This window comes from Salvelinus fontinalis, chromosome 29 (assembly GCF_029448725.1).
Source record: "Salvelinus fontinalis isolate EN_2023a chromosome 29, ASM2944872v1, whole genome shotgun sequence".
In the NCBI taxonomy this organism is placed as follows: Eukaryota; Metazoa; Chordata; class Actinopteri; order Salmoniformes; family Salmonidae; genus Salvelinus; species Salvelinus fontinalis.
The window spans coordinates 29,035,429-29,092,411 of record NC_074693.1 but is presented as its reverse complement, the minus strand read 5'-3'; the positions used below and the strand labels follow the sequence as shown (position 1 = coordinate 29,092,411).

The 56,983-nt window shown below is 41.3% G+C and overlaps 1 protein-coding gene across 2 annotated transcripts; it reads right to left on the bottom strand.

The window, feature by feature from the left end:
* Positions 1 to 19,292: 19,292 nt before the first annotated feature.
* On the bottom strand, positions 19,293 to 39,795 carry LOC129827796 (uncharacterized). Of its 2 annotated transcripts, XM_055888987.1 has the most exons (5): positions 39,401 to 39,794; positions 38,616 to 38,948; positions 30,826 to 30,933; positions 20,172 to 20,285; positions 19,293 to 20,076 (listed from the first exon to the last, which is right to left on the bottom strand). In XM_055888987.1, the coding sequence occupies exons 1-5, from the start codon at positions 39,447 to 39,449 to the stop codon at positions 20,063 to 20,065; spliced, it is 618 nt and encodes a 205-aa protein (XP_055744962.1). In that variant the 5' UTR covers positions 39,450 to 39,794; the 3' UTR covers positions 19,293 to 20,062. The 2 variants fall into 2 exon arrangements, with proteins under 2 accessions (XP_055744962.1, XP_055744963.1); XM_055888988.1 differs by lacking the exon at positions 30,826 to 30,933 and having other exon boundaries at positions 39,401 to 39,795.
* Between the last annotated feature and the right edge of the window lie 17,188 nt (positions 39,796 to 56,983).

The following is a 56,983-nucleotide window of genomic DNA, read 5'->3' as shown; positions in this document are numbered from 1 at the left end:
CTTGTGATAAACAACATACTGAGAGTTGTACTTGGTGATATGGTGCTGCTGGTGATAGACAACATACTGAGCGTTTAACTTGGTGATATGGTGCTGCTAGTGATAGACAACATACTGAGAGTTTTACTTGGTGATATGGTGCTGCTGGTGATAGACAACATACTCAGTTTTACTTGGTGATATGGTGCTGCTGGTAATAGACAACATACTGAGAGTTTTACTTGGTGATATGGTGCTGCTGGTGATAGACAACATAATGAGAGTTGTACTTGGTGATATGGTGCTGCTAGTGATAGACAACATACTGAGAGTTGTACTTGGTGATATGGTGCTGCTAGTGATAGACAACATACTGAGAGTTTTACTTGGTGATATGGTGCTGCTAGTGTTAGAAACCATACTGAGTGTTGTACTTGGTGATATGGTGCTGCTAGTGAAAGACAACATACTGAGAGTTGTACTTGGTGATATGGTGCTGCTAGTGATTGACAACATACTGAGAGTTTTACTTGGTGATATGGTGCTGCTAGTGAAAGACAACATACTGAGAGTTTTACTTGGTGATATGGTGCTGCTAGTGATAGACAACATACTGAGTTTTACTTGTTGATATGGTGCTGCTAGTGAAAGACAACATACTGAGAGTTTTACTTGGTGATATGGTGCTGCTGGTGATAGACAACATACTCAGTTTTACTTGGTGATATGGTGCTGCTAGTGATAGACAACATACTGAGAGTTTTACTTGGTGATATGGTGCTGCTGGTGATAGACAACATACTGAGAGTTTTACTTGGTGATATGGTGCTGCTGGTGATAGACAACATACTGAGAGTTTTACTTGGTGATATGGTGCTGCTAGTGATAGACAACATACTGAGAGTTTTACTTGGTGATATGGTGCTGCTGGTGATAGACAACATACTCAGTTTTACTTGGTGATATGGTGCTGCTGGTAATAGACAACATACTGAGAGTTTTACTTGGTGATATGGTGCTGCTGGTGATAGACAACATACTGAGAGTTTTACTTGGTGATATGGTGCTGCTGGTGATAGACAACATACTGAGAGTTGTACTTGGTGATATGGTGCTGCTAGTGATTTACAACATACTGAGAGTTGTACTTGGTGATATGGTGCTGCTAGTGAAAGACAACATACTGAGAGTTTTACTTGGTGATATGGTGCTGCTAGTGATAGACAACATACTGAGAGTTTTACTTGGTGATATGGTGCTGCTAGTGATAGACAACATACTGAGAGTTTTACTTGGTGATATGGTGCTGCTAGTGAGAGACAACATACTGAGAGTTTTACTTGGTGATATGGTGCTGCTAGTGATAGAAACCATACTGAGGGTTTTACTTGGTGATATGGTGCTGCTGGTGATAGACAACATACTGAGAGTTTTACTTGGTGATATGGTGCTGCTAGTGATAGACAACATACTGAGAGTTTTACTTGGTGATATGGTGCTGCTAGTGAGAGACAACACACTGAGAGTTTTACTTGGTGATATGGTGCTGCTAGTGACAGAAACCATACTGAGATTTGTACTTGGTGATATGGTGCTGCTGGTGATAGACAACATACTGAGAGTTTTACTTGGTGATATGGTGCTGCTAGTGATAGAAACCATACTGAGTGTTGTACTTGGTGATATGGTGCTGCTGGTGATAGACAACATACTGAGAGTTTTACTTGGTGATATGGTGCTGCTAGTGATAGACAACATACTGAGAGTTTTACTTGGTGATATGGTGCTGCTAGTGAGAGACAACATACTGAGAGTTGTACTTGGTGATATGGTGCTGCTAGTGAGAGACAACATACTGAGAGTTGTACTTGGTGATATGGTGCTGCTAGTGAGAGACAACATACTGAGAGTTTTACTTGGTGATATGGTGCTGCTAGTGATAGACAACATACTGATAGTTTTACTTGGTGATATGGTGCTGGTAGTGATAGACAACATACTGAGAGTTTTACTTGGTGATATGGTGCTGCTAGTGAGAGACAACATACTGAAAGTTTTACTTGGTAATAGGTTGCTGCTAGTGATAGAAACCATACTGAGAGTTTTACTTGGTGATATGGTGCTGCTGGTGATAGACAACATACTGAGAGTTTTACTTGGTGATATGGTGCTGCTAGTGAGAGACAACACACTGAGAGTTTTACTTGGTGATATGGTGCTACTAGTGATAGAAACCCTACTGAGATTTGTACTTGGTGATATGGTGCTGCTGGTGATAGACAACATACTGAGAGTTTTACTTGGTGATATGGTGCTGCTTGTGATAAACAACATACTGAGAGTTGTACTTGGTGATATGGTGCTGCTGGTGATAGACAACATACTGAGAGTTTTACTTGGTGATATGGTGCTGCCAGTGATAGACAACATACTGAGAGTTTTACTTGGTGATATGGTGCTGCTAGTGAGAGACAACATACTGAGAGTTGTACTTGGTGATATGGTGCTGCTAGTGAGAGACAACATACTGAGAGTTGTACTTGGTGATATGGTGCTGTTAGTGAGAGACAACATACTGAGAGTTTTACTTGGTGATATGGTGCTGCTAGTGATAGACAACATACTGAGAGTTGTACTTGGTGATATGGTGCTGCTGGTGATAGACAACATACTGAGAGTTTTACTTGGTGATATGGTGCTGCTAGTGAGAGACAACATACTGAAAGTTTTACTTGGTAATAGGTTGCTGCTAGTGATAGAAACCATACTGAGAGTTTTACTTGGTGATATGGTGCTGCTAGTGATAAACAACATACTGAGAGTTGTACTTGGTGATATGGTGCTGCTGGTGATAGACAACATACTGAGAGTTTTACTTGGTGATATGGTGCTGCTAGTGATAGACAACATACTGAGAGTTTTACTTGGTGATATGGTGCTGCTGGTGATAGATAACATACTCAGTTTTACTTGGTGATATGGTGCTGCTGGTAATAGACAACATACTGAGAGTTTTACTTGGTGATATGGTGCTGCTGGTGACAGACAACATACTGAGAGTTGTACTTGGTGATATGGTGCTGCTAGTGATTTACAACATACTGAGAGTTGTACTTGGTGATATGGTGCTGCTAGTGAAAGACAACATACTGAGAGTTTTACTTGGTGATATGGTGCTGCTAGTGATAGACAACATACTGAGAGTTTTACTTGGTAATATGGTGCTGCTAGTGATAAACAACATACTGAGAGTTGTACTTGGTGATATGGTGCTGCTAGTGATTTACAACATACTGAGAGTTGTACTTGGTGATATGGTGCTGCTAGTGAAAGACAACATACTGAGAGTTTTACTTGGTGATATGGTGCTGCTAGTGAGAGACAACATACTGAGAGTTGTACTTGGTGATATGGTGCTGCTAGTGAGAGACAACATACTGAGAGTTGTACTTGGTGATATGGTGCTGCTAGTGAGAGACAACATACTGAGAGTTTTACTTGGTGATATGGTGCTGCTAGTGATAGACAACATACTGATAGTTTTACTTGGTGATATGGTGCTGCTGGTGATAGACAACATACTGAGAGTTTTACTTGGTGATATGGTGCTGCTAGTGAGAGACAACATACTGAAAGTTTTACTTGGTAATAGGTTGCTGCTAGTGATAGAAACCATACTGAGAGTTTTACATGGTGATATGGTGCTGCTGGTGATAGAGAACATACTGAGAGTTTTACTTGGTGATATGGTGCTGCTAGTGAGAGACAACACACTGAGAGTTTTACTTGGTGATATGGTGCTACTAGTGATAGAAACCCTACTGAGATTTGTACTTGGTGATATGGTGCTGCTGGTGATAGACAACATACTAAGAGTTTTACTTGGTGATATGGTGCTGCTTGTGATAAACAACATACTGAGAGTTGTACTTGGTGATATGGTGCTGCTAGTGATAGACAACATACTGAGAGTTTTACTTGGTGATATAGTGCTGCTGGTGATAGACAACATACTGAGAGTTTTACTTGGTGATATGGTGCTGCTGGTGATAGAAAACATACTGAGAGTTTTACTTGGTGATATGGTGCTGGTAGTGATAGACAACATACTGAGAGTTTTACTTGGTGATATGGTGCTGCTAGTGATAGACAACATACTGAGTTTTGTACTTGGTGATATGGTGCTGCTAGTGATAGACAACATACTCAGTTTTACTTGGTGATATGGTGCTGGTAGTGAGAGACAACATACTCAGTTTTACTTGGTGATATGGTGCTGCTAATGATAGACAACATACTGAGAGTTTTACTTGGTGATATGGTGCTGCTAGTGATAGACAACATACTGAGAGTTTTACTTGGTGATATGGTGCTGCTAGTGATAGACAACACACTGAGAGTTTTACTTGGTGATATGGTGCTGCTAGTGAGAGACAACACACTCAGTTTTACTTGGTGATATGGTGCTGCTAGTGATAGACAACATACGGAGAGTTTTACTTGGTGATATGGTGCTGCTGGCGATAGACAACATACTGAGAGTTTTACCTGGTGATATGGTGCTGCTAGTGAGAGACAACATACTCAGTTTTACTTGGTGATATGGTGCTGCTAGTGATAGACAACATACTGAAAGTTTTACTTGGTGATATTGTGCTGCTAGTGATAGACAACATACTGAAAGTTTTACTTGGTGATATGGTGCTGCTAGTGATAGACAACATACTGAGAGTTTTACTTGGTGATATGGTGCTGCTAGTGATAGACAACATACTGAGAGTTTTATTTGGTGATATGGTGCTGCTAGTGATAGACAACATACTGATAGTTTTACTTGGTGATATGGTGCTGCTAGTGTTAGAAACCATACTGAGTGTTGTACTTGGTGATATGGTGCTGCTAGTGAAAGACAACATACTGAGAGTTGTACTTGGTGATATGGTGCTGCTAGTGATAGACAACATACTGAGAGTTTTACTTGGTGATATGGTGCTGCTAGTGAAAGACAACATACTGAGAGTTTTACTTGGTGATATGGTGCTGCTAGTGAAAGACAACATACTGAGAGTTTTACTTGGTGATATGGTGCTGCTAGTGATAGACAACATACTGAGAGTTTTACTTGGTGATATGGTGCTGCTAGTGAAAGACAACATACTGAGTGTTTTACTTGGCGATATGGTGCTGCTAGTGATAGACAACATACTGAGAGTTTTACTTGGTGATATGGTGCTGCTGGTGATAGACAACATACTCAGTTTTACTTGGTGATATGGTGCTGCTGGTAATAGACAACATACTGAGAGTTTTACTTGGTGATATGGTGCTGCTGGTGATAGACAACATACTGAGAGTTGTACTTGGTGATATGGTGCTGCTAGTGATTTACAACATACTGAGAGTTGTAGTTGGTGATATGGTGCTGCTAGTGATAGACATCATACTGAGAGGTTTACTTTGTGATATGGTGCTGCTAGTGATAGACAACATACTGAGAGTTTTACTTGGTGATATGGTGCTGCTAGTGAGAGACAACATACTGAGAGTTTTACTTGGTGATATGGTGCTGCTAGTGATAGAAACCATACTGAGGGTTTTACTTGGTGATATGGTGCTGCTGGTGATAGACAACATACTGAGAGTTTTACTTGGTGATATGGTGCTGCTAGTGATAGACAACATACTGAGAGTTTTACTTGGTGATATGGTGCTGCTGGTGAGAGACAACACACTGAGAGTTTTACTTGGTGATATGGTGCTGCTAGTGACAGAAACCATACTGAGATTTGTACTTGGATATATGGTGCTGCTGGTGATAGACAACATACTGAGAGTTTTACTTGGTGAGATGGTGCTGCAAGTGATAGAAACCATACTGAGTGTTGTACTTGGTGATATGGTGCTGCTAGTAATAGACAACATACTGAGCGTTGTACTTGGTGATATGGTGCTGCTAGTGATAGACAACATACTGAGAGTTTTACTTGGTGATATGGTGCTGCTAATGAGAGACAACATACTGAGAGTTGTACTTGGTGATATGGTGCTGCTAGTGAGAGACAACATACTGAGAGTTGTACTTGGTGATATGGTGCTGCTAGTGAGAGACAACATACTGAGAGTTTTACTTGGTGATATGGTGCTGCTAGTGATATACAACATACTGATAGTTTTACTTGGTGATATGGTGCTGCTGGTGATAGACAACATACTGAGAGTTTTACTTGGTGATATGGTGCTGCTAGTGAGAGACAACATACTGAAAGTTTTACTTGGTAATAGGTTGCTGCTAGTGATAGAAACCATACTGAGAGTTTTACTTGGTGATAAGGTGCTGCTGGTGATAGACAACATATTGAGATTTTTATTTGGTGATATGGTGCTGCTAGTGAGAGACAAAACACTGAGAGTTTTACTTGGTGATATGGTGCTACTAGTGATAGAAACCCTACTGAGATTTGTACTTGGTGATATGGTGCTGCTGGTGATAGACAACATACTGAGAGTTTTACTTGGTGATATGGTGCTGCTTGTGATAAACAACATACTGAGAGTTGTACTTGGTGATATGGTGCTGCTAGTGATAGACAACATACTGAGAGTTTTACTTGGTGATATAGTGCTGCTGGTGATAGACAACATACTGAGAGTTTTACTTGGTGATATGGTGCTGCTGGTGATAGAAAACATACTGAGAGTTTTACTTGGTGATATGGTGCTGGTAGTGATAGACAACATACTGAGAGTTTTACTTGGTGATATGGTGCTGCTAGTGATAGACAACATACTGAGTTTTGTACTTGGTGATATGGTGCTGCTAGTGATAGACAACATACTCAGTTTTACTTGGTGATATGGTGCTGGTAGTGAGAGACAACATACTCAGTTTTACTTGGTGATATGGTGCTGCTAATGATAGACACCATACTGAGAGTTTTACTTGGTGATATGGTGCTGCTAGTGATAGACAACATACTGAGAGTTTTACTTGGTGATATGGTGCTGCTAGTGATAGACAACACACTGAGAGTTTTACTTGGTGATATGGTGCTGCTAGTGAGAGACAACATACTCAGTTTTACTTGGTGATATGGTGCTGCTAGTGATAGACAACATACGGAGAGTTTTACTTGGTGATATGGTGCTGCTGGCGATAGACAACATACTGAGAGTTTTACCTGGTGATATGGTGCTGCTAGTGAGAGACAACATACTCAGTTTTACTTGGTGATATGGTGCTGCTAGTGATAGACAACATACTGAAAGTTTTACTTGGTGATATTGTGCTGCTAGTGATAGACAACATACTGAAAGTTATACTTGGTGATATGGTGCTGCTAGTGATAGACAACATACTGAGAGTTTTACTTGGTGATATGGTGCTGCTAGTGATAGACAACATACTGAGAGTTTTATTTGGTGATATGGTGCTGCTAGTGATAGACAACATACTGATAGTTTTACTTGGTGATATGGTGCTGCTGGTGATAGACAACATACTGAGAGTTTTACTTGGTGATATGGTGCTGCTAGTGATAGACAACATACTGAGAGTTTTACTTGGTGATATGGTGCTGCTGGTGATAGACAACATACTCAGTTTTACTTGGTGATATGGTGCTGCTGGTAATAGACAACATACTGAGAGTTTTACTTGGTGATATGGTGCTGCTGGTGATAGACAACATACTGAGAGTTGTACTTGGTGATATGGTGCTGCTAGTGATTTACAACATACTGAGAGTTGTACTTGGTGATATGGTGCTGCTAGTGATAGACAACATACTGAGAGTTTTACTTGGTGATATGGTGCTGCTAGTGATAGACAACATACTGAGAGTTTTACTTGGTGATATGGTGCTGCTAGTGAGAGACAACATACTGAGAGTTTTACTTGGTGATATGGTGCTGCTAGTGATAGAAACCATACTGAGGGTTTTACTTGGTGATATGGTGCTGCTGGTGATAGACAACATACTGAGAGTTTTACTTGGTGATATCGTGCTGCTAGTGACAGAAACCATACTGAGATTTGTACTTGGTGATATGGTGCTGCTGGTGATAGACAACATACTGAGAGTTTTACTTGGTGATATGGTGCTGCTAGTGATAGAAACCATACTGAGTGTTGTACTTGGTGATATGGTGCTGCTAGTAATAGACAACATACTGAGCGTTGTACTTGGTGATATGGTGCTGCTAGTGATAGACAACATACTGAGAGTTTTACTTGGTGATATGGTGCTGCTAGTGAGAGACAACATACTGAGAGTTGTACTTGGTGATATGGTGCTGCTAGTGAGAGACAACATACTGAGAGTTGTACTTGGTGATATGGTGCTGCTAGTGAGAGACAACATACTGAGAGTTTTACTTGGTGATATGGTGCTGCTGGTGATAGACAACATACTGAGAGTTTTACTTGGTGATATGGTGCTGCTAGTGAGAGACAACATACTGAAAGTTTTACTTGGTAATAGGTTGCTGCTAGTGATAGAAACCATACTGAGAGTTTTACTTGGTGATATGGTGCTGCTGGTGATAGACAACATACTGAGAGTTTTACTTGGTGATATGGTGCTGCTAGTGAGAGACAACACACTGAGAGTTTTACTTGGTGATATGGTGCTACTAGTGATAGAAACCCTACTGAGATTTGTACTTGGTGATATGGTGCTGCTGGTGATAGACAACATACTGAGAGTTTTACTTGGTGATATGGTGCTGCTTGTGATAAACAACATACTGAGAGTTGTACTTGGTGATATGGTGCTGCTAGTGATAGACAACATACTGAGAGTTTTACTTGGTGATATAGTGCTGCTGGTGATAGACAACATACTGAGAGTTTTACTTGGTGATATGGTGCTGCTGGTGATAGAAAACGTACTGAGAGTTTTACTTGGTGATATGGTGCTGGTAGTGATAGACAACATACTGAGAGTTTTACTTGGTGATATGGTGCTGCTAGTGATAGACAACATACTGAGTTTTGTACTTGGTGATATGGTGCTGCTAGTGATAGACAACATACTCAGTTTTACTTGGTGATATGGTGCTGGTAGTGAGAGACAACATACTCAGTTTTACTTGGTGATATGGTGCTGCTAATGATAGTCAACATACTGAGAGTTTTACTTGGTGATATGGTGCTGCTAGTGATAGACAACATACTGAGAGTTTTACTTGGTGATATGGTGCTGCTAGTGATAGACAACATACTGAGAGTTTTACTTGGTGATATGGTGCTGCTAGTGAAAGACAACATGCTGAGAGTTTTACTTGGCGATATGGTGCTGCTAGTGATAGACAACATACTGAGAGTTTTACTTGGTGATATGGTGCTGCTGGTGATAGACAACATACTCAGTTTTACTTGGTGATATGTTGCTGCTAGTGATAGACAACATACTGAGAGTTTTACTTGGTGATATGGTGCTGCTGGTGATAGACAACATATTGAGAGTTTTACTTGGTGATATGGTGCTGCTGGTGATAGACAACATACTGAGAGTTTTACTTGGTGATATGGTGCTGCTAGTGATAGACAACATACTGAGAGTTTTACTTGGTGATATGGTGCTGCTGGTGATAGACAACATACTCAGTTTTACTTGGTGATATGGTGCTGCTGGTGATAGACAACATACTGAGAGTTGTACTTGGTGATATGGTGCTGCTAGTGATTTACAACATACTGAGAGTTGTACTTGGTGATATGGTGCTGCTAGTGATAGACAACATACTGAGAGTTTTACTTGGTGATATGGTGCTGCTGGTGATAGACAACATACTGAGAGTTTTACTTGGTGATATGGTGCTGCTAGTGAGAGACAACATACTGAGAGTTTTACTTGGTGATATGGTGCTGCTAGTGATAGAAACCATACTGAGGGTTTTACTTGGTGATATGGTGCTGCTGGTGATAGACAACATACTGAGAGTTTTACTTGGTGATATCGTGCTGCTAGTGACAGAAACCATACTGAGATTTGTACTTGGTGATATGGTGCTGCTGGTGATAGACAACATACTGAGAGTTTTACTTGGTGATATGGTGCTGCTAGTGATAGAAACCATACTGAGTGTTGTACTTGGTGATATGGTGCTGCTAGTAATAGACAACATACTGAGCGTTGTACTTGGTGATATGGTGCTGCTAGTGATAGACAACATACTGAGAGTTTTACTTGGTGATATGGTGCTGCTAGTGAGAGACAACATACTGAGAGTTGTACTTGGTGATATGGTGCTGCTAGTGAGAGACAACATACTGAGAGTTGTACTAGGTGATATGGTGCTGCTAGTGAGAGACAACATACTGAGAGTTTTACTTGGTGATATGGTGCTGCTGGTGATAGACAACATACTGAGAGTTTTACTTGGTGATATGGTGCTGCTAGTGAGAGACAACATACTGAAAGTTTTACTTGATAATAGGTTGCTGCTAGTGATAGAAACCATACTGAGAGTTTTACTTGGTGATATGGTGCTGCTGGTGATAGACAACATACTGAGAGTTTTACTTGGTGATATGGTGCTGCTAGTGAGAGACAACACACTGAGAGTTTTACTTGGTGATATGGTGCTACTAGTGATAGAAACCCTACTGAGATTTGTACTTGGTGATATGGTGCTGCTGGTGATAGACAACATACTGAGAGTTTTACTTGGTGATATGGTGCTGCTTGTGATAAACAACATACTGAGTGTTGTACTTGGTGATATGGTGCTGCTAGTGATAGACAACATACTGAGAGTTTTACTTGGTGATATAGTGCTGCTGGTGATAGACAACATACTGAGAGTTTTACTTGGTGATATGGTGCTGCTGGTGATAGAAAACATACTGAGAGTTTTACTTGGTGATATGGTGCTGGTAGTGATAGACAACATACTGAGAGTTTTACTTGGTGATATGGTGCTGCTAGTGATAGACAACATACTGAGTTTTGTACTTGGTGATATGGTGCTGCTAGTGATAGACAACATACTCAGTTTTACTTGGTGATATGGTGCTGGTAGTGAGAGACAACATACTCAGTTTTACTTGGTGATATGGTGCTGCTAATGATAGACAACATACTGAGAGTTTTACTTGGTGATATGGTGCTGCTAGTGATAGACAACATACTGAGAGTTTTACTTGGTGATATGGTGCTGCTAGTGATAGACAACACACTGAGAGTTTTACTTGGTGATATGGTGCTGCTAGTGAGAGACAACATACTCAGTTTTACTTGGTGATATGGTGCTGCTAGTGATAGACAACATACGGAGAGTTTTACTTGGTGATATGGTGCTGCTGGCGATAGACAACATACTGAGAGTTTTACCTGGTGATATGGTGCTGCTAGTGATAGACAACATACTGAAAGTTTTACTTGGTGATATGGTGCTGCTAGTGATAGACAGCATACTGAGAGTTTTACTTGGTGATATGGTGCTGCTAGTGATAGACAACATACTGAGAGTTTTACTTGGTGATATGGTGCTGCTAGTGATAGACAACATACTGAGAGTTTTACTTGGTGATATGGTGCTGCTAGTGAGAGACAACTTACTGAGAGTTTTACTTGGTGATATGGTTCTGCTAGTGATAGACAACATACTGAGAGTTTTACTTGGTGATATGGTGCTGCTAGTGAGAGACAACATACTCAGTTTTACTTGGTGATATGGTGCTGCTAGTGATAGACAACATACTGAGAGTTTTACTTGGTGATATGGTGCTGCTAGTGATAGACAACATACTCAGTATTACTTGATGATATGGTGCTGCTAGTGATAGACAACATACTGAGAGTTTTACTTGGTGATATGGTGCTGCTAGTGAAAGACAACATACTGAGAGTTTGACTTGGTGACATGGTGCTGCTAGTGACAGACACCATTTAGAGACACAATACAGACAGAGGAGTTTACAAGAAATGTACATACATTCATATCCGTAGGGAAGTAAGGGTGCTGAGGGTGCTGCACCCCCACCCCCAAAGTACTTCCCGTGGCTATGCATACATGATATACAATTAGGTAGAGTGATATACAAATGTAGTGTGGATTATACAGTTGATATAGAGTGGATTATACAGTTGATATACAGTGGATGTACAAATGTAGTATAGTACAGTTATTTTGTGTACCATTCAGAAATGTGATATGTTGATTTCTTTGACAGCTCGGACTGAAGGAGAAAATATTTTTACCACATAAAGTTTGTGTGATCAACAATAACATTCTGTTCAAGTAGGCCAACTGACCAGTAAGATTAGCTACTAAGCAAAACCAGGCCTTTTTAACTAGTTTACACATGTTCTGTACCACCATACGCACCATGCTGTTGATAGGTTAGAGTGGCTTCACTGTTGATCTACTGGAATGACTTGAAAAGGAAGTGAGAAAGAGGTTACTTTATGGTGGCATAAAAACTTTGTTTCTCCTAACTTCTCCTAACTGAGGGCAATGTCCCTCAGTAATCACATTGATGTGTCTGGTCCACAAAGTTCAGTGTGATGAGATGAAGGCCCATTGGCCTGACCTCTTGGATCTACTGCAGAAAGGTCATTTGAGGAAGACAGTGGACGTGTGATGTTTTTCACATTCAGTCATATTTAATTTGGTCATTCTCAAGAGATTCTCCAACATTAACAACAAGCTAAGCTGTGTTTTGGTATATTTCACTTGTGATTGCATGATTATAAATATTTTTTGTACTATTTTTTTTACCTGTCTAGGACAGGGGTTCCTCTAGCGCCACTCCTCCCACATTCCACTGAAAAGGCAGAGCGCGAAATTCAAAAAGTATTTTTTTTAAATATTTATTTATATATAATATAATATCTTCCATCAGAATGTTGTACAAGGGGTCCTTTGTCGGGAACAATCGTTGTTTGGTTTTAGAATGGCCTTTTTCCCTCGCGGCCTTTTTCCCTTAGCAAGCAAAACTAGCCAAGTGCCACTAAGCTCTCCTTCGTGAACAAACGCAGTGAACGGAACACGCAAAAACTCCCTAAAAAAAATCAATAATCTGATTAAACTATATTGAAAAAACATACTTTACGATGATATTGTCACATTTATCAAATAAAATCAAAGCCGGAGATATTACACGTCTATAGGGAAAGCTTTTCAGAAGCCAAAGCTGATGTCCATCCCGCGTCATCCTGAACAGAGGAAATTTGGTGTCCTGTCATTCCAAGAGGCCTCTTTTCACCATAAAAAGAGCTAGAGACCCCATTTCACCTCTCACAGCCTATTGACATCTAGTGGAAGGCGTATGAAGTGCATGTATAGTCATAAATCACAAGCAAAATGATATGGAGGGCCTGGAACAGAGCCTCGATTTGAGATTTTTTACTTTCTGACAGGAAGTTTGCTGCAAAATGAGTTCTGTTTTACTCACAGATATAATTCAATCGGTTTTAGAAACTTGAGTGTTTTCTAGCCAATAGTAATAATAATATGCATATTGTACGAGCAAGAATAGAGTACGAGGCCGTTTAAATTGGGCACGATTTTCCCCCAAAGTGAAAATAGCGCCCTCTATCCTCTAATCTGATACGTTTGGAAATTTCCGTCTTCCTTTCAGGACCGGAATGAGGCTGAAGTTTTTTTCATCATAACGCACAACCCAAATTGCGTTTTTTTGTGATAAAAGTAATATTTATCGAACAAAAAGAAGATTTGTTGTGTAACTGGGAGTCTCGTGAGTGGAAACGTCCGAAGATTATCTAAGGTAAGCGATGAATTTGATTGTTTTTCACACTTTCGCGACTATGCAAATTTGGGGTTAGCTGATGTAGCATTGAAAGCTACACTCACAAAAGCTTGGATTTCTTTCGCTGTAAAATACATTTTCAAAATCTGACACCATAGGTGGATTAACAACAAGCTAAACTGTGTTTTGGTATATTTCACTTGTGATTGCAAGACTATAAATATTTTTAGGATATTTTTGAATTTGGCGCCCTGCAATTCAGCGGTTGTTTAGGAAAGTGAACCCGTATTCGGTATCGGTAGATCAGAGAAGGTAACAGCGCGACTTGCCAAGGCAGTATCACGCCCTGACCTTAGAGAGCCTGTTTATTTCTCCTTTTGGTTAGGTCAGGGTGTGATTTGGGTGGGCATTCTAGTTTTCTATTTCTTTGTTGGCCGGGTATGGTTCCCAATAAGAGGCAGCTGTTTATCGTTGTCTCTGATTGGGAATCATACTTAGGCAGCCTGTTTTCCACCTGAGTTTGTGGGATCTTGTTTTCTGTTTAGTTTCTTAGCCTTACAGAACTGTGCACTTTTGTTTTTTGACTTTGTTATTTTTGTTTGGTGTCATCAATAAAGTTACGATGTACGCCTACCACGCTGCGCCTTGGTCCACTCTTCATTCTACAAACGAGAGCCGTTACAGGCAGAATACTCTGATCGCAGCCCTATCCAGAAGTCTGGCAGGGGTTTCTGATTAAATTCAATTTTCAAATAACTGCTTTTTGCAATTTCAATGAGGCTCTCTTGTTCAGATATCGGTAAGCGGACTGGAGGCAGGGCATGAAAGGGATAAGAATCCAGTTGTTTGTGTCATCCATTTCGGGAAAGTACCTGCGTAATTGCGCACCCAGCTCACTCTAGGAGACAGAGTGGTATTACGGCTGTGTGGTCCCATGGTGTTTATACTTGTGTACTATTGTTTGTACAGATGAATGTGGTACCTTCAGGTGTTTGGAAATTGCTCCCAAGGATGAACCAGACTTGTGGAGGTCTATAATTTTTTTTCTGAGGTCTTGGCTGATTTCTTTTGATTTTCCCATGATGTCCAGCAAAGAGGCACTGAGTTTGAAGGTAGGTCTTGAAATACATCCACAGGTACAACTCCAATTGACTCAAATTATGTCAATTAGCCTATCAGAAGCTTCTAAAGCCATGACATCATTTTTTGGAATTTTCCAAGCTGTTTAAAGGCACAGTCAACTTGGTGTATGTAATCTTCTGACCCACTGGAATTGTGATACTGTGAATTATAAGTTAAATAATCGATCTGTAAACAATTGTTGGAAAAATTACTTGTGTCATGCACAAGTAGATGTCCTAACCGACTTACCAAAACTATAGTTTGTTAACAAGACATTTGTGGAGTTGTTGAAAAACGAGTTTTGATGACTCCAACATAAATGTATGTAAACTTCTGACTTCAACTCTAGCTATGATGTGTTCCTACACAATTTCCTGACTTGCACAGACGGACCACTTAGAAGTTAAATCATGGGAACATTTGTTATTTTACCCACTGATAGAACATAGGCGTTAACCAAATTGACAGGAGTTTCTTGCTTTTTATTTCTGGGGGTGGATTCATAAAAATAAAATAAAAATCTTCCACTTTGACATTACAGTTTTTTTTGTTTAGATCATTAACAAAAAACTACAGTAAAATCCATTTTAATCTCACTTTGTAATAAAATGTGCAGAAATCCAAGGGGGTGTAGACCTTCTCTAGGCACTAAATTAACGTGGATTTTTCAGTGTTGCCACATGTGCTGTGTCTCAACATATTGTATTCACCTATGTTCCACAAATTGTTTCAATCCGACAGTATTTCCAGACGTTTAAGGAAATGGTTACTAGGTCTAAGGAAGTAGTACGTATGATCTCTACATAATATTGATGGTTTATCTGGCAGTATCATGGCTACTTTGATCTGCTGCACCTTATTACATTTGTTTTGTATTTGATCATTTTAATAGATAGGGGAAAATAAAATATGTGTTTTATGTGTTACTTGCCTTCAATGTCCAGTTGTACTCATATGGTTCCCAAACGTAATCCACTGGAATCGTAGATCTCCGCAAGGTATTGCCCAGAATCAGTCCTTGACCTCAAGGTCCCATTGTTGATAAAGAACTTTGAACTTTTTTCACTCGTTCCCCTAAAGGTCACCTTGTTTACTTTCAGTGAGAATATCAGTGCAGGACCATCGGTGAGGTTCTTTTTAAACAACAATTCACATCCACTAGCGTTGCTCATCAGCTGGAGATTCAGAGTTCCACTCAGAACCGCAGAACACTGGGATGAGTTCTGAGTAGCATTACAGGTGGTCACCATGTCTGTGGCTGAGGAGAGAGAGCTCCATATATAGCTACATCTGATGTGCTACATTAGAAACGACAACATGATATACAGAAACTATAGGAACAAAAAACATGTCCAAAAGTATTATTAGTTATTAGGAAAAAACAATGAAGGCAATGTTGGCACCAGCCAGAAAATGTGCAAAGGGGGGAAAAGTTCATGCAAGTTCTGAAGTTCTATTCTGACTGGAGATGCACCATTGTCTGCATTCTTGATCTGGAGAAACACTGGGGAAGTGCTTAGGCTCTTATCGAAGAGAAGTTTGTCCGGCTCAGTAATGATATTTGGAATGTGAAAAGGTTAAACCTCTTAGGGATCCCTTCACCCCCATTCCCGTTCGGATCCCGTTAACGGGTTTGACTTGACAACATCCAGTGAAATTGCAGAGCGCCAAATTCAAAAACAGAAATACTCATAATAATAATGCTCAAAACATACATGTGTAAAACATGAAAATACATCTTAACTTCTTGTTAATCAAGCCACAGTCTCAGATTTCAAAAAGGCTTTACGGCGAAAGCAGACCATGCGATTATCTGAGGACAGCTCCCCGCATACATACACATGAAAATCATATTGCAACCAGGCAGGCGCGACACAAAAGTCAGAAATAACGATATAATTCATGCCTTACCTTTGAAGATCTTCTTCTGTTAGCACTCCAAAATGTCCCATAAACATCACAAATGGTCCTTTTGTTCGATAAGTTCTGTCGTTATATTCCCAAAATTTCCATTTACTTGGCGCGTTTGAGTCAGAAAAACACAGTTTCCAACTTGTTCATCATGACTACAAATTATCTAATAAGTTACCTGTAAACTTGGTCCAAACATTTCAAACAACTTTCCTTATCCAACATTAGGTATTTTAAAACGTAAATAATCTATAAAATTTAAGACGGAATATACTGTGTTCAATAGCGGATAAAATGAAAGTGGAGCGAGCTCCTGGTTGTGCGCCCCAAACATTACAGTCCACTTGGCTCGACACTCAGAAAGGAAAGGGCTACTTCTTCATTACTCAAAAGAAAAACATCAACCAATGTCTAGACTGTTGACATCTAGTGGAAGCCATAGGAACTGCAAGCATATTTCTATTAAAAAGGAATTACCATAGAAAACTAATGGAAAACAGATTGAGCTAAAAAATAAATGTCCCTGGATGGATAGTGCTCGGGGTTTCACCTGCCAAATCAGTTCTGTTACACTCACAGACATTATTCAAACAGTTTTAGAAACTTAAGAGTGTTTTCTATCCAAATATACTAATAATATGCATATCCTAGCTTCTGGGCCTGAGTAGCAGGCAGTTTACTTTTGGCACGCTTTTCATCCGGACGTGAAAATACTGCCCCCTATCCCTTAGAAGTTTAACATTCAGGGCCAGACTGAATAAAAGGATGCATACTCAGAGCATGCACTGAACAGCTCGCAAGTGTCTTCACTGACATTTTCAACCTCTCCCTGACCCAGTCTTTAATACCTACATGTTTCAATCAGACCACCATAGTCCCTGTGTCCAAGAACGCCAAGGTAACCTAAATGATTATCACCCTGTAGCACTGGTCATGGTTCACATCAACACCATCATCCCAGACACCCTGGATGCACTCCAATTCGCATACCACCACAACAGATCCACAGATGACGCAACCTCTATTGCACTCCACACTGCCCTTTCCCACCTGGACAAAAGGAACACCTACATGAGAATGTTACTCATAGACTACAGCTCAGCATTCAACACCATAGTGCCCTCCAAGCTCATCACTAAACTAAGGACCTTTGCACTGAACACCTCCCTCTCCAACTGGATCCTGGACTTCCTGACGGGCCTTCCCAGGTGGTGAGGATAGGCAACAACACATACTCCACGCTGACCCTCAACACAAGGGCCACGCGTGGGAGCCCACAACTCCAACACCATCATTAAGTTTGTGGTACGGTGGCCTGATCACCGACAACGATGAGACGACCTATAGGTAAGAGATGTGGTAGTGTGGTGCCAGTGCAACACATGGGGATGAGTGGAACATACTCCTCAGCATTAAGTGTCCTGCTTGCGTAGGCTCATTAGCTAGCTTTTGTGGTGGCACGATCGGCTAATACGCTTGAGGGAGGACAGTCAAGTGTGTTGGTGAGGAAAAGGTCCCGAGGTCGCGCCAGGTATGGATCGATTTGGGAGGAAGTGGTACTCGCTACTTTACTTTCTATTATTTATATATTTTGTTTCTCTCTGCATTGGTGGGAAGGGCCCATATGCATTTCACTGTTAGTCTACACCTGTTTTTTACGAAGCATGTGACGAATACAATTTGATTTTATTTGTGAGGGAGACCTTCATTTTAAGAAAGTGTTACAGGTTCTTGCTGTTTATTTTTCATGAGAAAAAGTATTCAAATGCAATTTGTTTCCGTATACTTTGAAAATGTATTAATGCCATTGCTAATTCATATATTTTTTTATTTTTGTAAGCCAATACCATAAATATATGTATTAGAAGTCTATTAATTAATACAATGAAAGAGCAAAGGGCTTTTTGCTTTCTTGAAAAGGTTATGTCGTGGAAATTCTTACGCAGGAGCACTCAAAGTCAATCTTAAATCATTGTCTATTGTCAGCACGCTGAAGAGGTTCCAACAAACGTAATGCACCATAGTGAATGTCTGTTAGGAGCTATGCTGGGATTGTCCCCGCAGTTGTCTTATATACGGCTATATCTCTCTAAAGTGAGACCTTGAAACTGAGATATCTTTCGTTCTCAAAACAAGGTCTGAGCATACTGCCAAATTGCAGATACTGATAAGTGAGGATTAATTCAATCAGTCGCTTCCATAAACACATAAATTGGGTTAAAGAAAAGCACAATCATAGAACATAGAAATTGGTAAATAGAAAAGCACAAGTATAGCAGGTACTTACATTTTCTCTCCATTCCAGTTTATTGTCTATAATCACTCTCTGCCAGGCACTAATCACATCAGACCACAGAACTGGTGACCTGAGATGTGATTTTATTCTGACTACAACTCAGCATTGGCTCTTAATGAAGGGAAGTGCTACAATACGTGTGATAACATTTTTCAGTGGGCCGATAGAAAAGTCAGAAAACCTTGCACATTGTCACTTAGTGTGTTGTGCTTCAAACTAAAAGTAGTAGATAATGAGAAAATGAGGTCCAGCATGTTTCAAATGTAGTAGATTTCAAATGTTTTAAAAGTTTCTTGCTCTTATTTCTATGCATTAAAATCACACCAATACATCAAACATGATGAAGTTACAATAACAATGAAAGCCTATCTTACAGTTCCCCAATTAAAAAGCCTTTCAACTCTCGAACATTTCTGTTATTGTATATCACAAGCATCAAAAAACAAAACCCTGCCATGCAATCAATACACTGTACTATACACTCCTTTGACATTTTAAATGATACTTAACACTAGAAAAGCCTAGAGGGACCCCTTCAAGCCAATGATGAGTCTTTCAGATGTCAACATTCTAACAGTCTAATAAATACATGTGATGTATGCTATTGGTAAAATAATTATCTGTTTGTGTTTATGAAGGTAAAATTAGAATGTGAAAGAAAATGTATTTTCAAAAAGAACTTTTTCATTAGTTTATGTAACAGTATGAACAAAAAAACAGCACTAAAACACTACCATTCAAGAGTTAAAATCGATTAAATGAACACCATCACATAGATCATTCACTATTCATGTTGTTAAAGGCAGGTCTGAAGGAACATAATGAAAATAAGAAAATAAATGTCAAAAGAATAGAATGGTCTTTTATTGGTTTAAATACATGACTGTGCTTTGAGTTTCAAGATTAAAAGAGTGATAAGTGGTATTATATCATCATTAGTCATTATTTCATAAGGTAATCTCAAAGCCTGGTTGATCCCCATAGCAACTCTTAGGACATCCACCGTGATCCACCTGAGAGACTTCATATTCCTCTGCTTACACACCATCATCTGGAGAGAGAGAGGGAGACTTAAGCAGAATAAAATGAGAAATGTTTAAAACAAATATAGACCTTAATTGAAAGGTACAATATATGGTTACTGACCTTGCTCTTGAGGACAGGTTTTCTTCTTGTTGAAACAGTATGATCCCAGACAGATTGCCAGCAGAATGAAGACTTCAGCAAGTTGGAAATAAACAAACATATTGAACCCAGGTCCTGTGGAAAAGAGAGACAGAATAACACATAAATTAAGAAGGCAACAGTTAACATGTCAACCCCCACGAATGATTCTGTTTTTTAGCTAATCCACACCCTGTACTCCATGTAATGCACCAAAGAAAAAACGCCACCTGCTGGAGAAGACTTTTAGGTCCAGCTATCCCTCTCGCTTCACCTCCTCCTCTCTAGGTGTGAATCACAAATTTAATTTCAATACTATAGCTCCCACCTTGGGACAATTGGTTTATACACTGCTCAAAAAAATAAAGGGAACACTAAAATAACACATCCTAGATCTGAATGAATGAAATATTCTTATTAAATACTTTTTTCTTTACATAGTTGAATGTGCTGACAACAAAATCACACAAAAATGATCAATGGAAATCAAATTTATCAACCCATGGAGGTCTGGATTTGGGGTCACACTCAAAATGAAAGTGGAAAACCACGCTACAGGCTGATCCAACTTTGATGTAATGTCCTTAAAACAAGTCAAAATGAGGCTCAGTAGTGTGTGTGGCCTCCACGTGCCTGTATGACCTCCCTACAACGCCTGGGCATGCTCCTGATGAGGTGGCGGAAGGTCTCCTGAGGGATCTCCACCCAGACCTGGACTAAAGCATCCGCCAACTCCTGGACAGTCTGTGGTGCAACGTGGCGTTGGTGGATGGAGCGAGACATGATGTCCCAGATGTGCTCAATTGGATTCAGGTCTGGGGAACGGGCGGGCCGGTCCATAGCATCAATGCCTTCCTCTTGCAGGAACTGCTGACACACTCCAGCCACATGAGGTCTAGCATTGTCTTGCATTAGGAGGAACCCAGGGCCAACCGCACCAGCATATGGTCACACAAGGGGTCTGAGGATCTCATCTCGGTACCTAATGGCAGTCAGGCTACCTCTGGCGAGCACATGGAGGGCTGTGCGGCCCCCCAAAGAAATGCCACCCCATACCATGACTGACCCACCGCCAAACCGGTCATGCTGGAGGATGTTGCAGGCAGCAGAAGGTTCTCCACGGCGTCTCAAGACTCTGTCACGTCTGTCACGTGCTCAGTGTGAACCTGCTTTCATCTGTGAAGAGCACAGGGCGCCAGTGGCGAATTTGCCAATCTTGGTGTTCTCTGGCAAATGCCAAACGTCCTGCACGGTGTTGGGCTGTAAGCATAACCCCCACCTGTGGACGTTGGGCCCTCATACCACCCTCATGGAGTCTGTTTCTGACCGTTTGAGCAGACACATGCACATTTGTGGCCTGCTGGAGGTCATTTTGCAGTGCTCTGGCAGTGCTCCTCCTTGCACAAAGGCGGAGGTAGCGGTCCTGCTGCTGGGTTGTTGCCCTCCTACGTCCTCCTCCACGTCTCCTGATGTACTGGCCTGTCTCCTGATAGCGCCTCTGTGCTCTGAACACTACGCTGACAGACACAGCAAACCTTCTTGCCACAGCTCGCATTGATGTGCCATCCTGGATGAGCTGCACTACCTGAGCCACTTGTGTGGGTTGTAGACTCCGTCTGATGCTAGACTCCGTCTGAAGCACCGCCAGCATTCAAAAGTGACCAAAACATCAGCCAGGAAGCATAGGAACTGAGAAGTGGTCTGTGGTCACCACCTGCAGAACCACTCCTTTATTGGGGGTGTCTTGCTAATTGCCTATAATTTCCACAGCATGTGAAACAGCATGTGAAATTTATTGTCAATCAGTGTTGCTTCCTAAGTGGACAGTTTGATTTCACAGAAGTGTGATTGACTTGGAGTTACATTGTGTTGTTTAAGTGTTCCCTTTATTTTTTTGAGCAGTGTATTTGTAAATGCTGGATCTCTATGGCTAGACGCACCTTTCACCCAAGTTTCGTAAAAATCAGGACAGTGCTGTCTGAGATATCGCGTGTGACCAACATGCTGATCACACCACCCGCGTGTTGAGGGCAAGAGCATTGAAAAAAAAACATACAGTACATGTTATCAAATCCTTTTATCCGCTCATGTGCGTCAATGGGCGTCTGCATAGCCAGATGTTAAAATAGAACTTGGTTCTAACCTGGTTCTATTTTAGACACTTGACACGCTGCAAGTCCCCAGTAGTGGTGCGTGGGTAAAACCACTACAGAAGCCAAGCTAGAAAAAAAGCCATATTACAACCTTTGTGTTGTGATAATTGGTGTTTGCTCTATAACCTGTTATTTCATATGCCTTGCTACCATCATCTATAAGAAGACACAGTGGCAGAATAAATTCAACAACACATTTGTTTCATCACAAAGTCCACAAAGCATACAGCATGGTCAAGCAAGCTAATGTTTCAGTTTAGCTCAATGCTGATTGGCTATTATTTGATACTTTTTTTTACTAAGGGAGGCCAAATACTCGCTGGCTTCCCTTCCATTCAATAATATAGGCGGCGACAATGTCACACTCTTTTTTACCAGACAGCATCAGATAGATGGCCGACACATACAGAGACAGAGGGGCGCTGTTACGCTTGAGTGGATGCTTACTCTGGTGAGATACTTTCAGCCTCTTGTGAATTTAAGGGAAATTATGATACACAGAGAGACAAAATAGTAATTATTTATGTTTTTTCTTGGTCATTTTTGGGGGGGAAGACTGACTCTCCTTGGCATCCTTGAATACACGCCACTACAAGTCCCACCTCTCCCATCTTCTCATTGTTTTTTACGATCATATACCCATGTGGGCGATTGAAAGATGAACAAGGTACACACTCCAGCAGGGGTTGGAAAGTAAATTATTTTCCAGTTGTTTCATTCAGAACAGTACCATTATTATTTTTAGTTCCGTTCAGCTGTTCTGACCCAAAAAATTCAGTTCTGAACCGGTTCGAACCTAAAAACAGTAACGATTTATATTGTTCCTTTCTGCTCCTTTATAAACCTCTGAAATAATATTTCTTTAACATTAAATTATTTCACCAATGGATAGAGCAGCTTGCTAACGAGCGGGCAAGCCATGTACATTCATTGGACAGACAAGTGTAGTGTAGAGTGTGAGATGCGACTAAAATTTTGTGGGTGATGAGAGCCCTGGGAATTAATAGTTGGGCATCTTGTTGTTATGACATATATTATCTGAATTAGGCCCCCAGAAGTATACCTTTGGAGGAGCGGCTTCTATGACGGAACTTTGATTGTCTTTTAACTTCAGAGTTGGCTTAACTAACGTTGGATTAAAGCTAGGCCTTGATCATAACTCTCCGTTCCATTAAAGTACACATAATGCCACCTAGAGTTTGAGATCTAGACCAGAGCTAGCTAAGTTAGCTAGCTAACAAGCTTGTGTGTGCAGGGTGGCACCAGAATTAAAATACAAATACATCTTACCTTTTTGTAGTTAATAAATCCAATATGAAACGTGATAACTATAGTATCCTTAACTAACATTGAAAAAGTTCATCAATTCTTCTCTAATTAAAATTCTCTCTCCCTAATTTCTGAACTAAGCTTGTAACATCAGTAGCAAGGGTAGACTATGCTTCGGAGGGAGGGGAGGGGAAGGTAGCCTATACACACGCACACACTGGCAAAGATTTTCAACTGGCAGGCAGGCAGACACTGGAATAAGTTTCTGAGTGGCAAAGTGAGGGTTTTCTGTGTTTTTTCTGGGACTGGAAAACAATGTTCTCATGCTTTTAAAATAACAGTTCTGTTCTGGAACATTCTAGATAACTTTCGTTCTTGGTTCTGGTTCTGTTCCTTTTAAAATATTGTTATTTTGTGGTTTTCGGTTCTGTTCCCTTATCCGTTTCCAACTACTGCACTCCAGTTCATCTGGTGGCGGTAATGCACCTTAAAGTTGGTTGCCAACCGCCATATAAAATCCGGAGAAGAAGAAGAATGAATGACGAGAGATTAATCAAAGAAAACAAACAAAAAAATAACTACTGTAGGTTTCCCCCTTTATCTGTGGATTATTTGTCAGAGTAGAGAACACACAACTTTGTGTAACTCAAAATGGGTCAACATTCTACAAAGACCCAGCTAAACATGGACCATATGCATTTCAGGTAAAATAACAACTCAATGTTCATCTGCCAATGCTTCATATTTGTTTCGACCTCTCCCCAAATTTATTTACACTGAACAAGAATATAAATGAAACAATTTCAAAGATTTTACTGAGTTACAGTTCATATGGGGAAATCAGTCAACTGAAACAAATTCATTAGGACCAAAACTATGCATTTCACATGACTGGAAATACAGATATGCATCTGTAGGGGCATGGATCAGAAAACCAGTCCGTATCGGGTGTGACCACCATTTACCTCATGCAGGGAGACACATCTCCTTCACATAGAGTTTATCAGGCTGTTGATTGTGGCCTGTGGAAGGTTGTCCCACTCCTCTTCAATGGCTGTGCTAAGTTGCTGGATATTGGCAGGAACTGGAACACGCTGTCGTACACATCAATCGAGAGCATCCCGATTGATGTGCTTAATGGGTGACATGTTTGGTAAGTATGCAGGCCATGGATGAACTGGGACATTTTAGGCTTCCAAGAATTGTGTACAGATCCTTGCAACATGGGGCCGTGCATTATCATGCTGAAACGTCAGGTGATGGCGGCGGTGACAATGGACCTCAGGATCTTGTCACAGTTTCTATATGCATTCCAATTGTCATCAATAAAATGCAATTGTGTTCGTTGTCCGTAGCTTATGCCTGCCCTTACCATAACCCCGCCGCCATCAAGGAGCACTCTGTTCACAACGTTGACATCAGCAAACTATTCGCCCATACGACGCCACACACGTGGTCTGTGGTTGTGTCGCCGGTTGGACGTACTGCCAAATTCTCTAAAATTACATTGGAGGCAGCTTATGGTAGTGAAATTAACATTAATTTCTCTGGCAACAGCTCTGGTCAGCATGCCAATTGCACACCCTCAAAACTTAGGGAATCTGTGGCATTGTATTGTGTGACAAAGCTGCACATTTTAGAGTGGCCTTTTATTGTACCCAGCACAAGGTGCACCAGTGTAATTATCATGCTGTTTAATCAGCTTCTTGATATGTCACACCTGTCACATGGATGGATAACCTTGGCAAAGGAGAAATGCTTACCAACAGGGATGTTAACAAATTTGTTCACAACATTTGAGAGAAATAAGCTTTTTGTGAGAATGGAACATTTCTAGGATATTTTATTTCAGCTCATGAAACATGGGACCAACACTTTACATGTCGCATTCATATTTTTGTTCAGTATAGTTGGTTGAGTTTACAGTTGGTTTTGGTATTTTAACATGCGTGTCTGATGAAGATAGACAAAATCAATATGGGCACCATTGGAGTCAGTGTCACGACTTCTGCCGAAGTCGTTGCCTCTCCTTGTCCGGGCGGTGTTCGGCGGTCGACTTCACCGGTCTTCTAGCCATCATCGATCCATTTTTCATTTTCCATTGGTTTTGTCTTGTCTTCCCACACACCTGTTGTCAATCCCATTCATTACCTGTTGTGTATTTAACCCTCTGTTTCCCTTCATGTGTTTGTCAGAGATTGTTCGTTGTCAAGTGTTGTGTTGATTGTGTATAGGTGTGCGATGGGTCTTCGTACCCAGATTTGTTTTATGTTTTTTTCCCGTGAGTGTTATGGAGCAGATTACTGGGACTTTAATTAAAGTACTCCATTCTACACTCTATTTGACTCTCCTGCGCCTGACTTCCACTGCCATTTATACACGCCATTGTGACAGAATCTCTGACCCTAAAATATGAAGTCAGCAGGAGAGGACACGACGCCCATGGAGGTGGAAAAGCGCGTTATAGACCAAGCGAAGGAGATTGACTGTTTGAGCGCCCTCATGGATCGCATTGTCCAGAATATGGATCGCTGGGAGAGACAGGGAGTTTCTCCAGCGCCTCCACTGCCACAACGGGGATTTACCTTTAACGCGTTTTCCCCACCTGAACCTAACAAAATCCGTTTACCGCTACCTACGGGTTACAACGGTGATACTGCAGGCTGCCAGGGTTTCCTCCTTAAACTGAACTTATATCTGGCCACGGTCTCCCCAGTACCATCCGACCGGGAGAAGAGTTCCGCCCTCGTCTCATGCCTCACCGGGAAAGCCCGGGAGTGGGCCAGCGCTGTGTATAGAGAGGAGAATGCGGTGTTGGACCATTTTGAGGAGTTCACCCTTTATTTTAGGAGAGTATTCGACCATCCTCCCGAAGGAAAAACGGCGGGTGAGCTCCTCTATCATCTGAGGCAGGAGACGAGGAGTGCCCAGGAGTTTGCTTTGGAGTTTAGGACCTTGGCTGCCGGCGCTGGATGGAGCGACAGGGCCCTGATCGACCACTACCGTTGTAGTCTACGCGAGGACGTTCGTCGGGAGCTGGCCTGTAGAGACACCACCCTCAACTTCGACCAGCTGGTGGATATGTCCATCAGGCTGGACAACATGCTGGCTACTCGGGGACGTCTAGATCGGGGTCTGGTTGTTCCATCCTCCCGCACTCTCTCTCCCGAATCTATGGAATTGGGAGGGATGGTGCGCAGGGAGACCGGAGGGGGTACCCACTCGAGCACCATCTATGATCGCAGAGATCACACTGCTGATCGGTGCCGGGTTGGTTCCTCTGGGAATAGAGAAGGCAGGCAGGGCACTCTGGCATCACCCCAGGTGAGTAGGCACCATACTCATCCAGAGCCCTCTGCTGCACTTATGTTTGTCTCTGTCACTTTTCCGGATTTTTCCTTGCATTCCCAGTATAAGGCGCTAGTAGATTCAGGCGCGGCTGGGAATTTCATTAATAAAAATTTAGCTCATAGTTTAGGGATTCCTATTGTTTCTGTGGATATGCCTTTCCCTATTCATGCCTTAGATAGTCGACCAATAGGGTCAGGGTTTATCAGGGAGGTCACCGCACCTTTGTCTATGATAACGCAGGAGGGTCACAAGGAGAAGATTAGTCTTTTCCTTATTGATTCCCCTGCGTATTCTGTGGTGCTAGGCCTACCCTGGTTAACTACTCATAACCCCACTGTTTCTTGGCCACAGAGGGCTCTCACGGGGTGGTCGCGAGAGTGCTCAGGTAGGTGTGTAGGGGTTTCCGTTGGTGCTACTACGGTGGAAAGTCCAGACCAGGTTTCCACCGTGCGCATTCCCCCAGAATATGCCGATTTGGCACTCGCCTTCTGTAAAAAGAAGGCGACTCAATTACCACCCCATCGACAGGGGGATTGTGCGATAGATCTCCTGGTAGACGCTGCATATCCCAGGAGTCATGTGTATCCTCTGTCGCAAGCGGAGACAGTGGCTATGGATAATTATATGTCTGAATCCCTGCGTCAGGGGTTCATTAAGCCATCCATTTCACCCGCCTCTTCGAGTTTCTTTTTTGTGAAGAAGAAGGATGGTGGTTTACGCCCGTGCATTGATTATCGAGACCTTAATAAAATCACGGTAAAATATAGTTACCCGCTACCCTTGATAAATACAGTAATGGAGTCAATGCGCGGGGCCCGCTTCTTCACAAAATTGGATCTCAGGAGTGCGTACAATCTGGTGCGTATTAGGAGGGGTGATGAGTGGAAGACGGCATTTAGCACCACCTCAGGTCATTATGAGTACCTGGTCATGCCATATGGGTTGATGAATGCTCCATCAGTCTTCCAATCGTTTGTAGATGAGATCTTCAGGGACCTGAACGGGCAGGGTGTAGTGGTGTATATCGATGATATTTTGATATACTCTGCTACACGCGCTGAGCATGTGTCCTTGGTGCGCAAGGTGCTTGGTCGCCTGTTGGAGCATGATTTATATGTCAAGGCTGAGAAATGCTTGTTCTTCCAACAATCCATCTCCTTCCTAGGGCATCAGATTTCCACTTCAGGAGTGGAGATGGAGAGCGACCGCATTACAGCCGTGCGTAATTGGCCGACTCCAACCACGGTAAAGGAGGTGCAGCGTTTTTTAGGGTTTGCCAATTACTACCGGAGATTTATCCTGGGTTTTGGTCAGGTTGCAGCTCCCATTACCTCACTGCTAAAGGGGGGACCGGTGCGCTTGCAGTGGTCGGCCGAGGCGAATAGGGCTTTTTGTAAACTGAAGGCTCTGTTTACCTCGGCGCCTGTGTTGGCTCATCCGGATCCCTCTTTGCCATTCATAGTAGAGGTGGACGCATCCGAAGCTGGGATAGGAGCAGTGCTCTCTCAGCGTTCGGGTGTGCCACCGAAGCTTCGCCCCTGTGCTTTCTTTTCGAAGAAGCTCAGCCCGGCGGAGCGTAACTATGATGTGGGGGACCGAGAGTTGTTAGCTGTCGTAAAAGCCTTGAAGGTGTGGAGGCATTGGCTTGAGGGGGCTAATCACCCTTTTCTCATCTGGACTGACCACCGCAATCTGGAGTACATCCGGCAGGCGAAGAGACTAAATCCTCGCCAGGCAAGGTGGGCCATGTTTTTCACTCGTTTTGTGTTTACGCTTACTTACAGACCAGGCTCCCAGAACGTCAAGGCAGACGCATTGTCTCGGCTGTATGACACAGAGGAGCGACCCATGGATCCCACTCCCATACTCCCAGAGTCGTGTTTGGTGGCGCCAGTAGTGTGGGAGCTGGACGCGGACATTGAGCGGGCGTCACGTGCAGAGCCCTCTCCTCCTGAGTGTCCAGCTGGTCGTCTGTACGTTCCGTCTGCTGTCCGCGACCGATTGATCTATTGGGCTCACACATCACCCTCCTCTGGTCATCCCGGGATAGGTCGGACGATGCGCTGTCTTGATGGGAGGTACTGGTGGCCCACTTTAGCTAAGGACGTGAGGATTTATGTTTCCTCCTGTTCGGTGTGCGCCCAGTGCAAGGCTCCTAGACACCTGCCTAGAGGTAAGCTTTTACCTTTACCCGTTCCTCAACGGCCGTGGTCGCACCTGTCAGTGGATTTTGTGACTGATCTTCCACCTTCACAGGGTTACACCACGATCCTGGTCGTTGTGGATCGGTTCTCTAAGTCCTGTCGTCTTCTCCCTTTGCCCGGTCTCCCTACGGCCTTACAAACTGCGGAGGCTCTGTTTACACATGTTTTCCGGCATTATGGGGTGCCTGAGGATATAGTGTCTGATCGGGGTCCCCAGTTCACGTCAAGGGTCTGGAAGGCGTTCATGGAACGTCTGGGGATCTCGGTTAGTCTTACCTCAGGTTTTCACCCCGAGAGTAATGGGCAGGTGGAGAGAGTTAACCAGGATGTGGGCAGGTTTCTGCGGTCCTATTGCCAGGACCAGCCAGGGGAGTGGGCGAAGTTCGTGCCCTGGGCAGAGATAGCCCAGAACTCGCTACGTCACTCCTCCACTAACCTTACCCCTTTCCAATGTGTATTAGGGTATCAGCCGGTTCTGGCTCCTTGGCATCAGAGTCAGACCGAAGCTCCTGCGGTGGACAATTGGTTTCGGCACGCTGAGGAAACTTGGGAGGCAGCCCACGTCCACCTTCAGCGTGCCATAAGGCGCCAGAAAATTGGCGCAGACCGTCGCCGCAGTGAGGCCCCGGTGTTCGTACCAGGGGGCAGGGTCTGGCTCTCGACCCGAAACCTGCCCCTCCGCCTGCTCTGCCGGAAGCTGTGTCCGCGGTTTGTGGGGCCGTTTAAAGTCCTGAGGAGAGTGAACGAGGTATGTTATAGATTACAACTGCCCACTAATTACCGTATTAACCCCTCGTTCCATGTGTCTCTCCTCAGGCCGGTGGTGGCTGGCCCGCTCCAGGAGGCTGAAGTGCGTGAAGTTCCTCCGCCTCCTCTAGACATCGAGGGGGTCCCGGCGTACGCTATTCGATCCATTTTGGATTCGAGACGTCGGGCGAGGGGCCTTCAGTACCTCGTGGACTGGGAGGGGTACGGGCCGGAGGAGAGATGCTGGGTTCCGGTGGAGGACGTTTTAGATCCTTCCATGTTAAAAGAATTCCACCGCCTCCATCCGGATCGCCCTGCACCTCGCCCTCCGGGTCGTCCCCGAGGCCGGTGTCGACGCGCTGCTGGAGCCGCGCGTCAGGGGGGGGGTAATGTCACGACTTCTGCCGAAGTCGTTGCCTCTCCTTGTCCGGGCGGTGTTCGGCGGTCGACTTCACCGGTCTTCTAGCCATCATCGATCCATTTTTCATTTTCCATTGGTTTTGTCTTGTCTTCCCACACACCTGTTTTCAATCCCATTCATTACCTGTTGTGTATTTAACCCTCTGTTTCCCTTCATGTGTTTGTCAGAGATTGTTCGTTGTCAAGTGTTGTGTTGATTGTGTATAGGTGTGCGATGGGTCTTCGTACCCAGATTTGTTTTATGTTTTTTTCCCGTGAGTGTTATGGAGCAGATTACTGGGACTTTAATTAAAGTACTCCATTCTACACTCTATTTGACTCTCCTGCGCCTGACTTCCACTGCCATTTATACACGCCATTGTGACAGTCAGTTTGGTCATCATGTAATAGACGGACTGAGACCGATCCACTGTCCCCTCCCAAATTTCATCTATGAGGGACAACTAATCAGCAAATGAATAAAATCTGTTAAAATTACTATATCAAACTTACCGGTAGCACCAGCGGTTAGTTGACAGTGGAACTGGTCATTGTCGGTGGCATTCACCCACCCTGATATCTTTGTCCCGGTGGATAAGGTACAGTTAATATATATGAGCCCTGTAGGTAGGCAAAATAAACAGTCACAAACCTGTGTTGAAAAGTGGTGAATCCCATGCTGCTTCTCCTAAAGGTCTATTGATGATAATGACAATGATGATGATGTTGATGATGATAATAATCATGTGTAATGTTTTGATAATGTATCTGCTAAACTAAACCAAACCAGAATTGGATTTTGGACCATAACTCATATTCTATCTTAATATATAAGGGAGATGGACTTGACAGGATATGGTTATGACCATGCAGTGGCAACTTTTACATTAAAATATTGGTGGGGCACACTCAATTAACAAAACTCATATGCATCGAAACCAGTACACATTGGCTACACATTGAATATACTAATAACCAAACCCAGAAATTAGTTTAGAGCCACATGCAAACGTTATAACATTTGGGTTATGATCAGTTTATGGCCACTTCCCATATCTGTAGCTCTTATTGCACGGAAGACCACGGTAGTTGAGCATACTTTTATAGAGTAAACTAGCTAGCAATCTGTCTGCAATATTGCGAAACTCCTTGCGTCTGTGTGCCTGTTAATACAAGGTCCCGGTTAACAATATGCAACTTTTTTAACTTTAACGTTATTCCCTCGCTTCATCTTTATGTATGTATATATATACAGTGGGGCAAAAAAAGTATTTAGTCAGCCACCAATTGTGCAAGTTCTCCCACTTAAAAAGATGAGAAAAATCACATTGTAGGATTTTTAATGAATTTATTTGCAAATTATGGTGGAAAATAAGTATTTGGTCACCTACAAACAAACAAGATTTCTGGCTCTCACAGACCTGTAACTTCTTCTTTAAGAGGCTCCTCTGTCCTCCACTCGTTACCTGTATTAATGGCACCTGTTTGAACTTGTTATCAGTATAAAAGACACCTGTCCACAACCTCAAACAGTCACACTCCAAACTCCACTATGGCCAAGACCAAAGAGCTGTCAAAGGACACCAGAAACAAAATTGTAGACCTGCATCAGGCTGGGAAGACTGAATCTGCAATAGGTAAGCAGCTTGGTTTGAAGAAATCAACTGTGGGAGCAATTATTAGGAAATGGAAGACATACAAGACCACTGATAATCTCCCTCAATCTGGGGCTCCACGCAAGATCTCACCCCGTGGGGTCAAAATGTTGGCAATTCGGGAAAGTCGAATTCCTGGTCGTAATGCTGGTAATGCTGGTGAGTTACCGTCACTCTGATATCCAAAAGTTTTTCCCGGCTGTATGTAATAATACGAAAAAAATTCTGGCCTAATAATGTAAGAAATAACACATAAAAAACAAAACACTGCAAAGTTGTCTCGGGGCTAATAGCACCGCTGCCCTATCTATTGGTGCCATTTTCAGTGGTGTTCAGTGTTTGACAGTGCATGTCAGAGCAAATACAAAGCAAGGAGGTCGAAGGAATTGTCCGTAGAACTCTAAGACAGGATTGTGTCGAGGCACAGATCTGAGGAAGGGTACCAAGAAATGTCTGCAGCACTGAAGGGGCCCCAAGAACACAGTGTTCTAAATCATTCTTAAATGGAAGAAGTTTGTAACCACCAAGACTCTTTCTAGAGCTGGCTGCTCGGCCAAACTGAGCAATTAGGGGAGAAGGACCTTGCTCAGGGAGTTGACCTAGTAGCTGATGGTCACTCAGACAGAGCTCCAGAGTTCATCTGTGGAGATGGGAGAATCTTCCAGAAGTACAACCTTCTCTGCAGCACTCCACCAAGCAGGCCTTTATGGAAGAGTGGCCAGATGGAGGCCACTGCTTAGTTTGCCAAAATGCCCCTAAATGACTCTCAGACCATGAGAAACAAGATTCTCTGCTGATGAAACCAAGATTGAACTCTTTGGCCTGAATGCCAAGCGTTACGTCTGGAGGAAACCTGGCACCATCCCTATGGTGAAGCATAGCGGAGGCAGCATCATGCTTTATGGGTGTTTTTCAGCAGCAGGGACTGGGAGACTCGTCAGGATCGAGGGACAAATGAACAGAGCAAAGTACAGAGAGATCCTTGATGAAAACCTGCTTCAGAGTGCTCAAGACCTCAGACTGGAGCGAAGGTTCACCTTCCAACAGGACGATGAACCTAGGCACAGAGCCAAGACAAAGAAGAGAGACTGCAGATTCTTTCAAACAACACTTTATTATAAGATTTGCAAAAATGGAGAATCAACTATCCAGTGAACAGTGCATAGTTGAAATCTAAACGAATAGTGCCGGTTCATTGCTTTTATAGAGAAAATACATACAACCCCTTTTCAGGACAAGTCTCAATGTCCTTGAGTGGCCCGGCCAGAGGCCAGACTTGAACCCGATCGAACATCTCTGGAGAGATCTGAAAATAGCTGTGCAGTGACGCTCCCCATCCTACCTGACAGAGCTTGAGAGGATCTGCAAAGAAGAATTGGAGAAACTCCCCAAATACAGGTGTGCCAAGCTTGTAGCATCATACCCACTTGAAGCTGTAATCGCTGAGAACTGAGTACTGAGTAAAGGGTCTGAACACTTATGTAAATGTGATATTTCAGTGTTTTAGTTTTAATACATTTAATTTCTTAAAACCTGTTTTTGCTTTGTCATTATGCAGTATTGTGTGTAGATTGATGAGGAAAAATAACAGTTAAATCCATTTTACAATAAGGCTGTAACATAACAAATTGTGGAAAAAGTCAAGGGGTCTGAATACTTTCCAAATGCACTGTGTGTGTGTGTGTGTGTGTGTGTGTGTGTGTGTGTGTGTGTGTGTGTGTGTGTGTGTGTGTGTGTGTGTGTGTGTGTGTGTGTGTGTGTGTGTGTGTGTGTGTGTGTGTGTGTGTGTGTGTGTGTGTGTGTGTGTGTGTGTGTGTGTGTGTGTGTGTGTGTGTGTGTGTGTGTGATGGGATGTGTAGGCATTATGGCCAGTATGTGAATAGAATATTTAGTATATCTGTAGAATACGTAAGATATAATAGTACATATACAGTAGTAGTTTAATGGATGGCTGTGTGGTCCTCCCACTACCTGGGAAACCATACAGTCTATTAGGCTACTGATTAAATAAATGATGATGAACTTCACATAGTGGGAATAGTGCACGGTGATGAGCTTGATGCTGCTTTCCAGTAAATATCGAGGGTCATACTATGGTGACATGATTATCGATGCTTAGCTGCCATTTGACAAATAAAAACATACTAGCTCTTATCCATAATAATCTCATCATGTAGACTAACTAACCTACCCGCACAGCCTACCCGCACCGTATCTGCTAGCTGTTGGCTAGAGTGCACGTGCCAAGACCAGAATAGGCACATTTGCTATTTAACACAACAGTTTTTGTGACTAAACTATTGGTGAGTTTAAAATGCAATGGAAACACGTTGAACTTTTGATTTTTATTCGGTACATGAAAACTTAAGCAAAAAGTAAATTGTGTGTGCACTACCTCATCAAGCACTGATTTTTATCCGCAACAAGTCAGTTTTGTGGAAACACCACCGGTGGGAAAATGTCACACATTTTAGAACATTCCCATGAAAATCTGTCAACACTTGGATTGAAATCTAGCTAATGACACTTGTTCAGAAAATGATTTGTTATAAAATTGGACTGTAAACAAGATTTTGTTATTATTTCAGAGGCTCAATTAAAAACAATGTCTATCAGAACACTATAAAGCAGGGGGTTGATGAAGAAAAAATACTCAGTACGTTCTCCACCAAACTCTAATAGTGTAACACCTGGAAAACAAATGTGTCAGCATTTCAGGTCCATCATTGCAGAAAGTACACTTGACATCAATGTATGTAAACCTTGACACCATTGTGTTGGAGAGGTACACATTGTGCAGAATCTTTAGGTGCACCTATTTTATCCTATAGAAATACAACACGTAAAGGGACAAAGCCAAGCCTTTCACCATTGAATGTCTGATGGTTGTTTAATTACAAAAGGATTTCCCTGTTTCCTTGTTCTTTTGCTATAAAAAGCATTATCTTATGTGTTTATTTGTACACTTGGGACTTTTGATATCAATACCATTAATAAATAGACTGGGTTCTATTCTAAGTATACCTTGAAAATGTGACTTTTCATTAGCTGGGAATATCATTAAGCACAGAAAAATATTCTTTGTGTGTAACTAGGGCAGGCTTTGACTCTGAACACTAGAACCCCATAGGCCAACGGCCACTAACGTTTGATTTTGTAATTTAAATACTCAGCCCCGCAAAAAAAGCTATAAAAAAAGCTACGCTCATTTGTCAGAATTTTTAAATCACAAACAGAAAAGTATTTAGAGTATTTTTCCCACACCTGTTCCTAACCTACAGCCAAGACAATGTGCTGTAGGACAGGCGCTAATGCGTCTCTCTCCTCACTGGATGAACGACGAGTGGGCAATAATTGTGCACCTTACTTCACAATTGTATTTAAATTAGGCCTAACTGAACGATAAGGAGGGTGAAGAGGTTGATTTAATTTCGAACAGCAATAGTGTAATGATGAGTTTGTGAGTACCTATTTATCAGTGTTGGCGATCATGTTAAAAATTTGACCGCGTACCTTTTTACTTTGTAAAAATAACCTGTTTTGGGACTGTTTTATTTACTTTAACTCTATTACTAATCAAACGTATTTTAAGGGAACCAAAAAATGCTACATGTTGCAGGAGGCCTTTAGAATAATGCTAAACATATCCTTGACTCTGTCCATCTCCCAGCCTACTGAACGATTGGCAAATGGATGGAATGGGCGATGACTGTGCAAGTTACTTCACAATCGAATTTAAATGAGGCCTAACTGAATGATGAGGGTGAAGAGGTTGATTTAATGTAGAACAACATTAGTGTAATGGTGAGTTTGTGTTAAGCCTATTTATCAGCATTGGCGCTCATGTTAATTATTTGGCCGTGTGCCTTGAAGGTTGATACTATTCTCTTTTACGTTTTACTTTAAAAAAATAAGCTGTTACATTAATGTTTTATTTACTGTAGCTCTATTACTAATCAACCGTATTTTAAGGGAACCAAAAAATGCTACATGTTGCAGGAGGCCTTTAGAATAATGCAATACATTGACTCTGTCCAAGTTGATGAGCGGGAAACAAACGATGCCTGCACAGCGGCCCATCGAAACTACACCTAAACTAATTTCACATATAATAAGAGTTAAAGATAAATTGACAATAATCTGATGAGTGGCAATATTATGCCTATCAGTTGTCAAATTGTACATTAAGAGATTGGCACATCTTGTAATTGACAGATACAGGTAAAATATTTAGATTTCTATATTGCATCTGAAAGAGCATATTGAGCAGTTTCTATGACACTAGCCAATATTTCTTTATGCAATTAATCATTGACAATTGTTTATCCACGGGTGATTTTGTTTAGGAATACAGCATATCATTTCACCAAATGATTTCACCTGTTATTATTATGATCCTCTTTTTCATTTCTTTGTCAAAATAACCTGTAACTGGACTTTATTAATTACCATAACTCTATTACTAATCAAATCTACAAATAAAGTTGGTCAAATGGACTACAATTATGTTTTTAATGTAAGGGAAACTAAAACAGGCTATAGGCCGATGTTTTTTCTAGGACTTTGTAGAATTGTACAAAACATATCCTTGACTCTGGCTAAACAAATAACTATTGTTATTTTTTTTATTGATATATTCCGATGAATGTTTATTCATGCAATTAATCCTTTACAATATATTTATCAAGCATTTATTTATCAAGCATTGTTGATATGCATCTGAAGCATCTGCTATAGTAGATTCCCCCATCGTTCTCTAGGGGGTGCTGATAGGCTGAAAGACCAGGCGGTTCCAGTGTGAATTACTTCATAACTTAATTAACATTAGGCCATGACTATCAAACATGTCACCTACAAAGATTACATTTTTCTCTGTCCAATTTTGCATAAAAATGATTTTGTTTTTAATAGTGATATTACCATTATTTCACAGAACAGCTTTAAGAGGTGAAAAGTCATGCACAAAACATCATGTCCACGCCATAAGGGCTTGCTGATAGAAAAATATATATACTGTAATTACAAGACAACAAAAATTGTAAACTAACAATTTTCTTAAAAATGTTATGAGGAATAAAAAAGTATAACGTCTCTGGAGTTATGCCTTTTTTTCAACCACTTAATCTTAGAGGTATTATTCATATCCACAAAATCTAATAACTGAAAACCTCCTTCTGCCCTAGTCACAGAGAGCACTTTCTTTTTAAGGTGGAGACGTTTGTTTTTCCATACAACATTGGGAAATGAGTTGTTCATCTCCTTACATGTGGATTCATGTACAAAAAGAAATAGAACTGGATAAACAAACCGAGATATACCCTTAGCCTTCATAAATAGAACTGGATAAACAAACCGAGATATACCCTTAGCCTTCATAAATAGAACCTTTACTAAAATGGATGTTTTGCTGGCTAGCTCTCCCAGCTGTTGCTGCAATGAAGTAGAGTCCCCATGAGTAACAGCACTGTGATCCAAACATGATCTCTGTCTGCCCCTCCACCACAGAAAGCAGAGTGAGGCTGAAACAGCTGCATTTTGGAGCTGCCTGACTCAATACAAATTTACCAAAAACAATACAATGGGAAAGCAACCACTTATGCTTTATTATATGAACACATTTTTTAAATAAAATTAAATTGTTTGCTAACAGATATGATATATTGCTGTGACATGAAATAATAGAATTGCTTGCAAATCACCTGCACTTACTGCAGCTCCACTGTGACCATGGTTATTTCAATATTGTTTGTTTAAATCGATCAAAAGTAGAGGACTTTCAGGACCATGCGTTGTCTTGTTGCACTGCAGTTAATCAGGAGATGAAGGCGTTGTCATGGTATAGCTGACCCCAATCATTTCTGATTCCTTTAGGATTTTAGACAAACATGACGAAGTTGACCAAAACTCTGGACACATATTTTTTAGGAATCACGGTTTTGAGAGAAATATTACTTTAAGTCAGAGAGCGCTATTCCAAGAAACTACATGAGCTCCTTCAGAAACTACATGAGCTCCTTCAGAAACTACATGAGCTCCTTCAGAAACTACATGAGCTCCTTCAGAAACTACATGAGCTCCTTCAGAAACTACATGAGCTCTTTCAGAAACTACATGAGCTCCTTCAGACACTACATGAGCTCCTTCAGAAACTACATGAGCTCCTTCAGAAACTACATGAGCTCTTTCAGAAACTACATGAGCTCCTTCAGAAACTACATGAGCTCTTTCAGAAACTACATGAGCTCTTTCAGAAACTACATGAGCTCCTTCAGACACTACATGAGCTCCTTCAGAAACTACATGAGCTCCTTCAGAAACTACATGAGCTCCTTCAGAAACTACATGAGCTCCTTTAATAGTTATTATACATTTTCACAAGTTTTAAGAATTTTAAACACTTTTTGGGGGAGTTTGAAATTGTGAACCTTTGCTATAGACAAGGGCATTTCCTGGCACAGAGCCCAAATGGAAATGAATAATATTGCCAATATTTTACCTTTTAAAATTCCCTAAATGTATTTTTTTGGCTCAAATAATGAGAACGAGTTAAAAAAGAAAAGTTTCCCTGACAGACAAGGATTGCCCAAACTTTCAAGTATCCCTATACAGTCATGTAGCTATATTTTTTAAAGAGGGTTAGCTATTTACCTTCAATGAACAGGTGCAGTCTTCTGGTGGCCAATGAACTTCCATTAGAATGAAATGTTTCTAAGAGGTATTCATCAGAATCCGTCTTTTCTGTGTTAGATATCCTAAATGTCCTGTTGTTCATGAAGAACTCTGATCTAGCTTTAATGGAGTCAGCGATTATCATTTTGTTTCTTCTCATTCGGAGTATCTCTGTAGTTACACCAGTGGGATCTTTTTTAAATGTGAGTTCAGATACTGTGGTATCAGTCAGCTGGAGATAGACAGTTCCTCCCAGAGCTCCATAACACTGACATCCATCCTCCCTAGCATCACAGGAGGAGGTCAACATCCCTGAGGACAAAGTTGAACATTGTGTCACAATTCTGACACAACTGGTATGAGTGGATAGAGTGAAAATATGTTACTGTCATAACTATGACTGAACTGGAGTGCTTTTTTGTAATTTAATTGTCTGATACTGAGTTGACAATAACTTCAAAGATGACTTATACAATGAGTGGGATACAGCAGAAAACAGTGTTGAACGGAACAATCAGATGGAGCAGACTCAGGTTTGCCAGGAATATGCATATCTTTTATCAACAATATATTTTCCAAACAACAATTATGCTGTTGCAATGATAAGGGCACACAGCCATCTAAAGTTATACTCAGACATGGTTGGAATGGAAAACCTCTAACTCTCTACCTCCATCCTGTCTCCATATAGCCATAGTCTTCACAGTCTGAAAATAGTAGGCTCTTGCATAATGAGCTACGACACAAATAAAGACGTAACTTACCATGAGACACGCGTGCGATCATCACCAACAATCCAAAAACAGCCTCCATGTCTCTCTCTTCACTCCCTAATTCAATTAACAGACTTCAAATGAGCCCCAAAAATAAGTTTCCTTTACTGTTGTCCTCAAGTCTGGCTATGCAAGTCAAACTGAGAAAAAGCGGCAACTGAAACCTCTTGATGTGTTGTCTTCCTCGTTCTAGAATGAACAGTTCTGATATTAGCTAGCCCCCTTTCCTCTGACAAAAGGGTGCGGAAACACAAGTGTGTAATTTAACTTCCTTACTTTGATAAAACAATGACACATTTGTCTCTTGACAAGAAGTTTTCAAATTTAGTTTTCAAATCCAGAGCAAATATTATCATATTCCAATACACAATAGGGGAGACTGGGGAACAAAGTAACACGAGGCACAAAGTAACAACACAGTAACTCAGATTAGAAATGACGTAGAAAGCTGTTACTCAATCTGTTAATGCTTGGTTAGTGTATCTACATAACTAGGACGTTTTGCTTCAATCCATAAATAGTGTTTTTTTTATTAACAATAAATATTTTTTCAGGCTGAATTCTAAATATTTTTGCCTTCTCTCTTTCTTGATTATTGACCTCAAGATCATTCCCCATGTATCTAATCATGTATCAGTTTTACAGTGGAACATTCCCCATGTATCTAATCATATATCAGTTTTACAGTGGAACATTCCCCATGTATCTAATCATATATCAGTTTTACAGTGGAACATTCCCCATGTATCTAATCTTACAGTCCCTTCGGAAAGTATTCAGACCCTGTGACACCTTTGGCCGTGATTACAACCGAGAGTCTTCTCAAGCTTGGCACACCTATATTTGGGCAGTTTCTCCCCAATCTTCGCTGCAGATCCTCCCAAACTCTGTCAGGTTGGATGGGGAGCGTTGCTGCACAGCTATATTCAGGTCTCTCCAGAGATGTTTGATCAGGTTCAAGTCTGGGCTCTAGCTGAGCCACTCAAGGACATTCAGAGACTTGACCCAAAGCCACTCCTGCTCTGTATTGGCTGTGTGCGCAGGGTTGTTGTCCTGTTGGAAGGTGAACCTTCGCCCCAATCTGATGTCCTGAGCGCTCTGGTGTAGGTTTTCATTAAGGATCTCTCTGTACTTTGCTCCGTTCATCTTTGCCTCGATCCTGACTAGTCTCTCAATCCCTGTAGCTGAAAAACATCCCCACAGCGTGATGCTGCCACCACCATGCTTCGCCATAGGAATGATGCCAGGTTCCCTCCAGACGAGAAGCTTGGCATTAAGGACAAAGATTTCAATCTTGGTTTCATCAGACCAGAGAATCTTGTTTTTCTTGGTCTGAGAGTCTTTAGGTGCCTTTCGGAAGACTCCAAGTGGGCAGTCATGTGCCTTTTACTGAGAAGTGGCTTCCGTCTGGCCACTCTACCATAAAGGCCTGATTGATGGAGTACTGCAGAGATGGTTGTCCTTCTGGAAGGTTCTCCCATCTCCACAAAGGAACTCTAGATGTCTGTCAGAGTGACCATTGGGTTATTGCCAGCAGCTTACTACCCTGCATACCACTGCTGGCTTGCTTCTGAAGCTAAGAAGCATTGGTCCTGGTCAGTCCCTGGATGGGAGACCAGATCCTGGTGGAAGTGGTGTTGGAGGGCCAGTAGGAGGCACTCTTTCCCCTGGTCTAAAAAATATCCCAAATCTCCAGGGCAATGATTGTGGACACTGCCCTGTGTTGGTTGCTGTCTTTCGGATGGGATGTTAAACGGGTGTCCTATCTCTCTGAGGTCATTAAAGATCCCATGGCACTTATTGTAAGAGTAGGGGTGTTAACCCTGGTGTCCTAACTAAATTCCCAATCTGTCCCTCAAACCATCACGGTCACCTAATAATCCCCAGTTTACGATTGACTCATTCATCCCCCTCCTCTCCCCTGTAACTATTCCCCAGGTCACTGCTGTAAATGAGAATATGTTCTCAGTCAACTTACCTGGTAAAATAATGGATAAATACATTAAAAATATATATTGGTCACCTCCCTGACCAAGGCCCTTCTCCCCCGATTGCTCAGTTTGGACAGGTGGCTAGCTCTAGGAAGAGTCTTGGTATTTCCAAACTTCTTCCATTTAAGAATGATGGAGGCCACTGTGTTCTTGGGGACCTTCAATGCTGCAGATATTTTTTGGAACCCTTCCCCAGATCTGTGCCTCAACACAATCCTGTCTCGGAGCTCTACGAACAAATCTTTTAACCTCATGGCTTGGTATTTGCTCTGACATGCACTGTCAACTTTGGGACCTTATGTAGACAGGTGTGTGCCTTTCCAAATCATGTCCAATCAATTGAACTTACCACAGGTGGACTCCAATCAAGTTGTAGAAACATCTCAAGGATGATCAATGGAAACAGGATGCACCTGAGCTCAATTTCGAGTCTCATAGCAAAGGATCTGAATACTTATGTAAATAAGTTATTTCTGTTTTTGAAAAAGCTGTTTTTGCTTTTGTCATTATGTGGTATTGTGTGTAGATTGCTGAGGAGTTTTTATTTATTTAATCGATTTTAGAATAAGGTTGTAACGTAACTAAATGTGAAAAAACTCAAGTGGTCTGAATACTTTCCGAAAGCACTGTACATCCGTTTTCTCAGTTAGAAGAAATCTTTTGATTGGTGTAGTTGATGACAATAATTATTGTTATATTTTCTTTTGGCACTTACTCAGATTAAAAAGGCTCAGATTCACGCACCAAGACTCAGATTTGTAATGGGGGTAATTTGTAAGATTTGTTGCAATTAAACCCTTACCTAAAAATCAATGGTATTTAATATGGTATTTCGACACATTCACATAATGATATAACATTTCACATTTTTACATCAAGTTTGCTAGTACAACTAAGAAAAATACCTTACTTTTGCCTAAAAGAGGAAATGAAAATATGTTTTGTCAATTTGGGGTATTTTTACCAGAATGTTAATCAACCAGCCCTCATTCATACCATTGAAGATGTAACAATTAACCCCATGAGAGACACAAGAAACAACTTCCACCACTGTCGGTTGAATTGTAAACAACTGGTCTGTCCTAGAATCGTCATTACAGTGGGTAATGGTAGATAAAATATGTATGTTGTTTGTGTAAAAATATGAATTCAACTCAAATATTATTTTCATACTAAGAAAAAGTATAAAACTGTTACTTTGTTCACCGGGCTCCCCTACAATACAAAAAGCTATCACACGTCAGTACAAATATTCTTTCACTTGTACTATAATTGAAGTGTTACAATGATAAAGAGCCTTTCCAAATCATTACATTTACATTTTAGTCATTTAGCAGAAGCAAAAAAAGAACAAAATATAAAATTAAAAAAATGTTGAACAGCATTTCATATTATACTAATCCAGAACTCTTTTCAAACATGTTTCTGAAGTGCACTGTATCTTTAAGTTTTGTGTGAGAAAGTGAATATCACACCAAATGCAGTATGGGGCAGCACACACATTTAAAGTTCAAAGCAATAATGACATAGTTGTTAGGTTGAAAAACGTCTTCATATAAAAACATATTACATTCGTATTTATTGGCAAGTTAAAATGCAGTCATTCATCTGTTGTCCTGATGAAAGGTTTTGTTCATTCTGATGCCTCAACTAGCCTACTACCTAGCTCTACCTTTTATATATTGTAAGGGTTCTGCTAGATGTATAGACTCTATGGTTGCTGCAGAGTCCATACATCTTATTGTCAGGGTTACAGGTTCAAGCACTGTGAATGATGTGATTCAAATCCTCTCTCCAGAACATAATTGCATAAGTGAGCCCACTTGCAACACTTTAGTAGAACAAACATGCAGAGTAGTTGTATAGCATTGTATCTTTGCAATAAAGGAACAAAGGAAATGTAAACAAGTTTGGGTTTCTTGAAAAAGGCATTTTGTCTCCATTGCAGTTTCTTGTCAATAACCACTCTCTGCTTGGCCTATTAATGAGTGCACAACCTCTATCTCATCTCAGTTATAAGTTACAAGTTTGATCATTCTGAAGGCTGAGGTCCATTTAGTTCTGGGTCTGAAAATATGAAATGGGTGAAATCAGTTATTTTATGACAGTCAGATCCTAGTCTCTCGAGCCAGACGGCTTACTTCTGCAATCTTTGAATCAGTTGCCTACAGGCTTACAATCAGGAACGGACTACCGCATTTTCGGCCACGGGGGAAATCAACTAACTTCCTGCATTTCAACACATGTTGCCATGGGGTCAGCGATTTTTTTTTTGCTGTTTTATAGCTCATCTCACGCTTTTGTTCACACTTTGCCATGAGGATGATAGAAAATGTTGCAGTTTTAAAGGCAATTTTTTGCAACTCTACACGTTGCTATCATATGCTATCTGGGGGTCCCTCGACCTCCAGGGGGCCCCCAAACCATGTGCCCTGCGTACACCATTCGGTAATCCAGCCCTAAATACGATGCTCCAAGGTCGGGATATCCAAGACTAGTCAGATCCTAGGTGAACACACATCTGTACTGTAGCCTCATTGATAGTAACTATGGTAACATTATGGTTGAGGTGATTGCTGTGTTCTAACCTGTAGTGCTGGACTTCTCCTTCTCCTCTGAGTACAGGAGGCTACCAGCATCACTACTATAAAAAATCTGATTTCACTGGTCCTAATTTCTCATCCTACAAGCTTGTTGCCTGTGTTAAGTAAATGATTGTAAAAAAGTGTATCTGTACAAGTCAAGGATTATTTCTCATGTAATGGTCTGGTAACGGGTTTCCAGTATGCATACAAAGAAGGGCATTCTACGAGTTTATTTATTTTATTTTTATTTCACCTTTATTTAACCAGGTAGGCAAGTTGAGAACACGTTCTCATTTACAATTGCGACCTGGCCAAGATAAAGCAAAGCAGTTCGACACATACAACAACACATAGTTACACATGGAGTAAAACAAACATACAGTCAATAATACAGTCAAAAATAAGTCTATATACAATGTGAGCAAGTGAGGTGAGATAAGGGAGGTGAAGGCAAACAAAATATATATATAAATAAATAAAAATATAAAAAAGGCCATGGTGGCGAAGTAAATACAATATAGCAAGTAAAAACACTGGAATGGTTGGTTTGCAGTGGAAGAATGTGCAAAGTAGAGATAGAAATAATGGGGTGCAAAGGAGCAAAATAAATAAATAAATACAGTAGGTAAAGAGGTAGTTGTTTGGGCTAAATTATAGATGGGCTATGTACAGGTGCAGTAATCTATGAGCTGCTCTGACAGCTGGTGCTTAAAGCTAGTGAGGGAGATAAGTATTTCCAGTTTCAGAGATTTTGTAGTTTGTTCCAGTCATTGGCAGCAGAGAACTGGAAGGAGAGGTGGCCAAAGGAAGAATTGTTTTTGGGGGTGACCAGAGAGATATACCTGCTGGAGCGCGTGCTACAGGTAGGTGCTGCTATGGTGACCAGCGAGCTGAGATAAGGGGTGACTTTACCTAGCAGGGTCTTGTAGATGACCTGGAGCCAGTGGGTTTGGCGACGAGTATGAAGCGAGGGCCAGCCAACGAGAGTGTACAGGTCGCAGTGGTGGGTAGTATATGGGGCTTTGGTGACAAAACGGATGGCACTGTGATAGACTGCATCCAATTTATTGAGTAGGGTATTGGAGGCTATTTTGTAAATGACATCACCGAAGTCGAGGATTGGTAGGATGGTCAGTTTTACAAGGGTATGTTTGGCAGCATGAGTGAAGGATGCTTTGTTGCGGAATAGGAAGCCAATTCTAGATTTAACTTTGGATTGGAGATGTTTGATGTGAGTCTGGAAGGAGAGTTTACAGTCTAACCAGACACCTAGGTATTTGTAGTTGTCCACATATTCAGAGCCGTCCAGAGTAGTGATGTTGGACAGGCGGGCAGGTGCAGGCAGCGATCGTTTGAAGAGCATGCATTTAGTTTTACTTGTATCTAAGAGCAATTGGAGGCCATGGAAGGATAGTTGTATGGCATTGAAGCTCGCCTGGAGGGTTGTTAACACAGTGTCAAAAGAAGGGCCAGAAGTATACAGAATAGTGTCATCTGCGTAGAGGTGGATCAGAGACTCAAAAGCAGCAAGAGCGACATCATTGATGTATACAGAGAAGAGAGTCGGTCCAAGAATTGAACCCTGTGGCACCGCCATAGAGACTGCCAGAGGCCCGGACAACAGACCCTCCGATTTGACACACTGAACTCGATCAGAGAAGTAGTTGGTGAACCAGGCGAGGCAATCATTAGAGAAACCAAGGCTGTCGAGTCTGCCGATGAGGATGTGGTGATTGACAGAGTCAAAAGCCTTGGCCAGGTCAATGAATACGGCTGCACAGTATTGTTTCTTATCTATGGCGGTTAAGATATCGTTTATGACCTTGAGCGCGGCTGAGGTGCACCTATGACCAGCTCTGAAACCAGATTGTATAGCGGAGAAGGTATGGTGGGATTCGAAATGGTCGGTAATCTGTTTGTTGACTTGGCTTTTGAAGACCTTAGAAAGGCAGGGTAGGATAGATATAGGTCTGTAGCTGTTTGGGTCAAGAGTGTCCCCCCCTTTGAAGAGGGGGATGACCGCAGCTGCTTTCCAATCTTTGGGAATCTCAGACGACACGAAAGAGAGGTTGAAAAGGCTAGTAATAGGGGTGGCAACAATTTCAGCAGATAGTTTTAGAAAGAAAGGGTCCAGATTATCTAGCCCGGCTGATTTGTAGGGGTCCAGATTTTGCAGCTCTTTCAGAACATCAGCTGACTGTATTTGGGAGAAAGAGAAATGGGGAAGGCTTGGGCGAGTAGCTGAGGGGAGGGCAGTGCTGTTGACCGGGGTAGGGGTAGCCAGGTGGAAAGCATGGCCGGCCGTAGAAAAATGCTTATTGAAATTCTCAATTATAGTGGGTTTGTCGGTGGTGACAGTGTTTCCTATCTTCAGTGCAGTTGGAAGCTGGGAGGAGGTGTTCTTATTCTCCATGGACTTTACAGTGTCCCAGAACTTTTTTGAGTTTGTGTTGCAGGAAGCAAATTTCTGCTTGAAAAAGCTAGCCTTGGCTTTCTAACTGCCTGTGTATATTGGTTTCTAGCTTACCTGAAAAGTTGCATATCACGGGGGCTGTTCGATGCTGATGCAGAACGCCATAGGATGTTTTTGTGTTGGTTAAGGGCAGTCAGGTCTGGAGAGAACCAAGGGCTATATCTGTTCCTGGTTCTACATTTCTTGAATGGGGCATGCTTATTTAAGATGGTGAGGAAGGCATTTAAAAAAAATAACCAGGCATCCTCTACTGACGGGATGAGATCAATATCCTTCCAGGATACCCCGGCCAGGTCGATTAGAAAGGCCTGCTCGCAGAAGTGTTTCAGGGAGCGTTTGACAGTGATGAGTGGAGGTCGTTTGACCGCTAACCCATTACGGATGCAGGCAATGAGGCAGTGATCGCTGAGATCTGGGTTGAAAACAGCAGAGGTGTATTTGGAGGGCAAGTTGGTTAGGATGATATCTATGAGGGTACTCGTGTTTACGGATTTGGGGTGGTACCTGGTAGGTTCATTGATAATTTGTGTGAGATTGAGGGCATCAAGCTTAGATTGTAGGATGGCTGGGGTGTTAAGCATGTTCCAATTTATGTTGCCTAGCAGCACGAGCTCTGAAGATAGATGGGGGGAAATCAGTTCACATATGGTGTCCAGAGCACAGCTGGGGGCAGAGGGTGGTCTATAGCAGGCGGCAACGGTGAGAGACTTGTTTTTAGAGAGGTGGATTTTTAAAAGAAGAAGTTCAAATTGTTTGTGAACAGACCTGGATAGTAAAACAGAACTCTGCAGGCAATCTTTGCAGTAGATTGCAACAGCGCCCCCTTTGGCCGTTCTATCTTGTCTGAAAATATTGTAGTTAGGGATGAAAATGTCAGAATTTTTGGTGGTCTTCCTAAGCCGGGATTCAGACACAGCTAAACCATCCGGGTTGGCAGAGTGTGCTAAAGCAGTGAACAAAACAAACTTAGGGAGGAGGCTTCTAATGCTAACATGCATGAAACCAAGGCTATTACGGTTACAGAAGTCATCAAAAGAGGGCGCCTGGGAAATAGGAGTGGAGCTAGGTACTGCAGGGCCTGGATTCACCTCTCCATCACCAGAGGAACAGAGGAGGAGTAGGATAAGGGTACGGCTAAAAGCTGTGAGAATTGGTCGTCTAGAACGTCTAGAACAGAGAGTAAAAGGAAGTTTCTGGGGGCGATAAAATAGCTTCAAGGAATAATGTACAGACAAAGGTATGGTAGGATGTGAATACAGTGGAGGTAAACCTAGGTATTGAGTGATGATGAGAGAGATATTGTCTCTAGAAACATCATTGAAACCAGGTGATGTCATCACATATGTGGGTGGTGGAACTGAAAGGTTGGATATGGTATAGTGAGCAGGGCTAGAGGCTCTACAGTGAAATAAGCCAATAAACACTAACCAGAACAGCAATGGACAAGGCATATTGACATTAAGGAGAGGCATGCTTAATCGGGTGATCATAAGGGTCCAGTGAGTAGAGGTTGGTTGGGGTCACGGCGATCCAGACAGCTGTCCGGGTAGCTGGCTATCGGTAGCAAGATAGCCTAGGATGGAGGTCTATTTTTAGTCACCTCGTGCGTTTCCGTCGGTAGATTAGTGGGGTTTCATGTGGTAGAGGGGATCAATCCAATTGGCAAAATAGATATAGTTATAGTGACCCAAGAAAAATTGTCCGATATACTTATTCAGATAGCAGCCGATAAGACAGCTAACGATTAGCGGGCCCCAGATGAGCGTTCAGGTAACGTCGCGACGGAGGTGCCAGTTGGATAACTCCCTCGGGCAGATAATGTCGGTAGTCAGTCGTGAAGGCCCGGTGGGGCTCCGCATTTGTAGTAAAACGGGTCCGGATAGGTGATTGTAGCCCAGGAATGGCTGATGGAACTCTTCAGCTGGCTAGCTCCGGAATAATTTAAGTTTGCTCCGGGATCGACGTAAGCCAATAGACACACGGTTTGCAGCTAGCTAGCTGCGAAATCAAGGTGTAAATGTCCAGAGCTTGCGGTTGAAATCCGGGGATATTGAGAAAAATAGGTCCGGTATGTTCTGTTCTGAGTCGCGTTGTACAAAAGTGCCGATAGATTATCGAGCTAAAGGAATAGCTGATGACCACAAAACGTGGTTAGCTGAAATACTAACGTTAGCCAGTAAACCGGCTAACTTCTGGGTAGCTTCAGGTTAGCTTCTGGCTAGCTTCTGGTTAACTTCTGGGTAGCTTCTGGCTAGCTTCTGGTTAGCTTCTGGCTAGCTTCTGGCTAGTTTCTGGCTAGCTTCTGGTTAGCTTCTGGCTAGCTTCTATTGTGGATTTTCAGATTTGAGGTAAATAATATTTTTTTTTGTAATTGGTGAGGCGGGTTGCAGGAAAGCTTTTTGTAGTTGAGTTCTTGGATAATAAAATATATAAAAGATATGCGAAGAAAGGTGTAAATATATATATATATATACAGAACACGACAATACGAGGACAAAATGACGTCTGACTGCTATGCCATCTTGGATACTACAAGATTGGTACGGCCTTAGCACAAATGACAGATGATTGGTTAAAGAGTATGGATGATAGGAAGTTAGTTGGTGCAGTGTTGCTGGATTTCTGTGCTACTTTTGATGTCATTGATCATGAACTGTTACTAGGACAACTTAAATGTTATGGTTTTAAGTCTGCAGCTCTATCCTGGATGGAAAGCTATCTATCCAGGTGAAGGAAAAATATGTTTTTAAATGGTAGCTTCTCAAACAGTAAAGATATACACTGTGGTGCTCCTCAAAGAAGTTTCCTAGGCCCACTTCTCTACTCTATCTTTACTGATGATTTACCTACAGCAACGAACAAAGCAAGAGTGGTCATGTATGCTGATGATTCTACAATGTATAGCACAGCATCAGAATGTAATGAGCTAACAGATGTACTGAGCAGTGAACTAAGAATGGTGTCTGAGTGGATTGATATGAACAAATTGGTGTTGAACTCAACAAGATATATGCTTGCTGAGGATCCCCAGTTGAATTTGTTGATGAATAGAATACAAGTAGAGGAAGTGAGAAAGAAAAAAACCTACTCGTCGTCATGTTGGACGCAGCTTTATCCTGGTCAGAACATATAGATAATATTGTTATTAAGATGGGTAAGGGAATTGTTGTCACAAGAAAATGTTCTGATTATGTAACATCTAGCGCACTGAATAAGGTGATTCAATCCCTGGTCCTATCACACTTAGAGTACTGTCCAGTTATATGGTCAATCCCTGGTCATATCACACTTAGAGTACTGTCCAGTTATATGGTCAATCCCTGGTCATATCACACTTAGAGTACTGTCCAGTTATATGGTCAATCCCTGGTCATATCACACTTAGAGTACTGTCCAGTTATATGGTCAATCCCTGGTCATATCACACTTAGAGTACTGTCCAGTTATATGGTCAATCCCTGGTCATATCACACTTAGAGTACTGTCCGGTTATACGGTCATTTGCAGCAAAGAGAGATATAAAAAAATCTCCAAATGGCTCAAAACAGGTCTGGCAGATTAGCTATCTATATGAATCTTATCCAAATGCATCAGAATCTCTCATGGCTTCACGTTAAAAACAAATTACTATCTAGGCTTCTGATTTTCCTTAGGAATGTTATATTTTTCAAGAAACCACAGTATTTTTCAGTCCAATTAGTACATACTAGCAACACGCATAACCACCAAACCAGACAGGCAAATTCAGGGGAGCTAAAACAACTCAAGCCAAGGACAGATCACCTTAAATCTACAGTTTTATATAGAGGCATAGCTGAATGGAACTTTTTACCAATACCAATTCAAGAAAGAAAAAAAAAACTAATGTGATAGACCATACGACTGGACAGCAAATAGAAAGTATCAACTGAATATGTTTCCTGTCATGTATTTTAATGATCTGTATTGACTACTTGTTGAATGTTTGTGAAGTCTTGATTGTGGTTATTTGTAATGTCTTGTTAATTGGTGTTGGACCCCAGGACGATTAGCTAGCGCTATGGCGTTAGCTAATGGGGATCCTAATAAAAATTACAAAATTACTGGGAGGAGACTTTGATTGATTGATTGGCATGCAATATACTGCTCTGAATTAAATGTGTATGTGTTTATTTGGGCTCAGCATAGTAGGTGGCCTGTGTCAGTGACAAAACCACTGATATGTTTCTTTCTTTGGCACATCAGACTGAAAGAGGAAGTGTTTGATAACAGAGAGTTTGTTTGGCCAACAATAACGTTTTGTTCAAGTAGGCCAACTGATTGGTTAGATTAGCTACTAGGCAAAGCCAGGCATTTTTAACAGCTTATACATGTTCTTTACCACCATACACACCAGTGGAGGCTGCTGAGGGGAGGACAGCTCATAATAATGTCTGGAATGGTATCAACCACATGGAAACCACTTGTTTAATGTGTTTGATACCATTCCATTGACTCCATTTCAGCCATTATTATGAGCCGTCCTCCCCTCAGCAGCCTCTACTGATACAGACCATGCTGTTGATACTCTATATAGATTGGAGTGGGTTCACTTCTGATCTACTGGAATGACTTGAAAGGGAAGTGAGAGAAGAGGTTTTAACCTTATGGTGGCATGGGGCGCACGCAAGATGGCAGTCAGTGCAGATCATTTGTTTTGGTAGCTGAAGGAATTATTGGATTTCCTTACCCAATTATGACCATTGGATCATTTCTACGGGTATGTTTTTGGGTACTCCTCTTCAGAATGTAACTGTGGGGGGAAATACTGCAATGGGTGATGAAAATATGGTGAGCACAGTCCCCAGCTCATGGCCATCACCTTACGGCCCCGGCCCTCCAGTCAAGCCCCAGGGGGAAAAAGATGAGAGGCCAAGAGGGTATGTCACTTCTTGAGATGCAAAACAATATTGTAATGCTTTTGACAGCAAAGATAGATGAAAGGGCAAATGGCTTAGAGGACATGGTTAGGAAGAAAACGATGAAAATTGAGGCCATTAAAAAATCTGTTGACTTTATCTTTGGAGAAGTGAAAACCCTCAAAAGTGACATGAAGAAAGTGGAAGTTATCTGCCAGGAAAATGAAAAGAAGGTGGCTGAACTCGAACAAAAGGTGAATGAGGCGGAGATACCAGCGCAGGTGGAACCTGAGGCTCCATGAAATTCCAGAGCAGGCGGGTGAGGGCATCAAATGCAGAGTTGTTGACATCTGTGGAGCTGTCATTCCCGAATCAAAAGCCAAACTTCAGGAAAATGTAGACATCGTCCATCGTTTGGGAAGACTCAAGGATCCAGACAAGAGACCGAGGACAACCATCATCCGGTTCACCAACAGATCTACACGGGATCTTCTCTGGAGGCGAACAAAGAATTGTGAATTCCTCATCAAGCAAAAATTGAGGTTCACGGAGGATCTGACTTCAGCAGACAAAGTGACAAGAGAGAAACTGTGGTTGATGGAGGCTGCAGCTCGAAAGGCAGGGAAAACTGCATTTTTTTATCGGTGCAAGAGTGATCATCGATGGGAAGGAAATGCAGCCAAATCAGAACATTTGAGAGAGAGCCAGAGTCTAACTCAGACAGAACTGTCAGCCAAAATAACTGATTGCCAGGTGAAAAGCAGCCTTTTATTATAAAAAATGTACACAAACACTTGAATGAGAAAAGGCTGACCTGAGAACTGGTAAACTAAATACTAACTATAGGTGAATAACTGCTTATTGTGAAGTCTACACAATGTCTCCCCCTTGTGGGAGTAAGAATACTTTGGTAACTTTATGACCAATATTTGTTCATTTTTTTGTAGGAGAGGTTAATAATGGGATGGACATCCTTTTGAGTTACATATCCTTAGGAAAAGCTTATACTAGCATAACAAGGTTGTTGGTCAAAGTTTATGTCTTTATCTCTTTGTTCAACTAATGTCAGGGGTATTCGTAATTTAAACAAGCGTAAGGCTATTTTCCTGTATTGCAAACGGTTTAATGCAGACTTTTACTTTTTATAAGAGACTGATGCTTGTTCTTGCGATCAATCTTTTTGGAAAAATCAATGGGGTAACGATATCTGGTCATCATATGGCAACAACCACTCTGCAGGTGTAGCCGTTTTAAGGTGCATTTAAAGGGGAGGTCATCAGTAGTAAGACTCACCACTCTGGACGTTGGTTCATTTTAATAGTACATTTCAACAGTGAAATGTGTTTTTATTAGGGAATATTTATGCATCCAACAACAAACAGAACAACATGATATTATTTCAAGAATTTGAAGAAGAGATTAATAGAGTTATAGGTGTATTTCAGGATATCAAAATTATCTTAGGTGGAGATTTTAATTCTGTATCTAATGTGATGATTGACAGATATCCCCCTCCTAACAGATCCAGCATTGTTAATCCTAAATTTAATAATCTATGTCTTGGTCTTGGATTAGTAGATAATTGGAGATCTAAATATCCTGATTAAAAGGACTTCACTTGGAGTAACAAGGAAATGTCCAGACAGTCAAGAATTCATTAGATAATTATTCTAATTCATTAGATAATTCTGTAGTCAATGTATCAATTGAACCACCAATTCTTACTGATCATGAAGATATATTCTTATCTTTAAATATTAATGGATCTGAAGTTAAACCGAATCAGAGTTATTGGAAACTCAATAGTAGACTGTTGGAAGAAGATGATCAATTCAAGATGGATTTCAAAGATATTATACAAGACAATTTGAGGAAAGCCCAACTGTTTAAGTCTTATGGGAAATATTAGGAATTAATGAAGTATGAAATAAGACAAACAGCCATGAAGAGAGGTAAAGAAATTGCTGAACTTAAAAGATTGAGGGAAGATAAACGTGTTAAGGAAATACTTTCTCTAATCTCTATGGAGGACCTTGATGAAGAAGGAAAGGGTCAGTTATTCTCTTTACAACTAGAAATGGACTGAATGTATGAAGAGAGAGCAAAAGGGGCATTTGTAAAATCAAGAAGGAGATGGTCAGAGGAAGGTGAAAAAATACAAAATACTTTTACAATTTAGAAAGAAAAAATTCTGAATTTACATCTATTCATAAGCTTAATATAGATGGCAAAGAAAATGAAAATGAAAAGATATTTCAAAATATGTTTCAGAATTCTATGGTAACCTTTATACCAGTATTGCCTGTCCTACTAGTGACATATCTGCCTTTCCAGACTCTGTCAAAGACTATGCAAATGTCATATATGAAGACTTCCAAAAGTCTTGTGATGAAATTATTCCTATCAATGAAATAAAAAAATGTATCAGCAAGTTAAAAGAGAACAAATCTCCAGGGAATGATGGCATTATCAGTGAATTCCATACATATTTTCAGGAGGATATTATTTAATTTATATTTAATGTTTTTAAGGAGGCAATTGATTTAGGGGTACTGCCTGTTTCTATGACACAAGGCCTAATTTCTGTAATACCCAGACCAAACAAAGATTCTATGATGTTAGAAAATTGGAGACCAATCACATTAATGAACAATGATAGAAAGCTACTTGCATCCATCTTTGCAGAAAGACTTAAAAAAAGGTCTTGACCTCAATACAATTATAAGGAATTGACATTTTAAACGATACGTGTATATAAGGAAACTATGTCAATGTGTTACTATTTCCTCTGCTAAAATGTACTGGAATGCAGCCCTATCATACAAACTCATTCATAGAATCTACCTTGTAAAAACCTTTATTATACACAGATTTAAAATAGCTATTAATAACAAATGTGTATTTTGTGTATGTGACCCAGAAACTCTTGACCATTTATTTTGGGACTGTTCTTATGTCAGACGATTTTGGAGTGAGTTTGAAGATTTCATTTTAAAAGAAACGACTATTAATGTTAATTTGAAAGACTGATATTCTGTTTTATTTTCATCCAAATGATATGGACCCTGATTTAACTTTCATTGTTAATTTGTTTATCTTTCATGGAAGATTCTTTGTCCATAAAATGAAGTGGGCAGAGAACAAACCCCTCTTCACACTATTAAGATAGAATTTAAATAATATTTTGAAAATATCAGTAAATGTAAAAACAAAAAAGCAATACGCACCATAAAAGTATTTAACAAATTGAAAATGAATCTTGATATGTAATATGTAATGGTCTCCAATTTAACCTGTCTGTTGGGTTTTTAACTCTTGTTTGTATATTTCAGGGGGTTTTTTTGTATTTGTTGTGTTTATAATAAAAAAAATTACAATTAAATATATATATACAAAATAAACTTATGGTGGCATAAAATTGTAGCTTCTCCTAACTTCTATCAGAGGGCAATGTTCCCTCAGTCATATTTTTTTTTACATTTATCCTCTATTTAACTAGGCAAGTCAGTTAAGAACAAATTCTTATTTACAATGACGAACAGTGGGTTAACTGCCTTGTTCAGGGGCAGAACGACAGATTTTTACCTTGTCAGCTCGGGGATTCGATCTAGTAATCTGGCCCAACACTCTAACCACTAGGCTTCCTGCCGCCCCAAAAGAAGATATTGATATGTCTGGTCCACAAAGTTCAGTGTGATGAGATGAAGGCTCATTGGTCTGACCTCTTGGATCTACTGCAGAAAGGTCATTTGAGGAAGACAGTGGAAGTGTGATTTTTTTCACATTCATTCATATTTAATTTGGTCTTTCTCAAGAGATTCTCCAACACTAAAAGAAAAGTATGCAATATCAGACATAATTCATGTTTGAATGGGGTATCTTTATACAGTGGGGAGAACAAATATTTGATACACTACCGATATTGCAGGTTTTCCTACTTACAAAGCATGTAGAGGTCTGTAATTTTTATCATAGGTACACTTCAACTGTGAGAGAAAAAAAAAATCCAGAAAAAAAATCCAGAAAATCACATTGTATGATTTTTAAGTAATTAATTTGCATTTTATTGCAGGACATAAGTATTTGATACATCAGAAAAGCAGAACCTAATATTTGGTACAGAAACCTTTGTTTGCAATTACAGAGATCATACGTTTCCTGTAGTTCTTGACCAGGTTTGCACACACTGCAGCAGGGATTTTGGCACACTCCTCCATACAGACCTTCTCCAGATCCTTCAGGTTTCGGGGCTGTCGCTGGGCAATACGGACTTTCAGCTCCCTCCAAAGATAATCTATTGGGTTCAGGTCTGGAGACTGGCTAGGCCACTCCAGGACCTTGAGATGCTTCTTACGGAGCTACTCCTTAGTTGCCCTGGCTGTGTGTTTCGGGTCGTGGAAGACCCAGCCACGACCCATCTTCAATGCTCTTACTGAGGGAAGGACGTTGTTGGCCAAGATCTCGCGATACATGGCCCCATCCATCCTCCCCTCAATATGGTGCAGTCGTCCTGTCCCCTTTGCAGAAAAGCATCCCCAAAGAATGATGTTTCCACCTCCATGCTTCACGGTTGAGATGGTGTTCTTGGGGTTGTACTCATCCTTCTTCTTCCTCCAAACACGGCGAGTGGAGTTTAGACCAAAAAGCTCTATTTTTGTCTCATCAGACCACATGACCTTCTCCCATTCCTCCTCTGGATCATCCAGATGGTCATTGGCAAACTTCAAACAGGCCTGGACATGCGCTGGCTTGAGCAGGGGGACCTTGCGTGCGCTGCAGGATGTTAATCCATGACGGCGTAGTGTGTTATTAATGGTTTTCTTTGAGACTGTGGTCCCAGCTGTCTTCAGGTCATTGACCAGGTCCTGCCGTGTAGTTCTGGGCTGATCCCTCACCTTCCTCATGATCATTGATGCCCCACAAGGTGAGATCTTGCATGGAGCCCCAGACCGAGGGTGATTGGCCGTCATCTTGTACTTCTTCCATTTTCTAATAATTGCGCCAACAGTTGTTGCCTTCTCACCAAGATGCTTGCCTATTGTCCTGTAGCCCATCCAAGCCTTGTGCAGGTCTACAATTTATCCCTGATGTCCTTACACAGCTCTCTGGTCTTGGCCATTGTGTAGAGGTTGGAGTCTGTTTGATTGAGTGTGTGGACAGGTGTCTTTTATACAGGTAACGAGTTCAAACAGGTGCAGTTAATTACAGGTAATGAGTGGAGAACAGGAGGGCTTCTTAAAGAAAAACGAACAGGTCTGTGAGAGCCGGAATTCTTACTGGTTGGTAGGTGATCAAATACTTATGTCATGCAATAAAATGCTAATTAATTACTTAAAAAATCATTCAATGTGATTTTCTGGATTTTTGTTTTAGATTCCGTCTCTCACAGTTGAAGTATACCTATGATAAAAATTACAGACCTCTACATGCTTTGTAAGTAGGAAAACCTGCAATATTGGCAGTGTATCAAATACTTGTTCTCCCCACTGTATATCAACAACTATCCTACAGTATAATGGACAATGGATATATCATCGATAGGTCTATAGGGTACTGAGTCCTCCTTTTATCATCAGAAAAATATATACAGCAAGACCTACTGTCACAGGTGCTGTGTGAGGTATGTGTAGTTGTACTCAACTCAACTC

Excerpts from the sequence above, each read along its gene's own strand:
- LOC129827796 (XM_055888987.1), bottom strand. The coding sequence starts at position 39,449 with ATGGAGGCTGTTTTTGGATTGTTGGTGATGATCGCACGCGTGTCTCAT. Across the intron at positions 30,934-38,615 it reads ACTGCACCTGTTCATTGAAG|GGCTCATATATATTAACTGT; the intron begins GTAAATAGCTAA and ends GCCTACCTACAG. Across the intron at positions 20,286-30,825 it reads ACTAACCGCTGGTGCTACCG|GACCTGGGTTCAATATGTTT; the intron begins GTAAGTTTGATA and ends TCTTTTCCACAG.